General features: G+C 35.4%; 6 protein-coding genes and 3 long non-coding RNA genes across 14 annotated transcripts in view; 2 read left to right on the top strand and 7 right to left on the bottom strand.

The window, feature by feature from the left end:
- Positions 1–25946: 25946 nt before the first annotated feature.
- On the bottom strand, positions 25947–29118 carry LOC112098356. Of its 2 annotated transcripts, none has more exons than XR_002905476.1 (3): positions 28527–29117; positions 27892–27955; positions 25947–26308 (listed from the first exon to the last, which is right to left on the bottom strand). It is a non-coding gene; the product is annotated as an uncharacterized LOC112098356 (long non-coding RNA). The 2 variants fall into 2 exon arrangements; XR_002905475.1 differs by having other exon boundaries at positions 26057–26746; positions 28527–29118.
- A 5468-nt stretch (positions 29119–34586) lies between these two features.
- On the bottom strand, positions 34587–35846 carry LOC112098527. The gene is made up of 3 exons (XR_002905629.1): positions 35791–35846; positions 35337–35501; positions 34587–34996 (listed from the first exon to the last, which is right to left on the bottom strand). It is a non-coding gene; the product is annotated as an uncharacterized LOC112098527 (long non-coding RNA).
- A 133-nt stretch (positions 35847–35979) lies between these two features.
- Positions 35980–36564, bottom strand: LOC112098528. The gene is made up of 3 exons (XR_002905630.1): positions 36379–36564; positions 36159–36271; positions 35980–36089 (listed from the first exon to the last, which is right to left on the bottom strand). It is a non-coding gene; the product is annotated as an uncharacterized LOC112098528 (long non-coding RNA).
- A 713-nt stretch (positions 36565–37277) lies between these two features.
- Positions 37278–40520, bottom strand: LOC112098526 (disease resistance protein RGA2-like). Of its 2 annotated transcripts, XM_024185094.1 has the most exons (6): positions 39169–40520; positions 38528–38588; positions 38076–38326; positions 37888–37995; positions 37509–37742; positions 37278–37406 (listed from the first exon to the last, which is right to left on the bottom strand). In XM_024185094.1, the coding sequence occupies exons 1-2, from the start codon at positions 40241–40243 to the stop codon at positions 38572–38574; spliced, it is 1092 nt and encodes a 363-aa protein (XP_024040862.1). In that variant the 5' UTR covers positions 40244–40520; the 3' UTR covers positions 37278–37406; positions 37509–37742; positions 37888–37995; positions 38076–38326; positions 38528–38571. The 2 variants fall into 2 exon arrangements, with proteins under 2 accessions (XP_024040862.1, XP_024040861.1); XM_024185093.1 differs by lacking the exon at positions 37278–37406 and having other exon boundaries at positions 37466–37742.
- LOC112097882 (putative disease resistance protein RGA3) lies at positions 40345–42271 on the bottom strand. The gene is made up of 2 exons (XM_024183476.1): positions 40490–42271; positions 40345–40350 (listed from the first exon to the last, which is right to left on the bottom strand). The coding sequence occupies exons 1-2, from the start codon at positions 42269–42271 to the stop codon at positions 40345–40347; spliced, it is 1788 nt and encodes a 595-aa protein (XP_024039244.1).
- A 2779-nt stretch (positions 42272–45050) lies between these two features.
- On the bottom strand, positions 45051–46018 carry LOC112098308 (elongation of fatty acids protein 3-like). Its single transcript, XM_024184285.1, has one exon. It carries the CDS (start codon positions 45913–45915, stop codon positions 45097–45099), a length of 819 nt encoding a protein of 272 aa, XP_024040053.1. The 5' UTR covers positions 45916–46018; the 3' UTR covers positions 45051–45096.
- An 875-nt stretch (positions 46019–46893) lies between these two features.
- LOC112098307 (protein RETICULATA-RELATED 1, chloroplastic) lies at positions 46894–53186 on the bottom strand. Its single transcript, XM_024184284.1, has 8 exons — positions 52699–53186; positions 49532–49696; positions 49315–49407; positions 49124–49239; positions 48704–48802; positions 48306–48608; positions 48001–48165; positions 46894–47481 (listed from the first exon to the last, which is right to left on the bottom strand). The coding sequence occupies exons 1-8, from the start codon at positions 53059–53061 to the stop codon at positions 47193–47195; spliced, it is 1593 nt and encodes a 530-aa protein (XP_024040052.1). The 5' UTR covers positions 53062–53186; the 3' UTR covers positions 46894–47192.
- An 11262-nt stretch (positions 53187–64448) lies between these two features.
- Positions 64449–65337, top strand: LOC18042153 (E3 ubiquitin-protein ligase RING1-like). The gene is made up of 2 exons (XM_024183475.1): positions 64449–65232; positions 65288–65337. Exons 1-2 carry the CDS (start codon positions 64500–64502, stop codon positions 65335–65337), a joined length of 783 nt encoding a protein of 260 aa, XP_024039243.1. The 5' UTR covers positions 64449–64499.
- A 1877-nt stretch (positions 65338–67214) lies between these two features.
- Positions 67215–71637, top strand: part of LOC18040332 (RHOMBOID-like protein 10, chloroplastic) — a 4594-nt gene continuing 171 nt past the window's right edge. Inside the window, exons 1-10 of one of the 4 annotated variants that reach the window (XM_024184281.1) lie at positions 67216–67498; positions 68416–68660; positions 68869–68923; positions 69043–69123; positions 69215–69311; positions 69394–69461; positions 70056–70154; positions 70344–70385; positions 71139–71232; positions 71414–71500. In XM_024184281.1, the coding sequence (XP_024040049.1) occupies positions 67316–67498; positions 68416–68660; positions 68869–68923; positions 69043–69123; positions 69215–69311; positions 69394–69461; positions 70056–70154; positions 70344–70385; positions 71139–71186 (918 nt within the window). In that variant the 5' untranslated portion in view covers positions 67216–67315 and the 3' untranslated portion in view covers positions 71187–71232; positions 71414–71500. Of the gene's footprint in view, positions 67499–68415; positions 68661–68868; positions 68924–69042; positions 69124–69214; positions 69312–69393; positions 69462–70055; positions 70155–70314; positions 70386–71138; positions 71233–71413 lie in introns of all 4 variants that reach the window. The other 3 variants (XM_024184282.1, XM_024184283.1, XM_006431829.2) reach the window with 3 other exon arrangements.

The raw sequence follows: 71637 nt of genomic DNA, 5'->3' as shown, positions 1-71637 counted from the left end.
CTCCTTTTATGAAGTTTTTTGTATCATGATGCATAGTTTTTAGTAGACATTTTTTTTTTTTCTAAGGAAACAAGAGTAATCATGCAAACAATTATGCTAGATAATTAAAAGCGAACAACCTATGAGCAGAATAATATTTTTACAAAGAAACAAAAACACCTAAATAACACAATTAATTAATAAGAGAATTGGAAGATAAAACCTGAAAATTTAAGAAATTTAATTAATTGTGTTATTTAGGTGTTTTTGTTTCTTTGTAAAAATAATAAGAGAATTGGAAGATAAAACCTGAAAATTTAAGAAATTTAACTTTGATGGATTGAGGCTTTGAGCAACAATGATCAAAAGAAAGTAAAACAATTAATTTTCTTTTCTTTCTTATGCAAAAAGTAAGGTAGAGAAAGTAGTTTTTTCACCAAAGCAATGAAGGTTTTGTGTTTTTTTTTATTGGAAAAAGATATTAATGGATAATAATTTAAAAAAGGTGTGGCCTTTATAGAGTTTTAAATGAAATAAATGGAGGAAATAAATGGATTATAATTGTTAATTATATTGTTAAAAGGGGATTTTGTAAGAATCTAGTAGTTTGTTTATGGAAAATATAGTTATAAATAATAAATATAAATCAATAATTAATAACTATAATTTAGGAATTAAATTAGAAACCTTCATTTATAATGGGGTCCTAGGTTAAATGTGGGGTCCTGAACAACCACCTAAATTATCCTAAGTTGCCTGAGGTAAGAGCCGCTCCAAACTGTAATGTCAGGTAGAGGAATTCAGTTCCCCCAAGGGATGGAAACGATGGCATCAGCCATTTGATGTTAGATTTAAATGCTAAATTTTACATTTGCTTTTGTTGCGAAAGTGCTCAAGGGAAAGTAGCTTTTGTGTATTCAGTCAGAATGCTCATTCAAGCATTTTTGCATTCTTCTTATGCTACATGAGATATTTAATTTTTACCCTTGAGTCGATGTCAATGTAAATGCTTTTATGCTGCAAATTAAAGAAATCCCAATAGCCGTCACCGTCTCGGGCTAACTTTCCGCTCCACCACAACAATAATTGTACAACATCTGCCCTGTTTCTCTAATTCATAATAATTATGCAGATTACTCAGCACCAACATTTGTAAATTTCTTACATTATAAGTAACAAAATATTTGTAAACTACGACAAAAACTTAAAACAATCTACCGATGAACCTTCTGAAGTTATATATAATAGATTAACTTAACCTAGAATAATCTTAGTGCTGTAACAATTTAAAATAAATGATGTTTTATTATAAAAACATGTCCAAGTAATTGTCCCATATAAAAGGTATCTTTCCACTTAAGAATGTATCATTTCATATTGTCATTTCATTTGAAATGGTGATGGACCAATATAGACAATTGATTAAAATCAAATCTTGATCCAATGACCATAAATGAATGGGTATCATGAAAAATGACAATCCAAATGGAGGGCACATGTTTATTTATAAATAGAGGCCATGTTTAGTGAAATTCTAGTTATGCAACCCAAGAGGGGGGTGAATTGGAATTCTAAAAATTATTCAATTTTTAAAGCATGCAAATATAAAACGAATTTAAAGCAATAACAAATAAATTTATCACAATATAAAAAGATAAAGGTAAGAGAGATTCAAACATGAGGATTTTTATGTGGTTCGGCCAACCTCGCCTATGTCCACGCCTCCAAGCTTTCTGGGCTTGAGGATTCCACTAAGCAAGCCTCCAAGGCTTCAAATGCTCACACTTGACTTCTAAGGTGTCAATAAACCTTTACAACAAGAGATTATCCCCAATCTCTTAACCCAAGTGTATCCTAACACTTATAATCACCCAATTTGATTTTAAAGAATGTTACAAAATAAATTTCTCTCACACTATGTGTTTGATTACAAATGAAGACTCAAAGTGTGAGTAAATGAGATGAATACAGGAATTTAAGGCTCAATGAATGTTGTATGCTCAAGACTTTGCTCAATAATAATTGTTGGAATCGTTTTAGTTTGAATTTGATTGAGTATATTTATTGTTGGAGCTGAAAACTAGCCATTATTGACTTTCTGCACACAGTCGAATCACCGTTTTAAATAGTCAACATGACCGTTGGGCTGAATTCTTAAATTGTTGGATCGCCGTTATCTAGATGTCGGATCGTCGTTAGTGTCCAGAGACTAATCTTCAATTCTGTGCAACGTCGGTTAGCCGTTATCAAGTTGTCGGATCGCCGTTAGTCCAGAGGCTAATCTTTAGTTCTATTCGATGTCGGCGAGCAGTTATCAAGATGTCGGATAGCCATTTTCTACAGTAATTGCTACAGGGAACTATTTTGTAAAATAATAGTTTGACCCCAAAACTTTAGAAAATTATACTATGACCCAACACTTTATAAAACTTGTTAAATAGATCCATTTATAGGATTTGAAACAATATTTTTTATTTTCAAAATTCTCAAATCTTTTTCAATTGAAACCATTAACATGAGAATAACCAAAAATATTTCCATAGAATATAAAGTCTTTATAAAGTGAGAGTGATGATTTAAAAGTACATGAAAATTATTTTGAGCTTTCAAAAGATTAATCAATCTTAATTAAATTTGTTATCAACAAAATCAATAATAAAGAAATATTTATGTTAGCAATCTTCCCCTTTTTGATCATGACAAACTATTCAAGAAAATATTTGTGCAATTTTGCTCCTGCTCCCCCTAAATATGTGCTCCCCCTAAGTAAAATATTTAAGGAATTTAACTTCCCCTAAATATGTGCCCATCAATTTTTAATCTCATAAAAAGAAATTAAATAGAACAGATTGAATTGATAAATTATATCATCAATTTTTAATCTCATAAAAAAAATTTAAACAGAACAGATTGAATTGATCAATTATCTCCCCCCTTAATCATAAAAAAGAAATGAGCACGAAAAGAGTGAAAATGAGAAGTTCAGAGAGTACCCATGTTGGAAACATTTTGGCAGAATCTCCCTATAAAAATGAACATATCCTCAACAATACAAATAGTTAAAACACTCCCATATATACTTTCCAACTTATCAACCAACCTCCATTCCAACAAATTCAATATAATCATGAACAATAACCAAACATGTCATCAAAATCAACGAAATCATAAATTGTAATACCCCACACCCGATTTTGACCCTGTTGACTACCCTTATAAATTGAGAGAGAGAGGAGAAACCGAACCGGATCCAACCCGACCCGTGAGTGCGACTCAGCCGGTTCTCCCATTTCTGGCCACCATTCCGGTCAAGGTTGGTACCGATTTGAAGCTTGAGAGACGAGCAATGTATCCATGCAGTCCTTGCCACCAGAAATCAATCGAAAAGCCACCGATCGAAGCTTTGAAGTTCCGCGGAATCGCCGCCTCGATTCACCATGATTTCGCTGGTTTCTAGTGAAGGCATCACTTGGGTTTTGTTCCTTTGACCATTTCCGACTAACCACTCACGTTGGGGACGTCATTTTGTCATTGATTAGCCGTTGAAGGATTCACGACTTCGGGAGCTCGATCTGGAGCCATCACCGCGCGTGGGAGGTCACCACCGCCACCATTGGACTCAGCGTCGCTTGAACTTTCAGTTCTAAGCTTCCCGTTGCCGTCGGTTGAATTCTGGTGACCGTTGACCAGCAAGGGTATTTCGGTAATTTCACAATCTAAGGGCAATTTTGTAATTTCAAATTTTGTGGGTTTTTTAGTAATATTTGAAATTGAGGATAAACTTGGTAATTTATGATTTTGAGGTTAATTTGGTAATTTTGATATTTGAGTGTATTTTGGTAATATTGAATTCAAGGGCATTTTGGTAATTTTGATATTTGCAGGTAATTTTGAAATTTTAAGAATTATCAGTATTTTGATGATTTATGATTTAAATTAAGATTATTTGAGGTGAAGTATGGAATGTGATTATATTGAGGAATTTGAGAATATTGGAGTATATGATTATGGTTTAATTTTATTCTTATGAGAGTATTTTTATTTATTTTTAGGCCGATGATATCGATGTGCATTTGTTACTCAAGGATACCGGGAGGTAAGTAAACTAGATTTCCAAACGAATCACAATAAACAATATATATGTTTGACATGTTTGGAAAGCCTATTTTTATATAAGTACGGATATTGATTTATATGCTCTGCCCATGTGTTTATACGATATTTTGATATGATGTGTTGTTATGTGTGTTTATGGACATGGGCATACGTATGTGTGAATATTTCATTGGCATGAGCACGAAATGCATTATGTTTTCTATAAAATGAGAAAGTGAATTTTAGCCAAATGGAATTTGTAGAAAGAAAGATTGTTTTACAGTTTTAGCTTGGATGCTTGAATTCGTTATTGGCTTAGTGGAAGACACTCTAGATGTTTATATAGTTATGAGATAAGTGGGCGAAGGACGCATTGGCGAGAAGCACAAAGAGTATGAAAGTTATGAAAATTATGAAAGTTAAGGGAGTGTCCTACTAAGCGGTAATCGAATAAAGGTAGCTCAAGTAAGTGGTTTGAAAGAGAATGTGAAAGTTTGAGAAAGACATAATGAGATTTCAATTATTTTTTTTACGATGTTTTCGAATATCATGGCACGCCATTCATTTGCACTATCTATATGTATGTATGTATTTTGGTATATGCAAAACTAGTTTACTTATTGAGTTTCGTACTCATTATAGTTTATTGTAATTCAGTTTTCGTAAATTAGGATTGATTCGTGATGATCGTCGAGAAGGACTTGAATGGAGGAATTAGATGGTTTGGCATGAATTTTAAATTCTTCCGCTGCAGTTTGCGTTTTATATTTGTATTTTCAAGGATATAATTTTTATGGATTGTAAAAGGATTATTATTATTTATTATTATTATATTTTTAAGCATCTATCAGTAAGATTCGCCCTGTGGAGGTCGGGGCAGGTCGTTGCATAAATAAAATTCACATATCCAATAAAAACATCATAAAAGCATCACAAGAACAATCAAAAAAACGAAAAGTACCACAACAAACTACATGAAATGAGTAATGTTTGTGCAAAAATCATAGGGGCAGAAAATTAAGATGGGGGTGGTGAAGAGGAACTTCCAGGATCATAGCCAAGGTGACCAAGAATGCGACACTGTCCAGCAAGTAACTCCATCTGCTGATTTAATATCTGCTGCCGAAAAGTCACAAAATCAGATTGAAGCTGCTGCTGCTACTAGGAGAGTGTATCCATCTTGTCGAAGAGCTGCTAAAAGCGGTCCTCAGAGGCAGAAGATGCTGCAGGAGGGACAGCTGGCTCAGCTAGCTCGTCATCCGAAGAGGAAGCTGCTGCGGATGCTGCTGCTGTTGCTCGGCGAGGGGCACACGGTCTAGCCCTAAGGCGGAAGTCAGGTAACTCACCCATGAAATAGACATCATTTAGCATGCGATCATCCTCTGGAGCAATAAAAGTGTCTTCATTCTTAGAGGATGTTGTCTTTTCCCACTTCCCATGCTTCTTAAAAAATCCGATCGCAGACATAATCTCTCGACCGAGCTTTCGGGTCTCGAGATAAACAGGCTTAGTGGTTAATGGGCCAAGAGTGAAGCACTATATGGGAGATGAGGTGAACAGCCTAATGAAGGATCGGTTCTTAAAGGATCGAGGTTGAGGAAACAAGAAAGGTCATGCTTAAAGACCTAAAATCAAGCGCTAATTGGGAGGCAACCCAATAAGGAAAGTTATTTTAACTTTTTAAAGCATTAAATTTAGTTTTTAAATTATTGAATTTGTCTTGTTGTTATTTTAAGTGTGCATCTAGTTTTTTATGTCTTTGTGTTAAATTGCAACAGGTAAAAAAAAACAAAAAAATACGAAAAAAAGAGCAGGAAAGAATTGTTGCAGCATCACTTACAGCATGACATATAACAGAAGATTCTCAAACAATAGAGGCATTTCTTGCTTTTGCAGCAGTAAATGGATTGATCAGATTTTATGATAAGGAGCGTTTGAGAAGTATATCAAAGAAAAAGTGACCTTTTACAGCCTATGATGCAGCAGTGCTTCCAGTAACAGGGCAGTACCCCTAACCGCTAGTTTATTTTACTTCTTGCTGCAAAAATTTTCTTTCATTTAGTTTTAATTTTCTAATTCATTATGCATGTCCTTTTATTTAGTGTATACATGTCTGGTTTATGTGGTTTTGTTTTGTGTGCTTGTGAGGACACAACATCACTCAAGTTTGGGGGGGTTATGTTTCTGAGTGCATGTATTTATGCTTGTGTTGTATGAAGCTTTGTTATCTAATATTTGTGTATGAATTTGAAAACCTCATGAAGATAAATTGAGTGCTATTCAGTATTTATGAGAAAGCCAAGTAGAGATAGTTATAGATAGGGGTTGAACTTCTGTCCCGACACTTAGACTTTGGTTGAGTTTTATGAAAATGCAGTAGCAGAGCCAGGAAAACCAAAAAAGAGTAGAAAATATCTCAAGTTTGGGGGAAAATTTTTGTTGAACTGTGCTTGTTATGAAATAAATTTTGCTCCAATGGCTTAAGTTGCTGAGTAACCAAGGTTGAGTGTGTACCCCATATACAAACTTGAGTCCAAAGGCAGCAAGAGTTATGAGCAATGCTGCAGCAATTATATATTGAAAAAAAAGAAAAAAATGGTGATGAAGGAATGAAAAATAAAGAGGTCCACTCCCTAGGATACTGAGTAATTTGGTCTGTTCATGAGCCCAATGTTCAGCCTTGAGTCAAAGGCGTCCAAAGGCAAGACCTAGATATAACATCCTAAATGTGTTGCTGCAGCAACTCTAACAAATATTTTGAGTGAGTAATTGGGTGTCGTCATTACAAGTGATGGGCACTCACATGAAAGCTCAATGTTGCATTGAAGGGTTTAACTGAAAAAAAAAAGTATTATTATTGTAGCACAGTTTGAGTTTATTGGTGAATTCTACTCCCTCATATGTGAATATATTTGTGTTCTATCTCTGAATTATATGCCTGTGTAATGTTGTAGCACCTCTGAAACTTGATCAAAGTGGCACACACACACTCTGGACAGAATGAAGCCTAGTTCTAGAACTAAACTATTATGGTTATTTTGTGTGATTAAGAATGTGATATGAGGGTTGAAGAATCCTTACAAATTTGATGACAGAGCTAAGTTATTTGTTGAATGATTGTGTGATTGAAGTGTTAGTGTTATTGTCATTACTTGAGGACAAGTGATGGTTTAAGTTTGGGAGTGTGATAACTCTATAAAATGAGAGTTATTATGGCACTTTCAGACTTAAATCAATATTGTTTAAAGAGTAAATGATGTGTTTCTATTGTATTTTGTTACATTTTGCATAAATATTCATTTTAGTTTAGTCTTAATAAGTTTTGCTCGATTTAAAGTAATTTGTGCTCAAATTGTGTGCAAAATTGTAGGTTTCCAGAAGTTTATAATTCATGGAAGGAATGCTATGCAATAGGGTTGCAAAAATAAGGAAAGAACATGGCTAAAAAAGAGTTGAAACAAATCTGGAACAATGCAGTTGTTGTAGATATTGCTGTAGCAACCATTGCTGTAGCAATCCTGGAACAATGACAGAGAAAATTTCACGCGGGATACTTGCAGAATTGCGATCTACAGTTTCCTAATTTGACTTATGCGCGCCCTAGGCTTCCGTTTACCCTAATTTTCAACTATAAAAGAAGCACACATCATAAGGAAAAGAGGGAGCCGTCACCCAAGGAGAAAAACACAAAGAAACAAAAGAAAAACAAGATTCAAGAGAGAGATTAAGGGCTGCACAAGAGGAGAATTTGCAGAAATCAATTGGGAGCTCAATCATTCTTATTCTTCTCTTGTTTTCGTGTTTTCTGTTTATACATGGGGATGCATTTCATGGCTAAAACTTTGTTCTTTATTTTTTTTTTTTGCAAACCATGAACTAAATTTATTTGTGGTTGAGTGATAAACAATCTTGATGGTTTATTGACTAAATACATGTGTTGTTGCATGTTTACTGTAGCAGTTTGTTTTGATAGTATTTATTTTTATTCATTATTTTGGTTGATCACCCATTTAATAATACAAGTTAGGAGAGAGCCGCAAAAGGGCCTATCTTAGCGGAACATATCAGAGCAATACTTGGTTTAGATTGAGTTTCCTGGATTGAGTTTAACTTATTCGAAAAGGGCCATGCTTCATTTAAAATTAGTGATGAACTAGACATATGGATTCACCTTGTAGGGTGAATGGAATCTAAGCATGTAATGCTATATCTTATGTTGGCATAACAACTGATCACTGTTAGGTTGCATATAGATATAAGATATCCAACATGCGACAGTTGAGGATACATAAGGATTCTGGCCAGTGCTGTAGCAAATACTGCAGCAACCGAGCCAACCATTAGAAAATAGTCAAGACCATTAGAAGAGTTTAGTCACTCAACTACTATATATTTCCATTAGTTTTATCCTTGAGCTTGACGTGATAGTTTACTTTGTTGCATTTATTTATTGCGTTTTTATTTTAATTAGTACATTAGTTTCATTAATTGTTTATTTTATTTTAGCACAAAATCTGCACTGTTAAGATTGCTGTAGCAAATCTGATAACATCAATCCTTGTGGAGACGATCTTGAATACTCATCACTTTATTACTTGTTGTGTGCACTTGCACATTGACACCAATAGCATTAGTATTTATACACCAACAGTACCTATGAAAGATTGATGTTCCGGTTTAGGAACTAATTCCCACACATTGTTTCTTTTAAATTGATTTAACTCCTCTTGTATTGTCATAATCCAAGATTCATCATTTTCCGCATCCTCAAAGGATTTGGGTTCAATTTGAGAAATAAATGCATTATGCTCACAAGTATTCCTAAGTGATGATCTAGTTGTAATACCTCGTGAGGGATCTCCTAAAATTACATCCTTAAGGTGAGAAGAAACATACCTCCACTCTTTGGGGAGTGATTGAGAAGTACCTTCATTTTGAGTTATCTCCAAAAGAAATATCTCCACCATTTTCGATTGTGGTGAAACTTGAAAACCATGCATAGTTTCTGGTCATGTGCCTTGAGCAACCACTATCCAAGAACCACTTATTTTTCTTTTTCTTTAATCCCTGCAGAAAAAGTTTCTAAGTTTTAGGTACCCAAAACTTCTTGGGTCCTTGTATGTTAGCAATGGTTCCTTTTGGAACCCAAATACATTTCACACCATAATATGCATTTCTTTTTACTGGACATCTATTTTTCATGTGTCCATCTTGATTACAATGATGACATACAATTTGATTGTTAATAGAAGTACTTTTCACAAAGTAGTTTTATAATATTTTTGTTTTAAGTTTGGCTTATATCCAGTACCTCCTTTATCAAACACACATTTTTTGTGAATTGACATGTTTTCCAACATCTTTTGTCCATTTGTAAACTTTAGCACAATTTCATTTAGTTCATTATTTTTCTTCTTAAGCACTTCATTCTCTTTCATTAACTCATCCACATGTGATTTTTCATGTTCATAAGTGCTTTGTTTACCTTTAAGAGCTAAAGTTTTATCATGTAACATTTTATTCTCTAATTCTAATTCTTTTATCTTCTCATTATTGCATTTTTCCAGGGCATCCTTTTCATTTGTAAGTTCTAGCATTTTCTTTTTAAGGCATGCATTCTTTTTACTAATTTTCATCAACTCATCATGTAATTATTTAAAAGCATCATACAACTCATCATAGGTAGGATCACTTACCTCATTGAGATCATCATCATCTCCTATTGCCATAAGTGTTAGGTTTGATGCTTCATGCAATTCATCTTCATCACTTGAATCTTCATCGCTATCATCCTAAGTAGCAACCATGGCTTTCTTCTTGAATTTGTTGAGAAGTGGGCATTCCGATCTTATATGGCCGGGCTTTTAGCATTCATAGCATATGATTGCCTCTTTCTTCTCCTTTTGATTCTTGAAGTTTCTAAATCTTCTTCGCTCACCGGTTTTCTTGAAGAATTTTCTAAACCTCATTTCTATCATGGCCAACTCCTCATCATCCGGTTCACTTTGCTCATCGCTCTTAAATTTTGAAGCTTTGAGAACAATACTTTTCCCTTTTTTCGGCTGCTAAGTCTTCTTCATATTAAATAAAAGAGCCAATTAAATCATCAAGAGGTAAAGTATTTAAATTTTTGGCCTCTTAAATAGCAGTCCTCTTAGGTCTCCATTCCTTAAGAAGTGAGCTAATGATTTTCTTTACTTTCTCACTATTTGAGAAAGTTTTTCCCAAAGCTCCTAGGGTGTTCACTATTTTCGTAAATCTAGTATACATAGAATACATATTTTTATTTTGTTCCATTTGGAATAATTCATATTGACGAGTGTATCTACTAATTTTAATCTCTTTAACTTGATTTGTCCCTTCATAAACAACTTCAAGTTTATTCCATATTTCTTGTGCACTTTCACAACTAGATACTCTATGGAATTCTTTCTTATCAAGAGCACAAAACAAGGCATTCATTGCCTTGGAGTTTAAGGACATCTTTCTCTTTTCTAACTCACTCATTGACTTGATGGTTTAGGAATATCATCTCCTTCATTTTTAAACATAGGCATGAATGGACCATCATAAACAACTTCCCAAATTTCTTAATCTAAAACTTGTAAATAGATTCTCATCCTAGTTTTCCAATATGCATAGTCATTACCATCAAAGAACGGTGGTCCAGTTGTGGATTGTCCTTCTCTAAAGGTTGAGTCATTTAGGGTTGCCATTGATCTTTTACTCTAGATGATTATGTCTTAACAAGAGAACAAGGCTCTAATACCAAATGAAATTCTAGTAATGCAACCCAAGGGGGGTGAATTAGGATTCTAAAAATTATACAATTTTTAAAGCAAAACTCAATGCAAATATAAAACAAATTTAAAGCAATAACAAATAAATTTATCACAATATAAAAAGATAAGGTAAGAGAGATTCAAACATGAGGATTTTTACGTGGTTTGGCCAACCTCGCCCACGTCCACACCTCTAAACTTTCCGGGCTTGATGATTCCGCTAAGTAAGCCACCAAGGCTTCAAATGCTTACACTTGACTCCTAAGGTGTCAATAAACCTTTACAAAAAGAGATTATCCCAAATCTCTTAACCCAAGTGCATCCCAACACTTACAATCACTCAATTTGATTTTAAAGAATGTTACAAAATAAATTTCTCTCACACTGTGTTTGATTACAAATGAAGATTCAAAGTGTGAGTAAATGAGATGAATACAAGAATTTAAGGCTCAATGAATGTTGTATGCTCAAGACTTTAGTCAATAATAATTGTTGCAATCGTTTTAGTTTGAATTTGATTGAGCTTATTTATTACTGGAGCTGAAAACTAGCCGTTATTGACTTTCTACACATTGTCGAATTGCCGTTATCTAGATGTCGAATCGCTGTTTTAAATTGTCAATATGACCATTGGGCAGAATTTTTAAATTTTCGGATTGCCGTTATCTAGATGTTGATCGCCGTTAGTGTCCAGAGACTAATCTTCAATTCAGTGCAATGTCGGTTAGCCGTTATCAAGTTGTCGGATTGTCGTTAGTGTCCGGAGGCTAATCTTCAGTTCTGTTTGATGTCGGCGAGCCATTATCAAGATGTCGGATCATCGTTTTCTACAGTAACTGCTACAATGAACTATTTTACAAAATAATAGTTTGACCCCAAAACTTCATAAAATTATACTATGACCCAACACTTTATAAAACTTGTCAAATAGATCCATTTACAGGATTTGAAACAATATTTGTTATTATCAAAATTCTCAAAGCTTTTTCAATTGAAACCATTAACATGAGAATAACCAAAAATATTTCCATAGAATATAAAGTCTTTATAAAGTGAGAGTGATGATTTAAAAGTATATGAAAATTATTTTGAGCTTTTAAAGGATTAATCAATCTTAATCAAGTTTGTTATCATCAAAATCAATAGTAAAGAAATATTTATGGTCACAACTTCTATACGTTGGCAAAAAATATTACATTTCTTATTGACAAGCCTCAATGTTGTTAATGTTCTTACAATATCAAAGCCTGAAGAACATGAGAATGAGAAACTCGAGTGTGGCAAAAGTGGAAGCAAGATGTCTACGTGTGCATAAGACACATTTACAATGCTGTGTCTAGTACTTTGTTTTCATAAGTACCACAACAAAATCCACTGCAAAAGAAATATAAGACTTATTGGAGTCTAAGTACATGATAGAAGACACCACAAGTAAGAAATTCTTGACTTCTAATTTTTTTTAGTTTTAAAAAGATTGACAATAGACTTGTGATTGAACAATATAATGAGATTTTTTGCATTCTTGATCAATTCAACCAACACAACATGAAAAGTAATAAGTTTATTATTATTTCTTCAATTATTGATAAACTTCCCCCCTCTTGAAAAGACTATGAAAAAAGTCTTAAATATAACAAAGAGGAAGTTAGCCTGGAAGGCTTGGCAAAGTCTTCATATTGAATAGAAACTTAAACTTAATAGTCTTGAGGAACAGACTGCTATGTCCTCTGAAATTAATGTTGTGGAGGAGGAGAAGGAGCTTAAGCAGTCTAATACCCGCATTAATAACCAAAAGCAAAAATTTGATTCCAAATAGAATCAAACCAACAAAATAAAAAAGAAAGGTGTACATGTGACCAATGTGAAAAGCCTAGCCACTTTAAAAATGACTGTCAGCTTCTTAAGAAAGAAAAGAAGTGCTCGAACACAAATTTTGTGGACAAAATTTATGGCCGTAATATCTTAGATTAATATTCTCGAACATGATAATGCATGGTGAATAGATTCCGGTGCAATCAAGTATGTGTACAAGAATCGTAGGCTTTTCACATCTTACAAAGCAATGGATGATTGAAGTGTTCTTTAGATGGGAAATTCCTCCATTGCAACAATTAGAGGGAATGTGCAACTAGAGTTCACTTGTGGAAAAACTTTAACTCATATTGATGTTTATCATGTATCTAAAGGTAGGAAAAATCTTGTATCTATATTAGGGTGGTACCTTATTTGAGTCAAAGCAAATTTGCATTGTTTAAGGGTGGTACTGTAACACCTGTGGTTGTAAAATGGCATGAGGCGGTTAAGGAGTTTATAAGCAAAGGAATAAGTTGGAAACAAAGGAAAACACATGCACGTGTAACACAGAGAAAGAGAGTTGACCCGATTTTTTACCCGGAAACCCGACCCGACCCGCGACTTTGACCCGGACGGATTTCACGATTCCGGCCACCTCACCAGCCGAGCTTGGTACCAATCTGAAGCTTGGAAGCCGGCCATCATAACCCTGCCATCCTCGTCGCCGGAAACCGACTGGAACGCCGGCGTTTGAGCTTGAAAAGTCGCAGCCAAGACCCGTTTTCACCGCCGTCGATTTTGCCATAGTTTGGGCACACCTCTAGCTGGTTTCTACTCCTCACGTCACCAGCATCATTTTCCGACCAACCTCGTCATCTGAAACGGCCGGATTGCCGACGAATAACCACTTGGAAGCTCACGGCTTGGGAAGCTCGATCCGCCGCCGGTACCGCGCGTGGGGACTCACAGCCACCACCATTGGACTCACCGAGGTCTGAACTAGCAGACCTAAGCTTCCCATCGTCGTTGACCAATTTCCGGCGACCGTTCACCGGCAAGGGCATTTTAGTAATTTTATCGACACGGGAGTTGTAAATTATGGATAAATGTTCGTTTCGAGTTTATGGCATATATTGAGTCGGAATTCCGATTTATGGAAAATAATTATGTTGTTTCCTTGATTTAGGAGGATCCGCGAGCGAGAACCGGACTGCGGACATGGACGATAACCGACCCTGAACACCGTCACTGTGAGTGGAATATATAAAACTTATTTTTATAGTTAGCGATGATAGTAAGCATGTTTGCGGAATAAGCATTTTAAATGTTCTGATTTAATGATTTCTCGAAATGGGTTTAATGCGATTTTTCTCGAATTGGATTTAATGTGATTCCCTCGAAATGGATTTTATTCACGTGTTGAGATTATATTAAAATGTGTGGTATGATTTAAAATATGGTTACGAGGTATGAGAATATGAGTATTATGATTGTTTTTAAAATCATTAAACAGTACCCTTCCCTCCAGATATAGTGATATAAATGATATGAGATGAGAGGCCTTTGGGGCCCGTCTAAACACACATAGAGGCTTTGGGCCGTGTGTTTGGGCGCTTTTGCCTTTTGGGGGCATATGCATGCGGTATGATTACAGTGATACAGATATGAGATATAGACAGACATTGAAATACAGATGATACAGACATGAGATACAGACCGATATTGTGATACAGATGATATAGATGAGATACAGGCCTTTGGGGCCCGTCTGAGTACACACAGAGGCTTTGGGCCGTGTGCTTGGGCGCTTTTGTCCTTTGGGGACTAGATTATGCATGCAGAGATATGATGAGATATGAGATGGTATTTCCCTGTCTATCTGTGTAGCTCCGGGGCGTGACGTTACCCAGATAGTACGTCATTGCCCGTCCGTTGAGGTCCGGATATGACGAGATTATTTCCCTGGGTACTTGTTTTATGATGATTTTCAGATTTGTGAATCCTATATGATTTGGTGATATGATTTCTATGGTTGGTAATCTGATTTAAATGTTTAATGATTTATTTCTGATTTCTCGCTTATGGTTTAATGAAACCGTATTTGGAAATGATATGATTATTTCTTTTAAAGTAAGATTTAATTTTCAAACCTACTATCCACTCACTGATCTCACTGAGTTTTAAACTCACCCTGCTTTTATTATATTTTTCCCCCCTCACCAGGAGGTTGCAGGTACACCAGACTGACCCAGCGACTGTATATATATTTTGAGTCTTGGCCACGTGATGGTGCTAGATTGTGTAAATGTTTTTGTTGGGACATTTTGGTCATCTTGTTCTTTTGGGATTGTATAATATAAGACTCAGCATTTTGGTTGAGTATGTTGAGTACTGGAGTTTGTTGTATATGAGATTTGTATTGGGAGTGTTATTTTCATATTTGTAGATTGGGAGTGTTATATATATAAAGGAGACTCTGCCGAATTTTCGGCAGACTCTTTATGAATAGATTTTCTAGTCCGTTTTGATGAGACTAGATAGACTCGCCTAGGGGTTCTCGGGGCGGGTCGTTTCAGTTGGTATCAGAGCATGGTTTTAGATTCTGTAGACTTCACTGTCTTAATCAGAATAAGTTTTATCTTTATTAAAGTTAGAGTTTATCTCTTGTAGGCACCATCATGCTTCGTCGTAGTAGTAGACGTGGCCGTGGCCGTACTAGGCCAATAGCTGGGTTGACTTCTGGTAGTGTACCTGCGGGGGAACGTGAACCCGCGAATGAGGGGATAGTTGAATCCTCTACGCATGGAATTGCACAACAGACACCGGGGGATGCCCCGAATATTGAGCAGTCATTTGATAGGCTGGCTCAAATCATGACTACAGTTGTGCAAAATCAGACGCAAGCGCATGTCGGTAATGCAAATACTATTGAGCGAGTGAGGAGTTTAGGGGCGAAGAGTTTTAATGGTTCCGGAGAACCACCTGAGGCTGAGTCATGGTTTGTTAAGTTAGAGCGTATTTATGATGTGATGAAGTGTTCAGAGGATGATAGATTATCCTTCGCCACTTTCCTGCTCGAGGATAGAGCTTATCATTGGTGGCAGACAGTGGAGAGACGATATCAGGGACATGCTGCGATTACTTGGGCCATTTTTCGCAAGGAATTCTACGATCATTATTTTCCTGCTGTATATCAGGATATTAAACGAAGTGAATTCTTTCGGTTGGTTCAGGGATCTCTGACAGTTGAGGAGTATGAGAAGAAATTTTTAGACCTCTCTAGATTTGCTACATCTGTAGTCGGTGATGAGAGAGAGAGATGCAGACGGTTCGAGGATGGCCTCCGATTTGAGATTCGTACCACTGTGACTGCATCACGATATACTAAGTTTGGAGAGGTAGTTGAGGCAGCCAGGAGAGTAGAGCACAGTATTGCAGAAGGACGTAGATTTCATGCACTGAAGCAAAAGCGTAGCCAGAGCTGGGCAGAGGGTGGCTCTAGTAGTAGGCCGCCCAAGAGAGGGGGTATTCCTACGAGTTATTCTGATAGTACGCAAAGGAATCAGGGTACAGGCTTCAGGGGGGACTCGAGACAAGCTGTTAGTCATAGCTCTGTGCAACCATCGGTGGGGAGTAATACCAAGAATCAGGGACAGTACGACCGCAGTGGTGGGGGATATCGTGATGATCGTTCTAGGCGTTTTCAGCAGATTTCTTGCCCTTCATGTGGCAGGAATCATCAGGGCCCATGTCGTGTTGGAGACAAAGTTTGTTATTTATGTGGTCAGCCTGGACACATCAGGAGATTTTGCCCTACTTTATCTCAGGGTGATAGCTCTACAGGAGGGACAGCCTCACGGTATCAGCCTTACTCTGGCCAGACTCAGGGTCAGAGAGGAGTGCAGACAGGAGGTTCTACATCTACCTTTAGGGGTCAGACGACTGCTCCAGGTCAGAGAGGTCAGCTTGGTCGACCTCATACTCAGGCTTGAGTTTTTGCTTTGACGCAGCAGGAGGCACGTGCTGCACCAGAGTTATTATGGGTATATTATCTATCCTTGGCCGCGAGGCTCATATTCTTATTGATCCTGGATCTACACACTCTTTTGTTTCTCGTGCTTTTGCTATGCATATAGGGCGAGAGCCCGAACTATTAGATTGCGAATTAGTTGTTCGTACACCTACCGGAGAGTCATTACTTGCTCAGAGTGTGTATCGAGATTGTATGATTGGAATGGGTGATTATGAATTTGAGGCGAATTTGATTTCCTTAAAGATTTATGACTTTGATGCTATTTTGGGTATGGATTGGCTTGAATCTCATTATGCTACGGTGGATTGTTTCAAAAAGGACGTTGTGTTTAAAAAGCCAGGGAAAGCTGAGGTGAAATTTTGTGGGGAGCGCAGAGTTCTACCCTCATGTGTTATATCTGCTATTAGTGCAAGAAGGTTGCTAAGAAAAGGATGCTCAGCTTATTTAGCTCATGTGATAGATACAGAAGTCCGAAAATTGAGATTGGAGGATATTACAGTAGTTAAAGAATTTCCAGATGTATTTCCAAATGAACTTCCTGGGATGCCACCTAACAGAGAAGTTGAGTTTTCTATTGACTTAGTCCCTAGAACATCTCCGATATCTATGGCACCGTACAGAATGGCTCCAGCAGAATTGAAGGAACTGAAGATTCAATTGCAAGAGTTGGTGGAGAAAGGGTTTATTAGACCCAGTGTGTCCCCGTGGGGAGCTCCAATCTTGTTTGTTAAGAAAAACGATGGGACTTTTAGACTCTGCATCGACTACAGACAGTTGAATAAAGTTACGGTGCGCAATAAGTATCCACTTCCGCGTATTGATGACTTATTTGATCAACTCCAAGGGGCAAAAGTATTTTCTAAGATCGATTTGCACTCGGGTTACCATCAGCTTAGAATTAAAGATGTTGACGTTCCTACAACAGCATTCAGAACCCGTTATGGGCACTATGAGTTCTTAGTGATGCCATTTGGGTTGACAAATGCCCCAGCTGCTTTTATGGACCTGATGAATAGGGTATTTCGCCTGTACCTGGATCGGTTTGTGGTTGTATTCATTGATGATATTTTAGTGTATTCCCGAAGCGAGGAGGAGCATGCACAGCATTTGTGGACTGTTTTGAAGATTTTGAGACAAAAACAGTTGTATGCCAAGTTCAGCAAATGCGAGTTCTGGTTAGATAGAGTAGTATTTTTTGGGCCATGTGATATCAGCTAAAGGCATTTATGTTGATCCTCAAAAGATTGAAGCAGTTGTGAAATGGGAACGACCTACAAATGTCACAGAGGTTCGGAGTTTTCTTGGGTTAGCTGGTTATTATCGTAGATTTGTGGAAGGCTTCTCCAAGATTGCTACTCCTCTGACACGGTTAACCAGAAAGAATGCTAAGTTCCAGTGGGATGATGACTGTGAGAAAAGTTTTCAAGAACTTAAGACATGTTTGACCTCAGCACCAGTTCTTACACTTCCATATAGTAATGAAGGATTTGTGGTTTACAGCGATGCCTCTAGGCATGGATTGGGTTGTGTATTGATGCAGCATGGGAAAGTGGTGGCTTATGCCTCTAGACAACTTAAGAAGCATGAACAAAACTATCCAACACATGATTTAGAGCTAGCAGCAGTGGTGTTTGCACTTAAGATGGCATGAGGCGGTTAAGGAGTTTATAAGCAAAGGAATAAGTTGGAAACAAAGGAAAACACATGCACGTGTAACACAGAGAAAGAGAGTTGACCCGATTTTTTACCCGGAAACCCGACCCGACCCGCGACTTTGACCCGGACGGATTTCACGATTCCGGCCACCTCACCAGCCGAGCTTGGTACCAATCTGAAGCTTGGAAGCCGGCCATCATAACCCTGCCATCCTCGTCGCCGGAAACCGACTGGAACGCCGGCGTTTGAGCTTGAAAAGTCGCGGCCAAGACCCGTTTTCGCCGCCGTCGATTTTGCCAGAGTTTGGGCACACCTCTAGCTGGTTTCTACTCCTCACGTCACCAGAATCATTTTCCGACCAACCTCGTCATCTGAAACGGCCGGATTGCCGACGAATAGCCACTTGGAAGCTCACGGCTTGGGAAGCTCGATCCGCCGTCGGTACCGCGCGTGGGGACTCACAGCCACCACCATTGGACTCACCGAGGTCTGAACTAGCAGACCTAAGCTTCCCATCGTCGTTGACCAATTTCCGGCGACCGTTCACCGGCAAGGGCATTTTAGTAATTTTATCGACACGGGAGTTGTAAATTATGGATAAATGTTCGTTTCGAGTTTATGGCATATATTGAGTCGGAATTCCGATTTATGGAAAATAATTATGTCGTTTCCTTGATTTAGGAGGATCCGCGAGCGAGAACCGGACTGCGGACATGGACGATAACCGACCCTGAACACCATCACTGTGAGTGGAATATATAAAACTTATTTTTATAGTTAGCGATGATAGTAAGCATGTTTGCGGAATAAGCATTTTAAATGTTTTGATTTAATGATTTCTCGAAATGGGTTTAATGCGATTTTTCTCGAATTGGATTTAATGTGATTCCCTCGAAATGGATTTTATTCACGTGTTGAGATTATATTAAAATGTGTGGTATGATTTAAAATATGGTTAAGAGGTATGAGAATATGAGTATTATGATTGTTTTTAAAATCATTAAACAGTACCCTTCCCTCCAGATATAGTGATATAAATGATATGAGATGAGAGGCCTTTGGGGCCCGTCTAAACACACATAGAGGCTTTGGGCCGTGTGTTTGGGCGCTTTTGCCTTTTGGGGGCATATGCATGCGGTATGATTACAGTGATACAGATATGAGATATAGACAGACATTGAAATACAGATGATACAGACATGAGATACAGACCGATATTGTGATACAGATGATATAGATGAGATACAGGCCTTTGGGGCCCGTCTGAGTACACACAGAGGCTTTGGGCCGTGTGCTTGGGCGCTTTTGTCCTTTGGGGACTAGATTATGCATGCAGAGATATGATGAGATATGAGATGGTATTTCCCTGTCTATCTGTGTAGCTCCGGGGCGTGACGTTACCCAGATAGTACGTCATTGCCCGTCCGTTGAGGTCCGGATATGACGAGATTATTTCCCTGGGTACTTGTTTTATGATGATTTTCAGATTTGTGAATCCTATATGATTTGGTGATATGATTTCTATGGTTGGTAATCTGATTTAAATGTTTAATGATTTATTTCTGATTTCTCGCTTATGGTTTAATGAAACCGTATTTGGAAATGATATGATTATTTCTTTTAAAGTAAGATTTAATTTTCAAACCTACTATCCACTCACTGATCTCACTGAGTTTTAAACTCACCCTGCTTTTATTATATTTTTCCCCCCTCACCAGGAGGTTGCAGGTACACCAGACTGACCCAGCGACTGTATATATATTTTGAGTCTTGGCCACGTGATGGTGCTAGATTGTGTAAATGTTTTTGTTGGGACATTTTGGTCATCTTGTTCTTTTGGGATTGTATAATATAAGACTCAGCATTTTGGTTGAGTATGTTGAGTACTGGAGTTTGTTGTATATGAGATTTGTATTGGGAGTGTTATTTTCATATTTGTAGATTGGGAGTGTTATATATATAAAGGAGACTCTGCCGAATTTTCGGCAGACTCTTTATGAATAGATTTTCTAGTCCGTTTTGATGAGACTAGATAGACTCGCCTAGGGGTTTTCGGGGCGGGTCGTTTCAGGTACCTTTATTGGGAAAGGATACATGTATTTGGGAATGTTCAAGCTCAATATTAATAAAATTAATGTTTCTTCTTCTTACATGATTGACTCATTATTTTTGTAGCATATTCATTTAGGACATGTGAATATTAAAAGATTGCATGTTATAGCTAATTTAGAATTAATTTTTAAACATGGAAATAATGATACTACATCACTCTCTTCTCAACCCTCTTTCCTGAAACAAATTTTATTGTATAACATCTATACTATATGCATCAAATATCTAATATATTGTTTACTATAGGAATAATATATTGATTCTCGAAAAGCTTGCAACATTCAAAAGTATTCAAGTTTGCTTTCATCGATGAAAAACACATGCAAACAAATAAGTGATTCATTGTATCCTGGAGGTATATTTGTTTAGCCTATATGCATCACTTAATTGGTGGGACAAATGATATCTTTAGGAAAGCGACATTTGTAATGTGCCCTTAAGTACACATTAATTTTCTACAATTTACCTATTAATATGATTTTATTATACTTACAGAATTGTGAACACATTAATTAATTATTATAAAGTTTCACTTCCACCTTTATTACTGCAATTCTCTACATTTGTCTTTCCCCACAAATATATATCCCAGCACTTAGTAGATATATTATTTTATTATAAATATCAATAGATTTTTAATTGTATAATACATACTTATGAAATTGTATGGAGTAATTTCGTTCAATTATATTAATCCGTTATGAATTTCATCACAAATTTATAGGTGGCCAATACCGTGCAAGTGAAATTTCAGATAAAATCATCTCCTAGCAATTTATTTTTTTATATTTTTCAATTTTGCTTTAACGTATGGATCCATTTCTTGTCTATATGGCAGACAACTTTTATTATCAGGTAGGCAAAATCAAAAGCCTTTATGTCGTTAATTTTATTATGCCATGACAGACTCCAAGATCTAATTTAGAGAGCGACTCAAATAATGGTAATTAGTAATTCATTATATCTGCAGCTAGCTAGATAATTTGTTTGTGAAAAAAAAAAAGAATAAAATCAGTTTCATAATGATTTTATTTACAATAAATACCATACTATGGTCCATGACTTACCTCATATTACAAAGAAAATATGTGAAAGATAATTAAGGATTAAAGCTTTCCACAAAGATTTATAAAATTGCTTTGGATAAAACTGTTCTGATGAAATGAAATTATATGCAATTACTAAGAATTTAGTTAGCCTCTCAATTATCAGAACCCAGTAGTGCATTTGAAAGGTGAGCATCAGCAAATGACTTGTCAATTAAAATGCTGAAATTCACCCTATATGCATTTGTACTACTAGATACGTCATACGTTACCATAAATAGTGATCAGCATTTGTAATATCAAATTTTTTGTTTTCATGGTCTTACAAACAACAGGAATAAAGAGCCATGACAGAAAAACTGGAAAAGATATAATTATTCTGCTTATTGGCAGCTTGCGGTTCATAATTAAGACGTTCAGCAAGTTCATGGGAGCCATGTTTATGAGCATCCTCACGTGGATGTTCTGTGACTGGAACATGATGCTTGCAAATCTTTCCAAATATTCAGACAAACTAGAAAAGCCTAATGCGCGAACCTCTTCGAAAGCTATATGTGGAATTTGATTCTTGCATATCTTTACATATTTCAGCTGGCATGGAGCACCATGCTTGCAAATCCTTCTATTTGAACAATTACATAGTTTGCTTTTGCTTCTTAGCTCAAACAACGCCGGATCTTTGATACCTGAGCATCCTGGATGGGCTGTGTTTGCATGAAGCAACGACTAAAATCTGTAAACCAGGCTGTGTTTGCATGAACAATATAATGAGATTTTTTGCATTCTTAATCAATTCAACCAACACAACATGAAAAGTAACAAGTTTATTATTATTTCTTCAATTATTGATAAACTTCCCCCCACTTGAAAAAACTATGAAAATAGTCTTAAATATAGCAAAGAGGAAATTAGCCTGGAAGGCATAGCAAAGTCTTCATATTGAATAGAAACTTAGACTTAATAGTCTTGAGGAACAAACTGCTATGTCCTCTGAAATTAATGTTGTGGAGGAGGAGAAGGAGCTTAAGCAGTCTAATGACCGCATTAATAACCAAAAGCAAAAGTTTGATTTCAAATAGAATCAAACCAACAGAATAAAAAAAGAAGTGTACATGTGACCAATGTGAAAAGCCTAGCCACTTTAGAAAAGACTGTCAACTTCTTAAGAAATAAAAGAAGTGTTCGAACACAAATTTTGTGGACAAAATTTATGGCCGTGATATCTAAGATTAATATTCTCGAACATGATAATGCATGGTGAATAGATTCCGGTGCAATCAAGTATGTGTACAAGAATCGTAGCTTTTTCATATCTTACAAAGCAATGGATGATTGAAGTGTTCTTTAGATGGGAAATTCCTCCAGTGCATCAATTAGAGGGAATGTGCAACTAGAGTTCACTTGTGGAAAACCTTTAACTCATATTGATGTTTATCATGTATCTAAAGGTAGGAAAAATCTTGTATCTAAATTAGGGTGGTACCTTATTTGAGTCAAAGCAAATTTGCATTGTCTAAGGGTGGTACCTTTATTGGGAAAGAATACATGTATTAGGGAATGCTCAAGCTCAATATTAATAAAATTAATGTTTCTTCTGCTTACATGATTGACTCATTATCTTTGTAGCATATTCATTTAGAACATGTGAATATTAAAAGATTGCATGTCATGGCTAATTTAGAATTAATTTTTAAACAAGGAAACAATGATATTGCATCACTCTCTTTTCAGCCCTCTTTCCTGAAACAAATTTTATTGTATAACATCAATACTATATGCATCAAATATCTAATATATTGTTTACTACATGAATAATATATTGATTCTTGGCAAGCTTGCAACATTCAAGAGTATTCAAGTTTGCTTCCATCGATGAACAACGCAAGCAAACAAATAAGTGATTCATTGTATCCTGGAGGTGTATTTGTTTAGCCTATATGCATCACTTAATTGGTGGGACAAATAATATCTTTAGGAAGGCGACATTTGTAATGTGCCTTGAAGTACACATTAATTTTCTACAATTTACCTATTACTATTATTTTATTATACTTATAGAATTGTAAACACATTAATTAATTATAATAAAGTTCCACTTCCACCTTTATTACTGTAATTCTCTACATTTATCATTCCCCACAAATATATATCCCAGCACTTAGTAGATATATTATTTTATTATAAATATCAATAGATTTTTAATTGTATAATACATACTTATGAAATTGTATAGAGTAATTCCGTTCAATTATATTAATCCGTTATGAATTTCATCACAAATTTATTTGTAGCCAATACCGTGCAAGTGAAATTTCAGATAAAATCATCTCCTAGCAATTTATTTTTTTTATATTTTTCAATTTTGCTTTAACGTATGGATCCATTTCTTGTCTATATGGCAGACAACTTTTATTATCAGGTAGGCAAAATCAAAAGCCATTATGTCGTTAATTTTATTATGCCATGACAGACTCCAAGATCTAATTTAGAGAGCGACTCAAATAATGGTAATTAGTAATTCATTATATCTGCAGTTAGCTAGATACTTTGTTTGTGAAAAAAAAAAAGAATAAAATCAGTTTCATAATGATTTTATTTACAATAAATACCATACTATGGTCCATGACTTACCTCATATTACAAAGAAAATATGTGAAAGATAATTAAGGATTAAAGCTTTCCACAAAGATTTATAAAATTGCTTTTGATAAAACTGTTCTGATGAAATGCAATTATATGAAATTACTAAGAATTTAGTTAGCCTCTCAAAAAGGTTTATTTATTGCTTTACTTCTCGAGCTTAAAATTCGAATGTCAAAATAGATAAAAAGTTAAATAATTATTTTAAATTTTATCCACCCGTTTACCATTTTAATATATAAAAAAAGAATTACTTATTTTTTTAGTAATTATGACTATTTTTAGCAATAGCAACCGGGGGCATAATATATCTGATAGATTTTTTTGGGGGAACAAAGCTTATTATCTCTCTCTCCTATTGCTTCAAAGTGTCATCTCTTATGTTAAGCAAGTCTCAGCCAAAGATTAAATTTTCATATGTTCGTAAGATATTCACCACAAAAGTCTAGGGAAATTTCTTCATCCTTGAGTGGAAATACAAAGAAAAACATAGTTAGCAATTTTACTAGCAAAACTAATATTTTGTTACGTATGGAGTAAATCTTCAGGGAGCTCAAGCTCAAACGAAAAACATAGTTATTTTAGACGCTTTTTCTATTTATAGCTATTATGTAGTCATAAGGAATTTCGAAATTTGAGAAGTTTGCTTGTAGCTGCAGGCTGCAGAGATTTTGATTTGGCGACTTTGATTGATAATTGAAGTTACTGTTGCAAGAGAAATGAAAAAAATAATTAGCAAAATAAAAGTCAAAGGGCTAGGCACAAGGCTATTTGTCATTTTGTCATAGTAGAAAAATAATTAACAAAATAAAAAAAAATTCAGTTACTTTGACTTTATTTCACAAAATATAAAATTAAATTTCTATTGTATGTATAAAGTTTCTATATCAAGTGTTTAGGGGTCAAATCAGTCTTTTTATACATAATTTTTAATATTCACTTAGAAATCTCAAAAAACTTTCAAAGCTTGTAGGGTCATGATCCCCTTTGGGAGTGGACAAATGTGGGTTCAGATCAACCTAATTGCGTTTCTGGTTGATAGGGTTAGAATATACAAATTGGATTAGATCGGATCAAATATTCAAGTTGAATTTGGATCGCATTGGGTTATAATTATAAGCGAGTTAGGTTGGGTTTGGGTTAAAATCATATTCGGGCTAGTTAGGATTGATTCAAATAATGTTCGGATTAGGGTTATTTTAAAGCCTTTTTTGTTTATTTTGAGTTTTTTTTTAATTATTTTAGTTCTTGAAGATTGTTTTAAAGTAATTATCTCATTTCAGTTTTTTGTTTTACCAAATTTCAACAAAAAATGAAAACTACTCCTATGAAATCAAATTAATAAAAATTAAAATAAACTACTACTATCAGATTGGATCGGATCTCCATCTCTTCCTTCTTCTACATTTAAGGTAATTTTGAGCCATCCATAGTGTAATTAGTTCCTCTTTACACATATTGTAACCTTTGGAAAAGATAGCACAATGTGAGAAATATTGTTTTACTATGGACGACAAATCATTATAACTTAACGACAAAGGAGCCAAAAGAGCTTTCCCAAACTCTTCTACCTTCCACATTCCACTATCTAAAATTATTTTCTATTCTTCTATTGGTCATTTATAGTGTAAGAATTTCCCTATTATCTTTGCAACAAAAGGCAAGCCTTTGCACTTACATGCAATTTTTTGATCGATTGATCACGATCCTTGAAGAATTGACCCAAAAATGCTACCTCCTTAAACAATGACCAACATTCTTCTTCAATTAATTCCTTAAGAAAGGCAAGATTTGTTGATCTCATCATGCTTGCTACTAACTGATTACGTGTAGTAATCAAAATTTGACTATCGTAGAGACCATTCTTTAAACAACAGAAGAATGGTTCCCATTAATTGTAACGTCCATCCCACACATCATTTAAGACAAGAAAAAAGTATCTTTCCCTCAATACATTTATGAATATGGCTTACAAGAGATAACCTAATATTTGTCTGCTACCATTCTCAGGTTATATGCGTCCTTCATGACTTGCAAGACTGCTCCTTTGACCATCTATCTGATAACCTCCACAGTCGTTGCCTACATCCCTTGAACATCGTCTCCGGGATGGTTGCTCCTTTGATTGTGTGTTCGCACCATGATGACAAGTGAACTTGCTCTGATACCAGCTGATGATGCAGAAACATTGAAAAGCTATTAGATAATATGAAACGACCCGCCCCGCACCCCCAGGGCGAGTCCATCTGAACTCGTAAAATCAAAACGATATTAATTACGATATCTAAGAATTCTATAAAAATTTCGGCAGAATCTCCCTTATAAATAAAACATTCCCAACCTGCAATTTACAAAACAATACTCCCAAAATAATTCAATATCCATCCATCCTCCATAACCAACTTCTCAAGTCGACATACCAAATACTCCCAAATCATTCTGATATTAAAATACAATAGTTTTCCTTAATTACGAAATAGAATAAATAAATACAACTCGCAATATCCCAAAAATCACAGTATTAAATCCACGACTCCTAGCACCAGCACGTGGCCACAATTTCAAATCTAACTATCGTTACTGAGTCGACTGATGTACCTGCAAATCTCCTGTGAGGGGGGGGAAATATAATAAAAGCGGAATGAGTATAAAACTCAGTGAACTCAGTGAGTGGATAGTAACTTTGAAAAACCAATTCTTTTCAAATGATTTAATCTTTCTCAAATCAATTTTCTCAAATCATCAATTTCTCAAATCAATTTCATCAGAATATCATAAGTAGTTAATTCAAATCAGTCACTGAAATACTATATTACATAAATCTGCATAAAATCGATGGAAACATAATACTTATCATATCAAATACTGAATACCAAAACTATCATCAAACAAGTACCCAGGGAAATAATCTCGTCATATTCGGACCTCAACGGACGGGCTACTATCTGGGTAACGTCACGCCCCGGAGCTACACGGATAGACAGGGAAATACTATCTCATATCTCATCATATCTGTGCATACATAATCTAGTCCCCAAAGGACAAAAGCGCCCAAGCACACGGCCCAAAGCCTCTGTGTGTACTCAGACGGGCCCCAAAGGCCTGTATCTCATCTGTATCTCAACTGTCTGTATCTCATATCTATATCACTGTATCTCTGTATCTCAATAACTGATCTGTATCCCATCTCTGTATCACTGTATCTCAATAACTGATCTGTATCCCATCTCTGTATCACTGTATCTCAATAACTGTCTGTAGCCCATATCTGTATCACTGTATCTCAATATCTGTATCACTGTAATAATCATACCGCATGCATATGCCCCAAAGGCAAAAGCGCCCAAACACACGGCCCAAAGCCTCTATGTGTGTTCAGACGGGCCCCAAAGACCTCTCATCTCATATCATTTATATCACTGTATCTGGAGGGGAAGGGTACTGTCTAATGATTTCAAAAACAATCACTGTACTCATATTCACATACCTCTTTACCATATTTTAAATCATACCACATTTGAATCCACTTTTCTTAGCTTTCAAATCATATCACTCTTTATTCAAAATCGATACGCAAAATCATTAACCAAACATTTTAATATAATATCAACACGTGAATAAAATCCATTTCGAGAAAATCCCATTAAATCCATTTCAAGAAATCATTAAATCAGAACATTTAAAATACTTATTCCGCAAACATGCTTTACTATCATAATTAACTCTAAAAATAGGTTTCGTATATTCCACTCACAGTGACAATGTCCAGACTCGGTGTCAACAACGTCCGCGGGTTGATTCTCGTTTCGCAGATCCTCCTAATCAAGCAAACGACATAATCATTCTCCGTTAACTTGAAATACAACGAATCTTACATAATAATTCTCGAAACGAAAATCTATCAACAATAAACTATTCCCGCATGTACAAAATTACCGAAAAACCCCTACATGCCAAAATTACCAAAATGCCCCCATCATCATTATTTTACCAAATTATCCTCAAAATCTTCAATTACTAAATTGTCCTCAATTCAGATCACATAAATAACCACAATGTCAGAAATTACAAAATTACCCTCGGAGCGTAAATTACCAAAATGTTCTTAACAACTTAAATTACCGAATTACTCTCGAAATATCAAATTACCTCATTACCCCAACTTAAAATTACCAATTTATCCACTGATTCCACAAATTACATATTTACCCTCAAATTTATGAATTTACCGAATTACCCTTGAATTCAATATTACCAAAATACTCTCATATCAAAATTACCAAATTAACCTCAAAATCATAAATTACCAACTTTATCCTCAATTACAACAATTACTAAAATACCCATAAAATCTAAAATTACAAAATTGCCCTTAGACTGTGAAATTACCGAAATACCCTTGCCGGTCAACGGTCACCGGAATCCAATCGACGGCGACGGGAAGCTCAGAACTGAAAGTTCAAGCCACGCTGAGTCCAATGGTGGCGGTGGTGACCTCCCACGCGCGGCGATGGCTCCGGATCGAGGTCCCAAAGCCGTGAGTCCTCCAACGGCCGATCAACGGCAAAACGACGTCCCCGGCGTCAGTGGTTAGTCGGAAATGGCAGAGGGAAAGGTAAGGAACAAAACCCAAGTGATGGCTACACCGGAACTCGGCGAAATCACGGCGAATCGAGCCGGCGATTCCGCGGTACTTCAACGCTTCGTTCGGTGGCTTTCCGATCGTTTTTCGGCGGCAAGGACGACATGGATACGTAGCTCATCTCTCAAGCTTCAAATCGGTACCAACCTTGCCCTGAACGGTGGCCGGAAATGGGAGAACCGGCCGGGTCAAGTGGCGGGTCCGGGTCGGGTTGCGGGTCAAACCGGGTCAACTCCTTTCTCTCTCTCTCTGTCTCTTCTCTCTTTCGTTCTCTCTCTCTCTCTCAATATATATGGGTGGTCAACAGGGTCAAAAACCAGGGGTGGGGTATTACATAATATAAACTAGTATTTGAATAATAAGTTTTATTGAGAATAATTTGAATGAACAAAATTAGGGTTTTGAAACCCATTTATAGGAGCCTAAATATAGCAAATTTAACAAACTAAGCAAATTCAAAATATTATATGTTAATAAAATTTTTCGAATCTAAATAAGAGAAAGAAAACAGATGGCACTTAAATCCAACATCTAGAAAAAATGATAAAAAATCTTAGAAGAATCAAGAAAAATAGAAAAATATCTTAAAACTGAAAAACGACTATAAAAGAAGTGAAATTTTTAGCTCAATCGCAGGACATAACAGCCTAGGTTGTTCTGCATTTGGTTCGACTCATCGTAAGCTTGGAAACTATATTATATGTCCAAAACGAATACTCGTAGCCCAATTTCTAGCCTCGGAAGATACCCTGCTTATTCCATACAACAATCTTATATCAACTTGCCTTCTCTGCATCTTCAAGCACAGCTTGAATGGCTTGAAGATTTATGGTAAGTCACAAGCAGCAAAGGAGTTCAGCTGCTCCGGGAGAGGGGAAGCGATCACATCCATTCTGGCAAAGAAAAGGAGAAATAATTTCATAAGTTGTTCAACGTACTTTTGTTGCAAAAATACTGAAAGAAACGAGTTGTTGCATTCTTCTTACACTACACGAAAAATGTTTATGGTTATTGTCGCCTAACCCACTCGTCAATAATTTTAGCATTTTTAATTTCCCTGATTCTACTCCACAGCTGTGATACATAATTGTAAATATTCTCTAATTAATTTGTAGTGGTCGGGCCAATGCCATTTAAAACCAAAAAAAAAACCAAAAGAAAAAAAGAAGTTGGAAAAAAGCATGCATCACCGATAATTCATTTATTTGTTTGAGGACGGGGATATTTTCTACCCACTTATTTTACAAATCTACCTTGCTGTCAGAAAATAATTGTAATACGTTCATACTATTTTTAAAATATATAAATCAATAAAACGTATAGACAATCAATAAATTAAATCATTCATATAATTTTTTTTTTTTAACTTAGGTGTCTTTGACCATTTAGGTTGCTTTAAGATAAGTTTTATTTGACTAACTTACCATGATAATATAAAATGACTAAAATACCCCAAGAATCAAGAGTTCGTGTATATAATAGTTTAGGTATTTTATTTTATTTGATTCAATCTCCAAACTTATTGTAATTACATCTTCTTTATTTCAATTTTTTAAAAATAATTTGAACTTATTGTAATTATTTCTTGAAAGTGGGGTGGGTTTACAAAAATTATGGGCCTTTTCGTTTATTAATTCTTGGAGAAGTAATGGCTCTGTAATCAATTTCTTTTGTTCTTTTATTTAAATAGAAAAGAAAAATTAAGAGGAGCTTTTGTCTATTGAATTGAGGTTCTGTCAAGAAAAATACGTGTCAAATGATCGATATATAACCATTCACATTCAATAATAAATTTGTTAGACTTATTGCTATTTTTGTGACCTAAAAGTATGAGATGAAGTAAGTTGCCATTCTCATTTTCGTTTTATAAATCTAAGTAAAATAAGCGTTCAGTAGTCCTCATAAAATTTAATTGTAAAACACAGAATCTGACTTGCCTCTAACAGTTATAAATTACAAAACAACTTAAACATGTTTTACTTGTTTCATTAAAAAAATTGTAAAATAAATTATAATAATAAACATCATTATAATAAGTAACTAATAATAGATAGTCTTCATCTTTAAGACTCTAGGACCTCGTCTGTCTCACTAACCCTATCTCTTAAGTCTCATCTCCCTCCATGATTTATGAACCGAATCTCCTTCTTCCATTCTTCTTCTTCTCTTCTTTCTAGGTTTGTTCAATTTTTACTTCACAGTACTTTTCTTTATTTGCTGGGTCATTTTTTTTTTTGGACGGATTTAAGTGTTCTTATACATTTTATTGAATTTTATTTTGATAAAATCACCAACGATCAGTAGAGATTTACACTACCTATCTGAGTATTTGGTTCTCTAATGTAAGGAAGCATGTAATCTTTCGCCAATAATTTTTTATTTCATCAAAATGTTGAAATGTTGAAAGGAGAATTAGATTTTTTTTTATATATAAAAAAGAGAGTTAGAGTTCATATTGAAGAAAATTATTTTTCCTACTATAAGTCCAGTTCGAATCTTTGAAGCAAATGATCTAATCTCAAGCATAGAAAGTAGAAAGATCGATTGAACAGCGGACACATTAACAAAAAATAATTACTTTAAAAAGTTAATATTGGATATCACAAAAATTTTATTATTATTATTGTAAGTTGGTATGTTGAAAAATAAACAAGCTTTATATGAACTTTAAACACAGAAAATAATTTGCATGTAGTAAAATTGCTTAATATATCCATTATTTTATCATTTTTAACTTTATCTATCGGTTATTTTCATTTTGAAAATATAGGATAAATGAAATAATAACAAACACATATTTCAATTGAAAATTTATCAACTTGAAAACACCATTTTCATTCTCATAATATAAATTTAAAAATAAAACACAGAACATGCCCTAACATTTTCTGAATTTATTTTTATACTGTAAAAGAATCAAATTACTCACACAGTTATTTTAGTTTTTATGATATAAACAAATAATCATCATTTAAATTCAATAGAAAGAGGTATTCTTGGTAGAATTTACTTCTTTAGCAAAATATAATCTATTTGGGCCTTCTTACTCCATTAGGTTAATTGTCACATCATTAATTTTAGATTATAAACTTTATATTCGAACTTTGTAAGACCATCATTCATGCATTGTGCTTTTGTATACTTTATCGATATGTTTTGCTTAAGGGATAAAACTCATTATGTGGCAAAATTTTATAAGAGCTGGGATTATTTATATATGTTCTAGTACTTTGAGCATCTTACTATACATTCGTCTATAAAATTTTAACATTAGTTTTTACTACTCATCGAAATATCAAAATAGTCCTTACTACTAAACATCTCTCATTAATGTTCTGTAACGTATGTGAAAAAAAAAATAATAATAAGAGGAAGCTGGGTAATGTTTTATGGGGGAGAGGGATAGAGGAAGCTGTCAAACTGACCCGGAAAACCCGACCCAAAACTGCGAACCCGACGCAGACATATATCCGATTTTCGGCCACCTCACCGGCCATGGATGGTAGCAACGAAAGCTCCTGAGCCAGCCATCACTTTCCCACCGTCACTGTCGCCAAAAACCAACCGAAACGCCGCCGTTTGAAGCGCGAATAGTCGCAGCCAAAACCCATCACGACCGTCGTTGATTCCGTCGGAATTAGGCCGTGCCAGACGGAGAAATGGTAAGGAGGAAACAGAGGGTGTAACGGAGGTGCGGTAAATGGAGGATGATGGAGAGAGGGCAAACAACGGCCATGATGAGGGAGAGGAGGAGGAGGGTGAGGTTATGGACGGCTGTGATGGGCTTGAGGATGTGGGGTCCAATGAGAGGTGATGTTGATGTTGATGTTGATGTGTGGTTGAGGATGAATGTGAGGGAGAGATAAGTGCGGATGGAGAGATAAGTAACTTATATATATATATATATATATATATATTAATATTATTTATTAAAAATTAATTCTTTAAATACTTTAAAATATAAAATTATTAAATACAAATTTATTCTATTGTTGTTAATTCATAAAATTTTAATTCAATTATAACATTTCTACTTATTTTTTTAAGTTTAACGATATCTTTTTTATTTTTTTAAATTAAACTAATTTTTTTATGAGTAATGGTACAACCACAAACTCTTGTACAAACTTATTTTGTACAAACTTATTTTATACAAACTGATGTGGCATTAATTCATTGATTGAATGAAAATATAAATTAATAAAAACAAATCATGTGGGCCAAGTGATATTTAATTCAACCAATCTTATCATGCCACATCAGTTTGTACAAAATAAGTTTGTACAAGAGTTTGTGGCTGTATCATTACTCTTTTTTTATTCTTCTATTGTCTAAAGTTTTTTGATATAGTTTTATTTCAAAATAGATAAAATAAGCACAAAAAAAGTAGATGAATAAAAGAATATATTAAAAAGAAATAAGAACAAATAACAACACAACTAATTAAGAGAATAATAAAAAGATAAAATCAGAAATTTGAGATGAAATCATAAATTAACTTATGTTTATATTAAGGCTATTGTTTGAAAATTTGAATAACGATCAATAGTCATAGAAAATAGAGAAAACTATTAGATTTTTTCCTTTTCTTCTAGAGTAGAAAGTAGAGGAAGCAAGATTTTTTTCCCTCTCTCTCTTTCTTTCTCTCAAAACTATTTGAATTTATCTCGTGAAATAAGTAGTTTAGGAGATGACTCAAATAATTAATTTTTTATTAGTTTAATAATAAGAATTTACAATTATATTTTAAATCATTAAAAAATACTTAATAAAAATAATTGTTATTTAAGATATTACATTTTTACAATAATAAAATAATTCAAAATTTTTTTATTACAATAAAATTTATAATATAATTGAATCATCCACTACGTCACATAAAATACAAAATAGTACTAAATGTAATCCGTTTCGTTTTAAACTAAGTGAATTTATCTCGTGAGCTAAGTAGTTTAGGAGATAACTCAAATAATTAATTTTTTATTAGTTTAGTAATAAGAATTTTCAATTATATTTTAAAAAGTATAATTCATTGCAACAAAAATACTTAATAAAAATAACTGTTATTTAAGATATTAAATTTTTACAATAATAAAATAATTCCAATTTTTAATTAGTATAACACTAAAATTTGTAATATAATGTGTTCATATACTACATCACATAAAATATAAACTAGTACTAATTATAATCTTGTTACAACCATTCCTATTATATTCTATCGCATCATATGCTATCATATTTCATCCAGCAGGTCAAACGTGCAAAGTTTAAGTAAGATTTGTTAAAGTTGAGTAACATTTCATATGGTCAAGCGCGTGGAGTATGGACTTACATAATTGAGTGGGTACAATTAAAGTCGGGTAAAGTTTGGTAAATCTTTATATATATTGTTGCGGTTAGACAACTATATCTTTTAAGTCATATAATTAAATAGTTTTGATAAACATTTGCTATTGTGACTTAAAAATTAATTTGATTTGATCTCATATTTTATTATAAAAAAAAACTTATAATATCTTTATTATTTTTATTAAAATTATTATTTAAAAGTCATACATTTATTACACATTGTCATTTTTTTTTTCTTCACAACAACTAGTAGTATCGAATAAGACCTAAGTTGAGTATGATCAAATAATTTAAGTTTTGATTTTTATTGTACAAAATAATCATTAGATAATTAGTCTGTAAAGAATATCAGCTACTTCAAATGGAAATTTGCGATCAAAAGTGTACCACAGAAGTGACAACGACACTATATGAGAAATCTGAAATAGAATTTAATATCTTAGAATATACGACGTTGCATCACATATGGCATTTAGACATCAAGAAAAGAATCCCTCTATCTGTGAATCACACTTGCCAGGAAATTAACACCAGGGAAATACCACCACCTCATACTATTTCTTAGGTGTCTCAGAGTTTGATGAGGACTTCCATGCCGTGTCTCTTCGACAGGCAGCAAAATTGGGCAATTGACTACATCAACTCCAACAAATTTATGCAGACACCTTCCTCCGGACCATCCTCTTTCTTCGCGCTTTAGTTGCCCCTATTTCCCATTATCTTGTTTGACGCCAAGGAGCCCAAGCCCAGAAACAATGGCATTCTTTGGTATCAACCACCTGGAGACTTTGGTATCAAGCCTGTTGTGCAAGGCTTCTTCAAAAGGTCATCCGTTGATCTTTCTCCTAATTAGACATTCAAAACCCTGCATGGAATCCATTTGAGAAGTTGACAATAGACAAACTCCAACACATATAGACAGTAAAGAAGAATTCAGACTGCAATCACTGTGGCTGAACAAATGGGTAAGTATCTGGACTTGGAAAGGATGCTAGTTGATTAAGTAAAGGAAAATTGACATCAGACATTGATGTGATAGATATATACACTTCAATAGGAACCACATTAACAACTATGAGACAAACAAACAAATTCCCCAGTCAAAGTTCAACAAACAAAACATTAAAACAAGAGTAATTTGGTCTATCAATGTATATATAGAGATGTCAATCAATAGACAAATTCATAAAAGAAGAGGGAATGACCTCAAAGCCGTGCCTACGATCAGTGCTACTCCAATAACTTCAAAATGGTTGGTGACCGCTCTATCAAATCCACACAATAGCTGAAATCTCATGTTTGCATATAGTCCAATGAAAGCACCATAACCAAGCGCATTAGTACTTACAGATGGGATTGTCACAGACAACCTGTCAGGCAGATGGCCCAAATTTAACAAATGTTACACTGGCTTAGACAGCAAACAGAACAATCTTCTAAGTTTACTCTATTTATAACGAATAAGTGAACAAAGGAATGAAAAGGATGTTTGGCGAAGAATCTTGCATCTTATCAAGTGGGGAAAGCCTTCGCAACAAAGATGCTGCTTGCTTTCAAGCAATAATAATTTTCCAATTCCATAAGGTAGCTTAATGCCTTTTTAAGAATATCTGCACCAGCCTAACAATTAATCATGGAAATTCAATTTGCATTTATCACCTTTAATTTGCTCGTCTTTGTCTAGAGTATTGTTTTTGCGTTAACTTAACTAGCTTGCAAACCACCTGCAAATGGTTTTAAATAATGTGTGAGATTGTGAGTTCAAACGAATTAATCAAATATGATGACAGGAGAAACAAAATTGAAATAACCACAAGTAGAAGTATACTTTTGTTATATTTATAGCATCTTCTACTGTCTTCTTTTCCTTTTGCTCTGTTTCTGTGTGTGCTCAATCGCGATGCCTCAATCTTTTGCAGCCATATGCAGACTTGAAACACCGTGGTGTCCCTAAGGAACTTGAAAATTAGAAAAGTTTCAGTATGAGTGACTAAATATGATAATCGAAACTAATTTAATATACACACCTTGTAAATCTGAAACTAAATTACTCTGAATGTATATGCCTCTTGGCAGCAATTGCTCGTGGTGCAAAGTTTACTGCAAAGACTTCCTCAAACCTGTGAAGCTCACACTCTTCCTGGCAACAAAGAAACAGAGTCAATATACGAAGATGATTTTACTAACAAGTGAGAGCTTGCAAATATTGGAAGGATAACGATTACTCATAACCCAAATCCCCAATACCTTCTAATTTCTCACTCACGTGAGTTCAAGCTCCCAAAATTCATTACAGTGAAACTCTCACAACAAAATTCTCTTCAAAGATTCTCTACTCAAATTTGATGATGATATCTAGCACTGATCAAATTGGCTTGTGAACAATTAAGCTGCTTAGTATCCTTAACCTGATAAACTTACATAAACAAAAACAACTTGCCTAAAGTTTAATATTTAGAGGCAGAACAATAAAGAAGAAGATATATATTGATACTAAAATTTGACCTGTATTACCCTGATGTCAAGCATCACGGCATCTCATGTGGGTAAAATCTTCACAATACGAGATGCTTGCAAAATTGAAGCAGCATCTTATCACCTGTAATTTAATTAAGACAGTAACTTTCCCCAACTATTTTAATGCATTATTGGCAACTAAATTCAGCGGGCGCTAATTAAATACCCTTTTAACAACATCTTCTTATTCTTCTCCAATCTAACAGTTATTTGGAAAATCTAAATGACAGTCATGCATCAATGGCGTCAAAGTTTGGCTACAAAGCAGCCTGGAAAAGGCTTTACTCTCTGAGTGAGAGCATGAATTTGAAAAATATGATGAATGAAGAAACAAAGGCATAATACCACAAGAAGTCAAACTTTTCCCCAGAGCTCTGTTTCTGTTTGTGCTAAAGCCAATGGAAACCGAAGGAAATGAATTTCTACGAATTAGACATATCAGCCAAAACAAGTACTCTATACAAGCATAGTAAAAGAGAGTTAAAAAAATTTTAAGATTGATATGATAATTAAAATTTCAGTCACCATATAGTTAATAGAAAACTTTGTACACAATGATTTATGGCGTAATAAGACTGCATATCTAAATTTTAATTGCGATACAAAATATGATATTAGCATTAGGAGACCGCACCAAAACGTACCGTATTGAATGTGCCTTTTCACAACCATTGTACAAGCTTTGAAGCTTTGGCACAAATGCTTTTTCAAACCCATGAACATGATGCACCCGAGAGATGCAAGATATGAAATTGTTACTACAGCAGGCATTGAAACATTTGTTAAGAAAGGAAGTTTATGAAAATACGCTTAACATTCATTAGATAAATGCCTTCAGGAATCAATTCATCTGTAGTAACAATTTTCAAAGAGCATTAACTGCTTTAAGTCCCTCAACATCACAGACATCTTCAATTAAAATAGCGCAGATCCGGCCATCACTATTCCTTCTACTGCTCTTTTGCTTTAGAGAACGCTTCAATTACAAAATGCGTGTAAGGCTTTCTTGTTCAAGGTCCAGCGATCAAACCTTGCACAATAACAACAGAGGCAGTGGTTCCATCGCCAGCCTAATCCTTGGTCTCACCAATGTTCTGCACGAGTAGGAAATCAACCTTAAAAATAAGAATGAGTTGCAAAAACAGTTTATGGCCCTAAAGAACTTGAAAATCAGAAATGATTAAGAATGAGTGACTAAACATTTTAATTGAATAAACATACAAAACTTGAAAACCTAACATTGAAGTACTCTGAATGAATGTGCAATTGCACGAGCTGGTGACAACTGACTTTACTGCAAAGGCTCTTTCAAACCCTTGGAGATGATACTCTACATACCATGATAACCTGATAATACAAAGAAACACAATGAATATTAAAGGATATTCTGACAACGCAAATTTGTGCAAACTATCAAGTGTGGTTACCTGCATAATAGTGTCAACACCAAACTCCTGCCTCCATTGATTCCGAGAATGAAACAAGATAGAAATGATGATCTTAGCACCTTAACATCATGCAACAATAATCATCATGTCTTTCGGGCAGCTGTCAATTGAAACAGAGCAGACCCAGCCATCACTTCCTTCTTTAAAGTCCAGCAACCAAACGTTGCACAATAACCGCAGTGATAATCCTTGGTTACCCCAATTTTCTCCATAGAGTCTTCAAAGTCAACCTAAAAATGAAATGCAGGTGGAAATGAAAATTCTATAAACTAAATAAAATAAAATGCAATGCTTGAGCTTGAGCTTGCTTTAACATCATCATAATAGCGAATTTTGATACATCTTTACTTTTCTGTTCTTGTTTATTCACAACAAGATATCAATAGAAGAAGATGGAAATGAAATTCTATAAAATAAAGCAAGTGAATTACCAGCAGAACATTTTAGCAATCCTTTGGCTAAACTTTTCATTTTCTTAGCATGCTCTCCTGCCTGCATCATTAAAACCAAATTAGGTTGGACCTGTGAATTGCTAGTGTGGTTCTGACATTTCCTCGAATCCCTGGTGAACATAATTAAACTCGTATGAAATAAAACAAAGTGGGCTAATGTACTACTAAAAACAATTACACAATTACTTTAAACAATTAATGTCACGTAAATTATATATAAAAAATACGATTATCATTATACAAGATAAAATTGATGATTTAGTTTTCAACATTTCTGCAAATGTATCACAGAGATTTTGTCTCTCAGGAAGTTGCACATAACAAATTTTCGTGCATTAAAAAATAAAATACATTAGGATTTTCTATGATGTTGTATGAAATTTTACAAAAGAGCACAAATTTTTTAAAAGTAAATAAATATAGAAATTTCAACAGACTAAACTTGTATTTTTTTATTATTTAATCTTTAGAAAACAAGTTTAACAGATTTGATAACTAGGAAGTTTTACATATTTATACCAAGATTGATTCTATATAGAATTTTAATTCAAAATATAATTATTTTTATTAATTTCATTGCAAGCAACAACGAAGTAAATCAGAGGAGGAGGAGAAATTACCAGCGATAATCGTATGTGGTGATATCTTGATGTGGGGAATGTGAGATATCTTATGCCAGTCTTCTCCTTTCCCCTCTCTATAACGGTTTTCCAGAATGGGACATTTGTCAATAGTCAATTCCTGCAGCGTCGACGTTCGAAGGAGGTAATCCGGCAGCGCCTTCAATTTGGGGCAATTCTGAATAAACAAGGAAGAAAGACGCGGTATGTCTGTTGTCCTGCGATCTTCTAGAATGGGCAGTTCTTCCAAATTTTCACAAGAATAAATACTCAGTTCCTGCAGTGCCGTCGTTTGAAGAAGGTAATCTGGCATTACCTTTAATTTGTTGCAAGACCAAATCATCAAGGAAGAAAGACGTGGCATGATGGAGATGTTTTCCTTCCTCGTAATCCTGTAATTCCACTCTTCCAATTCTTGCATGTCCCAAATTTTGAGAGATTTCAATTTGGTGAAGGCAGTAACTGATGATGATGATGAAGATGAAGATGGGTCGTCCCAATAACTGCTTTCTTCTATTCCCAAAAACTCATTACCCACTCTTTTTACACTTGTCAAGTACTTTAGTTCGAGTTTTTCCAGAGGTAATTTTCCCAAAGGAGGCAAATGCTCACAGTTAAAACACAACGAAAGTTTTAGTTCCCTTAGATTGGTTAGCGAAGTCAACCATTTGGGAAAAATGTTGCCTCCGTAGCATTTAATCCTTAACTCCTCTACATTCACAGGCGGTTGTAAGGCTTCAAGAAGTTGTTTATCTTTCTCATTCTTCCTCCTCCATTCTTCACCTTCCATATCTACGACTCCAAACAGAAGATGCAAACGAAGGAGGTTTTTCTTATTGTAAAGTTGTAACCTCTTAGCCTCATCTACATGCGATACATTACTCAGTTCTTCTACTCTACATTCACGAAGGAGTTGAAGATTTTTCAGAGATTCAAGCCTACACGTGCTGCCGCCATCAACACCTCCACCCACAACAAACCTTTCTAATGTTCGAAGGCTGGTCAATCTGGAAATCCCTATTGGCAGGTACTCCAACAAATAAGTTTTAGCATTCAGTAAACTCCTCATGTTCATTAACTTCCCAATCCCCGCTGGCAATTCTCTAAGATTTCGGCACCGCCTAATATCTAGCTTTTGTAAATTATATAATTCACACAAAGTCTCAGGTAGTATCTCTATGCCTAATTCAGATAAATTAAGATATTTTAAATGTATCAATTTTCTGATATTTTCTGGAATTTCTCTAATCGAATTTGGGTCAAGATGAAAAGGATGAAAATATAGGGACGATTGCCTTATAACTAATGTCCTTAAACACACCAATTTACTAAATAACTCCGAAAGGATGCTACTACTAAGAGACAGATAGAAATCACTTCTCTCATAAATTAAAAGGGTACGCAATCTATCAAGTCCACGAATGGACATAGGAAATGAAGCGCCTCCTTCAAAATTTAACCCTAAGTGACGGACTTTGTCACCAAAAGAGTTTATGACTGATTCTTTGGTACCATTAATTTCTAGCCACAAACATTCTTTGCTACTTACAAATTGAGCAAAATCATGTACTATGTCATGCATCTTGCAACTCATAATATCATCATCGTCATTTTTCTCAAACTCTTGAAAGAAAGAGCGTGCTGCTAAAATGTTGAAACACTCTTCCCCAATCATCTCCATCTCTTCGTCTTCTTCTGCATTAAGGTAACCTTGAGCCATCCACAGATTAATCAACTCCTCTTTATCCATATTGTAGTCTTTTGGAAAGACAGCACAATATGAGAAACACCGTTTTACCATAGAATTGGAGGGCAAATCGTTATAACTCAACAACAAAGGGGCCAAAAGATCTTGCCCAATCTCTTGTACTTTCCACATTTCACTATCTAAAATTCTTTGCCACTCTTTTACTGTAATTTTAGAGCGCAAGAGATTCCCTATTACCTTTGCAGCAAGAGGCAGGCCTTTGCACTTACAAGCAATTTTTCGCCCAATTGGTTCTAATTTTTCACAATCTTCGAAAGAGCGACTGGAAAATGCCAACCGCTTGAACAACGACCAACATTCCTCTTCAGCCAATTGCTTAATGAAGATAATATTTGTTGATCCCATCATACGTGCAACTGACTCATTACGTGTGGTAACTAAAATTTTACTTCCTTGGAGACCATTCTTTAGACAAAGGAAGAATGGTTCCCATTTATTGTAACTCCCATCCCATACATCATCTAAGACAAGAAAAAACTTTTTTCCTTCAATTGATCTATGGATATGGCTCGTAAGAGATTGGAATTCGCTTAAACTAGGAGCTGACTCACCTAGACCTTCAATGATTGCTTTGGCAACCCTAATCTCCTCAAAAGTGTCTGATACACACACCCATATAACTTTTTCAAAATTTCTTTTCACCTCATCATTATTATAGGCTAGTTGTGCAAGAGTGGTTTTACCTATACCCCCTAACCCAACTAGTGAGATGACATGAAGGCCTTTTTGTTGTTCACTACTTTCACACAACAACTTGCTTAAGAGCTCATTTTTCTCATCAACTCTACCGCAAACCTCTCCCTCATCAATCAAGGAGGTGGTTCGCACTCGCTCTGGTTTCTTAACATTGTTGCTCACATTCTCAACAAATTTAAACGTATCTTTTTGGGAGGCAATATCATCTAGCTTTCCATTGATTTCCCTAATCTTGACGGCAATGTCATGACGAAGACTAAGTTGTTTGAAACTACCAAAGCAGTTTGATACAGCACAAAAGAAGGAGCGTACCTTCTTCTTATGAGGAGCAAGAGCAAGAGCATTGTCATCATCAACGCCCTCAATCTGCAATTTGAGCCTTGCAGTGGTCCACTCATCCAACACATCTTCCATGTCGTAGGATGCGTCTCTGAGCTGATCCAGCCAAAAAGTAACAGCATTGTCGCGCTGCATTTGCCTTTTCTCTGCATCTTCCAGCACAGCTCGAATGGCTCGAAGATTGCTGGTAAGCTTTTTCACTTCTCCGACACCAGTCACAAGCCTCACGTGTTGTTTCACTTCATCAGCCGCAACGGAGATCAGCTGCTCCAGGAGAGAGGAAACGATCGCATCAACCATTCTGACAAAGAAAACGAGAATTTTGATGAGTTATTAGATGTGCTTTTGTTGCGAAGATATGAAAGAAAGGAGTTATTGCATTCTTTTATACTGCATAGAAAAAGCTTATGCTTATCCCCACCCCACACGTCAATGATTGTAGAATGTTTAATTTCCCTGATTCTACTCCACTAGTTCTGATGCGTAATTATAAATATTCTCAAGTTATGTATGAAAATAGCACAAATTTGGATCTAGTAATGATTTTGATGTATTTTTTCATAATCTTCTAAAATACTATATCTGCATGTTATTTCGTGCAGAAATATGGCATTGGGTGAAAAAAGTTATGCTTATCCCCACCCACACGTTAGTAATTGTAGTAGCATCTGTAATTTCCATGATTCTACTCCACGGACGAACACATTTTTTGTACTAACATCTTTAAATTCCCACACGTTAGGAATTTGGCACATAATCTCAAACTCGTCGCATCTTTAACGTATGAGGTTGATGAATATATTATTTTCTCATGTCAATTTAAAACTCCGAGATTATGTGCCAAATTCCTAACGTGTGGGAATTTTACCTCCTAAGTAATCCGGCCCACTGCCAAGTGCCCACTTTTTCTCTGTCGAGTTAATGATGTTGTTTTGTTTTCCTTGTTTTAATTAATGTTACGGAGAGAAACAGATCGATGCAAATGGCTAGCCAGGTTTTGCAGAAACCATGAATGGTCTTGCATGTGACATAAAGCTTTATAGCTTATTCCTCCATCAACATTTCAATGGTTCCATCTCACGTGCACTTGGCTATGAATAAGGTCCATGCATGGATCGATCGATTTAGGAGTTTGGACCATCTCATGCTGCAGAGTTATGTGTCATGTATGTGTGTTGACACTTGCCAGTTCATTTTTGTTATAAAGATTATTGATACTCATAAATGTACTACTTACAAATCATAAATTTTGAGTTTGACACTTTAGTTTCATTTTGTAATCCCTACGCTCTTTAAATATTTGTAACAATATATTTCAAACTTTAACTCAGACGTAATGAATGAAGGGGGATCCTCTTCTTATATAAATTTTTATTTTTTAATGTTCAAGTTACATTTGATTACGTGTACTTATTATCTAGTTTTGACTATCTAATTACATTTGATTACGTGTACTTATTATATAAATTTTTTTTGAAATGATGGGTCTGGTGAGATTTTTACATCTTGGATCAGTAGGTCAAGAACAGGCAGGGCAGGGCCTTCTCTGAAGTCAATCTTGTGAGCAACACCAGCTTTTTGGATAATTGGCAGCCCCAATTCATAATTTTCTCTGTTGATGTCCATGGCCAAAATCTGCAACCGAAGCTTATTCTACTCTTATTAATCAAGAGATAATTTTATCTCTAACTAATTTAATTGGGAGAAAAATTGAGAGAGATGTCCACTCTGTCCTTATTAATTGAGAGATAATTGTACCCTTACCCAATTTAATTGGAAAAGAAATCGAATTCCAACAATAACTAGGACTCAAATCCATGCACTTAAGCTAACTTTAAGTTTTTGGACACATGGTTATAATGTTCTTTATTTAAATCCTAACAAATGGTGGGACTTGAACTTGTGCTTACAAACATTGAGTGCTTAGGGGCTGTGCCCTATCACATAAATGTAGATAACAATAATTAATACATTAACAAAATGAAAAATATTAGTTTACAAAATGCAAATCCAAATTTTTTGTGTGAGAGGGGATTTAAAAGGGAGAGACTAAACAAATGTGGTGAAAAACGACATGTATTACTAAAACTAAAAATACGAAGTCTAGGCAATTGAAAACATCAGGTTTTTTATTTAAATATCCTCAATTTTTCTTTAAATATCAAATTTATAGCCTATTATATACATATACCTCACGAAGATAGGGAAAGTAAAAAATAACCTTAAAAAAATCAAGATTCCACACATTTCTTCCTCTCAGTACAGGAAGATGTCGAGTACGAAGTCGGGTAAGTTGAGAATTTAGTCGAGCAAGAATTGGAGATAAATAAGTCGAGTATATGGTCCAGTAAGAAGTTGAGTAAGCATATTAAATCAGTCGAGTATTAAGTAAAAGTCAAGTAAATTTTTTGAACAAGTCGAGTAAAATTTATGTAATTTTTAAAGAGATCGAGTATTAAGTCGGGTAAGTACATTGGGTCGAGTATTAATATTTTTAAAGAAGTGAAGTCTGGTAAGTTGAACATTCAGTCGAGTAAGAAATTAAGACAATTGAATAAGTCAAGTATCTAGTCGAGTACGAAGTCGGGTATGAAGTCTGGTAAGTTGAGTATTCAGTCAAGTAAGAAGTGAAGTCAATTGAATAAGTCGAGTGTCTAGTCGAGTACGAAGTCGGGTATGAAGTCTGGTAAGTTGAGCATTCAGTCGAGTAAGAAATGAAGGTAATTGAATAAGTCGAATATTTAGTCGAGTACGAAGTCGGGTCTGAAGTCTGATAAGTTAAGCATTCAGTCAAGTAAGAAGTGAAAATAATTGAATAAGTCGAGTATCTAGTCGAGTAAGTAGATTTAATGAGTCGAGTATTAATTTTTTGTTGGCATTTTATTGAGGTTATTTTTGTACTTTTATTGATTTTTTTAAGTATGTATATGTAAAGTTACAAATTTTAATAGATAGAGGTATATTTTGGGTATTACGAGAGAAACCGTGTATATCCCACGCAATTCCTTCGAAAACATCTCTGTCAATTGCAATGAACAGATCACAACCCTTCTTAATTAAACAAAATCAAACTTAAAAAAACAAATCACACACACAAAAACAATCACAAAAACTATTTGTTCTGATCATCCCTGCTTTTTTTTAGCGTAGCTCTTGGAATGAAAATTAACAAAAAGTGTCAAAAGAGAAGCATTAAACACAGCATTGAAGCACCAACCCAAAATCCCAGAGCAACCAAATCCCGCAAAATGATAATACAGCATCAAAACCGAAACAACAAAACTAAACACAAACTGAACAATCTGACAATCAGTGACCAATCTCTTCCACTTTGGCCGCAACCCCATCACACACAATAGATAGTACCCGTACATGATCACGTGCACACTTGCATTGGTGACAAGTGCGATAGGAAACAAAGACTGCTTCGTCTGTAACCAAAGGTAGCACATTACGACGACGGTTGCATGGTGGTAGACGTGGAGGAACGTGAGCCGTTGGATGGAGTTTGACAAAATGATCAAAAGGGTGTCTAGAAATTCGAGTATTTTGGAGAGGTAGAAGATGTAAGCGTAGAAGAAGAGGGGACCGGAGGGAGAAATGGTGGGGGGGAAACAGAGGGTGTGACGGAGGTCGGGTGAATGGAGGACGATGGAGAGAGTGCAACCAACGGCCATGACGAGGGAGACGAGGAGGAGGGTGAGGTTATGGACGGCTGTGATGGGCTTGAGGATGTGGGGTTCAATGAGAGGTGATGATGGTGGTGATGTTGATGTTGATGTGTGGTAGAGGATGAATGTGAGGGAGAGGTAAGTGAGGATGGAGAGAATAAGGAAGTGTGGGGAGGAAGCTGGGGTTTGGTTTTGAGTCCATGTGAAGTTGAGGATTTGGGGCTGGTTTACAAGCCAATATTGGAGTGTTGAGGTGATTGAATTTGAAGCCATGGCTGGTTTTTAGGGGGAGGAAAGATTAGAAAGAGATGATGTTGAGAGGAGTGGGGGAGTTTAGACAGTTTGGGATAACCTGAGGGGTATTTTGGGCATAGAATGTTGTCCGAGCTTAAATTTTTGTTAAAAAGAAATAATAATAATAATAATAATAATAATAATAAATTCTTTTCTCATGTCAATTTAAAACTCCGATTGTGTTTCCAACAATTGCTTTTCTTTTTCTATTTTGGGATTTTGAATCATAATTTTTCAATTCAATAATAGCCTCTTCAATTAAAAAATATGGTAAGAGGGGATGGGGGTAGTGTCTAGGCCTCCGCGACAAAAGGCATCTTTGGACGTGGGTTTCATCAGCTTTTTTGGCTATTTCTGGTCAATCAAACTTGTGGATTTCGTGCACTCAACGTGGAACCCTTTTGAATGGACGTAATGGTTTTGGTGGGATCACCCAAGCCGAAGAAGCATAGAACTGGGACCAATTTGTTGACAAAAATTTAGGCATAAAATTAACGAGTAAGATTTAAGTAAAATTGAGTTAACATCTTGTATGGTGAAGTACATCGAGTAAGGATTTCTACAATCGGACTAGAAAGTATAACTAAAATTTGGTAAGAGTTTCGTAGGGCATAATTTTTAAGATACAACGTTAAAGAGTATTTAGTAAACACTTACAATATTACTTGAATTGATCTAATCTCATATTCTAATATAAAAAATCTAAAATATTTTTAATAATTTTATCGAAATTATTGTTTTGACAATCATGTTTATTATATAATATCAACGTTTATACTATAATTACCGCTAATACTAAAAGCTGATCTCGTAATTAAAAGCTCTGGTTTTTTGGCGTTACAAGATGATTCAAACTTGAACTTGCCATCAAAAGTGTATCAAAACAATCACAAAGACACTCTGTTTGATAAATCTGCAGTAGAATTTGCACAATTTAACTGAGTTACAAAGAGTAAATAAGATTCCAAAGCAACAGGCCATTATTTTTATTAAGAAAACAATTCATCGCTAGAACAAAATTAACTTTTCTAACTTACTAGAATTTAACTAGAGAAAAATTGGAATATACGTCGTTGTATCACATATAGTATTTAGACATCAAGAAAAGAATCCCTCCAGCAGTGAACTATACTTGTCAGGAAACACCTCCCTACTAGTTCTTAGATGTCTCAAAGAGTTTGATGAGGACTTCCGAGTTGTATCTCTTCGACAGGCAGCAAAATTGGGCTATTGACTAGGATTAACTCCCAAGAAATTTATGCGGTCACCTTCTTCCGGACTATCCTCTTTCTTCGCACTTTAGGAGCCCTTGCTTCCTCTTCAACAGAGTCGACATTCCCTTGTTTGATGCCAAGGAGCCCAAGCCCAGAGACAATGGCATTCTTTGATATCAACCACCTTGGGGACTTTTGAGTTGAGCCATTGACATCCTGAGACGGCCTGTTGTAAGCCTTCTTCAAAAGGTCATCTGACTGAAGTAGCGGATCCGCTTCCACTCCTAGCCAAGCAAGCCTTGATCTTTCTCCTAATTGGACATTAAGAACCCTGCATAGAATCCATTTGAGAAGTTGAACAATAGACAAAGTCCCAACACATATAGGCAGTAAAGAATAATTTGGACAACAATTACTGATTGTTTACGCACAGGGCTGAACAAATGGGTAAATTAAGGCACTTAAAAGTTGGAACCGTATTCACCACTTGTATTTCCTTAGAGAACTACCTCAGAGTTCAGTTAATTTAAAACCATTCTTACGTATTTAACTGTAAAACTAGAGAAATTGTACTTCCGTAGCGAAGTCTCACTATTGTTAAGGATCTGGACTTGGGAAGGATGCAAGTTGATTAAGTAAAGAAAAATTGAAATAATACTCGGTGATAGATCTACACACTCCAATAGAAACCACACTAACATCATATCAGACCAATAAACAGATTCCCCAGTCAAAGTTTAACAAACAAAACATTAAAACAAGGGTAATTTGGTACGACCAGAATAGTCTATCAATGTATATAGAGATGAAGATCAATAAACAAATACGTAAAAGAGAGAGAGGGAGATACCTCAAAGCAGTGCTTAAGAACAGTGCTACTCCAATAACATCAAAATGGTTGATGACCGCTCTATCAAATCCACACAATAGCTGATATCTCATGTTTGCATATAGTCCAAGGAAAGCACCATAACCAAGCGCACTAGTACTCACAGATGGGATTGTCACAGATAACCTGTCAGACATTAAAGGTGGCCCAAATTTAACAAATGTTAAACTGGTTTAGACAGTAAACAGAACAATCTTCTAAGTTTTCTTTATTTATAACGAATAAGTGAACGAGGAATGAACAGGAAGTTTTGCAACCATGTTTACCTGTCCTTTTTACCAGCAAGATAGTTTGACAAAGAACCTTGCACTGCTCCAGCACTTAATCCCACCATACACAACTCTGCAGCCTTGTAAAAAAGGGAGTGAATTCTCTTTTGCAAGTCAAATTCTCGAAATGGGTAACTCCGTTCAAATATATTGTTTGGGAGCTTTTGTAATGTATTTTGCAAGTCAAACCGGAAGGTGTTTCCATAAGAACGACAAGGAGCAAGCGACCAAACAACAAAAGCATTACATGCTGTTACTGTGAGCACATTTATTAGGGCAAGATCCCATTCTTGCTTTATCCTGTCATGACAGAAACAAATATTTATTAGCTTAATATATAAAATGAAAATAAAAAGGAAGGGGAAAGTTCCTTTGTTATGAAAGAAAAAACACACCTCTCCTTACGATTCTCCAACTCCCACAAAACAGTGCAACCAATTGTGGCAGCCTGCTCTAGTACAAGTTTATACAAAAAAGCAGGATCTGCGAGCATCCTGTGGCAACAGCAGTCGATACATCATGAGAGATCCAACATCTTAAAACCAATCAAACATCACTGAACCATTGGAAAGTGTATACTTATAATTTTTTTTTTCCAAAAACTTTGTCCAAGATAAATGAATGTATAAATTTCTTCTACTAGTCTAAGCTTTAACAGTTTTCAGCTCCAAACTTCTAAATCCAACACAGATACAAAACAGCCAAGATTAATTAGCTACAAAGCGATAAATACACAAATCACAAAGCAATCAAAAAGCAAAACCCCATAAATGATAAATTAAAAGTAATTCCAGGAGCACAACAAGAAAGACTACCTGCCAATGAATGCCCTCGAGATTCCCTGAGGAAGTGAACGAGAAATGAACCTGGTAGTTGTTGGTCTGGCATTAATAGCAAGGAATTTTACCATCTGAGCAGAGCTGACTAATCCCTAGAAACAATATTTCAGTGAGTATTTAGCCATACGAGTTCACAGACAAAAGCAATAACACGAGCAACTATGTACCATTTCATAAGCTTGTCGGAACCCAGCAGGTAAATCCATCATTGTCTTCATCCATTCATTCAACACAGCGTCTACAAATTTTCGATCAAAGAGCTGGCAGAAAGTATGGAAATAGTTACTACATCGAAATTCAAAATCAAAAGAATATGAGCAGAAGCAAATATTAATTTAATCAACAAATATCCATAAGTATGTTTCAGAGCTTATAAGCTTCAACCTCTTCAAGGATTTTCCGCCTCCTGAAAAGTCCGCCCTCATCTCCCTCATCGCCGTCATCAAAATCATCGAAGTAGTCATCATCATCCCCATCATCATCACCTCCATCACCGCCACCATGGTTGATTTTCTTTCCAATATCTCCACCACCGCCACCAGTTGCAAGCTGTAATTTTAAAATGAATTAGCCTCCTTGCCAAAATTTCTAGCTATTATGCAAGCCAAAAAAAAAAAAAAGGAAAATGAAATGTTGCGTTTGGATGTTATGCAAAAGCAAAACCTTGAACCTCACTTTCAGGCCTTTATCAGCACCCCAGTCACAAATGAACGATTTATCAGCACACCACTCACAAATGAATGATAAAAGTCCAACAATGCGTAAGGTTCACGATTCCATAAACATAGAATTTTAACAATTAAGTCAACAAACCAATTAAACAAACTTCTCCATAAAATGAATTTTAAACAAAAATAAAAGCATTGTATACCACATACAGCCACCGGAATCATTAAGGGGGAGATGATTGTACTAACTAATTAATAGCAATGACTGAAAAACAGCAGTAACAAATCCATAGATTTAAACCAATTATTGCATGTACTGAATATTCACCATCCTAGAAAGACAAATGAAAAAGCAAATCTCTTCTACTGACATAAGGTCACAGGCAAAGAAAACCAATGCCTCTACTAATAATATTTTGGCAAATAAAACCTCAAATCATAATATCTATGAGACAGCTAAGAACGACACAATCGGTGTGGTATCAAATCATAATGAAGTGTATTAACTGCTTATAAACACCTTTTAGGGATGATATTGAGGACACTTTTGTAAAAGGAATCACCATTTGGAATGACTTGCAAGTTTAATAGGCAGAACAGATTGTTCTTGTACTAAAGAAGTAACAAGTTGATATGGAGTAAATTTACAGAAAGAATTAGAGTAGTTTTTAATAGTATCTGCAGTAACAATATTTTGTGTAGGGAACACAATTGAGATTGTTTTTCAGGAATGTAAAATGTTGAGGTTTATTATTAAGGTTCATGTTTCCTGATCTGCATTGTATTGTAGAGGACAAGTAAGAAAGCGGCTCAGCACAAGGACTGGTCATCATTTGTCCAAAAATCCTAAAGTTACAAAACTAAATGTAAGTTCTTTTAAAACTTTAACACTGCAATTTATAATCTTGGCAGTTTTAACCAGGGGCATAAACTAGTGATAGGGACTGAACAATCGGTTTCAGATCATTTGTAATGAAAATTTGCAGTTAAAACACAAAATAGCTTGTACAAGAGCAAGGAACTTGATATTTCACTGATGGAAACCTAGTGCACCGAACACATTTCAAGGTAGCTTTCTGTGCTTGAACTGCAACCCGTTCAAAACATTCTACCAATGACAATGTGATTATGGGGGGATAAGATTTACAACTCGTGATAAATGCATAACACGGGGTGTCTCCAGACCAGTACTTGCAAATTTGGTTGCTTCGAGTCATACTGTGGGGTAAGTTACACTGCAAGAGTTTTAAGATTTTGAAAGTATGGCAGGGAACATTTAAGAGAGAAGAAAAAGAAAGGGTATGTATATTTGAGATGAGAAATATGTGAGCTTCAGATGGTCATGATGACCTCTTCATGAGGTAAATTCAAAACCATTTAAGCCCATTTTCTCTTCTGTAGAGTGATTCTACGTTTTTGTCTTTTTTATTTTCCCATGCTTTTACAAATAGTACTTATCTCATGCTTTCACAAACACTTTTGAGGTGAAAACTACTTAAATGCTATATAAGTGCTCATTCATATATTAATACATTATTTTACTCTTAATCTACATAAATGATGACCAGCAGAGGGATGTCATTCATATATCACTACTTTATTTTACTCTTAATCTACATAATGATGACCAGCACAGGGATGTCATTAAAATCAAATCTAGTGCGTTTTCCGCAGGCAGCTAACCAACTGAACAACTATGTTAGATTCTAACGAGTATTGAATAAAGCATCAAACTAGTTATATTCTAAAGAGTGTTGAATACAGCATCAAACTAACTTTTCGTAACATTCCATGATTTCACTTTCTCCATAGGTGGAGCTCATTACATTATTGAGTTTAATGAGTGGCTCAAAGTAGCTTAGATAGAGATTTATTTGATGAAATCCCAACTTTTTTGGATCAAGAAGAACATTTTCAATTCTTAGTTGTTTCATTTTAATCCAAATATGCTTTTTATAATCATGGTTAACTCATTTCCATATATCTAAAACCAGATTTTTTAGCTCCTCTAAAAACTAATTTATCAACCTCAAATTAAAAATTAAATGCCCAAAGTAGCCTTTAATAACTCTTATACAATTAACAGACAAACAACCACTTCTTTTTCCAATAGCTAACTTTTAGGGAAAATAAATAAATAAATAACCAAAACTCAACTTCAAAAAAATCCTAAAGTCGTGTTAAAAAAATGACAACTACTAAATATCAAAATAACTTCTCAAATTCATGGAAGAATACATCTTAAACCTTTTCTGCAAGTACACAACTTAAGAGCTTGTGTCAAAGCAATGCAAACAAAAGGGGAAGGACGAATGAAAATCACAAGTCAAGCAAACAATTTCTACCTATTTTTCCTTTTCCCAGCTTTTGAGCAACCACTTACAAGAATACAATCACATTAAAACAATCACATTAAAACACCTTCAAACACTCAAATCCATACTTCAAAAATCTACCCTCACCCCCATCTCGCATTAGCCCAAATAACCTAGAACCTTTAAACAAAACCGTCATTGCTCTCAGATTCGTATCATACCACACAATTGCCCCAGGATTAGTAATCCTTTTAGGCATAGCTTAAACCCTAAAGCAACTGAATCCATAGGAAATGACCTCAATTTGCAGCTTCCAACGTCATTCAACATCAACAGTGTTTATCACCACGCCTTTTTCTCAAAGCAGGAAACTTTTAATAAGGAAATTTTTTTTCGCCGGGGGGGGGGGGGGGGGGGGCGCGGAACATTTGTACTTGGCAATCAATCACCCAAAAACCTAACTCTAAGAAATTGCAAAAATTAAATTAAAAAAAGAGAAAAAATTTAACGAATTTTGAAACTGAAAACAACAACAACAACAACAGCAGCAAAAATAACAGTTACAGACCTCAGGTGTAGTCTCAGATTGCTGCTGCGTCGTGTCAAGTTTCCCTTTTTCCAACGTAACAGCACCAAATGCACCGTATTGACCCCCTTTCATAAGCGGACCGTACTCGGCAGTCGAACCGGACGGTAGAGCACTGGGCGCTTTGTAGCACCTCTCCAACAAAACCACAGAATGGTCTCCGCCGTCAATTAACGGCGACGGCACCGAACACGTTATCGGCATATTCTTTCTCCGCACCCTAACCCCCACCGGATAACTCGTACTGTATCGAGGAGCCGCCAGAGTCGATGATGATGATGCTGATGACACGGCTTTGGCAGCGGTTGTGGGGACGGGAGTCGTTTGGAACATGATGTGAGACATGATTGGAATGTTTGGATACCGAGAAAATTTTGGTAATTTTCCCGGAAATTTTATATATATATTTTTTAATTTTTGTTTTGGTTTTCTTTCTCTCTCTGAGATTTTAGAGAGAGAGAAAATGAGAGAGAGAGATTGAAAGGGTTTTGAAGGATCAGTTTAAGCTCGACTAAACGACAAAAACGTAATCAGATAGTGTGCGTAGTTTTTTGAGACGTTGAGTTAACTCGTCCGGTTTCACGTGTTCACTCGGCCGGCTCGCTGAGTTGGCGTTTCTCTGACACGAAGAGCTTAAACTACTGTCCGCTAGCAGTAGCCGATCGATGCTCACTGCTTAACGATTGCTCGGTGATACAGTGGTAAATTTTTATATAAATTAATATAATATTAATATTAATTTATTAATTAAATAAAAATATAAAATAATAAAAATAAATTATATGAATTAAGAGATATTTAATTCAATCAATTTTATTATGTCACATTAATTTATATAATATAAATTTATACAAGTAGTTATATTATTACTTATTTTTTAATATGCTGCAAAATTACAATACAGCCCCTGTGGTTTCTAAAATTACAGATGGTCACTTGTTGCAGATTAATAATTATTTAATTTCTTAAACAATTTAAGAAATACAAGATGTTAAAGATACCCTTGAATTATTGTTAAGCATCTTCCCATCTTATTCTTGATGTGGAAAGTTCTATATTCTTTATGGGTGTATGGTAGTTTATTTATTTATTATTTTTAATATTAGAATTTTTTAGCTGAACTTCAATTTTGTACCAACAAATCTCAATAGACATTGGATTAGAACTTAGGTTCCAATGAATATATTATTTTGGATTCTCTAATGTAATATTGAAGAAAAAAAATTAGCTAATAGATATTTTAATAAATAAAATAATAAAAATTAAAAATATAATATGATCGATAACAAAAGCATTTGTCTACTACATTTGTCTATTGTCATTTTCAAGTAGTTTGTTTAGCTTACTATTGAAATTCAAATCCTTAGAAATAAACGAGTTTTAACAAACTTTTCTTGCTTAATAAAATATAAATTTTTTGACAAAACTTTTCTTTTTAAATAAACTGTAAATGGTGATGAAATTATATTAGATATAGAGTTGAATTTAATAGATAATAATTCAGAAATAAGATTATTTCATTTTTATATTTGATGTTATAAAAAAATAAATTCATTATATTTATACAAAAAGTAATGATCTAGTGGGCGATGATACGCATTTTATGGTGAGTGACATTATCACGTGATACTGTCTGATTAACTCAAAATTTTAATAATATACATAAAGAGACATAGAATTTTATCACTTATTCAAGTGTTTACCATCTAATGAGTATCACTAGTTCACTACGTATTAAGTCATCCTGATACAAGTGTGAGGGACCTTTATAAATAATATTTATATTCTAATAAAATATAGATAAAATGCATAATGTAATGTACTCGACCCTAAAGCTAGATGGGTCTTTAAGATAGGAATAAAAAAAACATCCGTAAAATTGCTCAAATAAAAGTTAAAACTAAAATAATCATACAGAAGTTAACAGCTCATTTGTTGAGTTGGTTGAGTTTGATTGTGTTATTCTATACTTTCTTATGATTCATGTGCAGACTTTAATGGTCCTCCATGTTGGACTTTAATCATGAATTTGTAAATTGGGCTTGCGCGTCTATTCCTTATAAGAAAGTATAACGCTTTCCACACCCATTTAAAATTTTTATTAAACTCCATTTATTTTTATTATAATTCTATTATTAGTGGAAATTACATTAAACGATAATTATTAAATTAATTAAATTAAAAGTTTTACACCCGCAAATTATGAACTATCCCATCTTTAAATCCTAATCATAATATAATTGTTGATGCGAGATTCCGGTTCTCCTCGTTCTACGATCAGGATCTCTGCTCGATCAACTTCGTCACTACCAGGAGGTCTCCTCGCCAGGCTTCTTCTCCGGAGGTCCCTGCGTACACAGATAAGTCAGAGTACGCCGGTTGTTTTCCCGGCGCAAACCCTCCGACGCTCAAGTCAGATATGAAGGTTCGGGAAAAGCTTGCCACAGGTCTTATGGCGTTTCTTGTGGTTTTCTCCCCTTTTCTCAAGAATGCCAACCCTTTTACCTTCGTTGGCTACCTTTTTATAGGCTTCCTCTGAATCTCAGTCTTCCGCTCTTTTCGAGACGGTATGGGACTCCAACTGCTGCGTTATGGGCAAAACATGGGATCTAGCGTGTTACGCCACGGTTCAGGGGAAGCGTGGCTGCCACGGCTCTGTGAGACCTTGCGTGTTACGCCACGGTTCTGGGGAAAGTGTGGCTGTCCTGGCTCCGTGAGATCTTGCGTGTTACGTCGCGGTTCTGGGGAAAGCGTGGCTGTTGTGCCTAGATTCTCGTGCTGGAGAGCACGTCTTGCCAACTGCCGTCGACCGGGTCTCCTCGCCTCTCGATCTCTAGCCGGAATGGCCTCGTGCCTTTTATAGGAATCGGCCTCGCGGACGACAACATCGTGGACGAGCAGGATGTTTCTGCTCCTGTTCTTCCACGCGCCAGGCTTTAACGGAAAACACCGGTTCGCAGAACTCCGCCATCAGATGTCTGCCCGTCATTCCTGGTCCCTTCCTGGTCCCTTCGACGCATTTGTCCCAAACAGTATCCCTCCCAAACAGTATTCATCAGACTCCTGATTTGTTGCTGAAGATTTTGAAAATGATGTCCTGGATACTCTTATAATGAATAAGCAAACTACTGGAGCCAAGGTAATCTAGTCCGTGCGAGAAGGATCAGGAATACTTCAAAGTTTTCAGCTGTCAAGAAACTACAAATTCTGTGTTTTATGCAACATTAAGATATTGTTCTATTTTTAATCAACTTTTTTATCCGCCACTGATTCTTGGAGTTTTTCTAACTTTGTTTGAAGATTTGTGCCATCAAAGCTCCTGGACATGATATTATGAAAGATCTACTTAATATCAGATGGAAAAAACTAATCTCCTGAACATGCATTATGATGTGATGTGCAATCTGTCCTTTCCTTTCCTTAGGTCATCACTGAAAAGGATTGCTCAAAATACGTTGACCTTTTAGGATTTGCGGGGAAAGTGCCTCAGCTGATGATACTAATGGCTTGCTGTTGCCAGACAGTGGGATAGACCTATGTTTTGTGGTCTAAAAGCATGTCTAGAATTCTAACATAAATATTAAATGTCCTCTTTCACATAGGTTATAGCATCAGAGAATGAAACCATTTTCCTTGATAAATGCTCTCTTACCGTGGAAAAGATTGAAGAAGTCTAAAGAGATTTGTATTGTGGCTTCTCACATGATTTTTCAGCAGGTTCGTAGGCCTTTGATTGTGTTTATTAGTTATTACATTTGCCTGGGATGTTCGTTTTTCCAGCTGTACAGTCTTTTGAGTCGAGACCACTCTTTTGTAAATCTCATTTCATTATTGACTTTTTTTTTCTTCTTTTTACTGCTGATACAGTTGAGATCGACGTCTAAAAGCATTACAGCTGAAGATCGGTGATATGCTGTTTTAAAAGTTCGGTTCTTTGGAACTGCTCATTGAGTTGTGTTAAGTTTATTTTCGTGGCATCTTAACTACCTATAAATGGAGGTTTGCTCTTTCCTAAGGTTGGAGGCTCTAACAGTCAAAATGTGAGTTAAAAAAGTGCGTATTCTTACTCATGCTCTCAATGCTGCCAAGGCTGCCATGGAAGAAGGAATTGCATCTGGTAAGCCTTCTACTTGAGAATTTTGTTTGAACGATGGATGGATGGATGTACGTATGTATGTATGTATGTGGACAAATTACAAACTACAACTTATGTTGATGCGAGATTCCGGTTCTCCTCGTTCTACGATCAGGATCTCTGCTCGATCAACTTCGTCACTACCAGGAGGTCTCCTCGCCAGGCTTCTTCTCCGGAGGTCCCTGCGTACACAGATAAGTCAGAGTACGCCGGTTGTTTTCCCGGCGCAAACCCTCCGACGCTCAAGTCAGATATGAAGGTTCGGGAAAAGCTTGCCACAGGTCTTATGGCGTTTCTTGTGGTTTTCTCCCCTTTTCTCAAGAATGCCAACCCTTTTACCTTCGTTGGCTACCTTTTTATAGGCTTCCTCTGAATCTCAGTCTTCCGCTCTTTTCGAGACGGTATGGGACTCCAACTGCTGCGTTATGGGCAAAACATGGGATCTAGCGTGTTACGCCACGGTTCAGGGGAAGCGTGGCTGCCACGGCTCTGTGAGACCTTGCGTGTTACGCCACGGTTCTGGGGAAAGTGTGGCTGTCCTGGCTCCGTGAGATCTTGCGTGTTACGTCGCGGTTCTGGGGAAAGCGTGGCTGTTGTGCCTAGATTCTCGTGCTGGAGAGCACGTCTTGCCAACTGCCGTCGACCGGGTCTCCTCGCCTCTCGATCTCTAGCCGGAATGGCCTCGTGCCTTTTATAGGAATCGGCCTCGCGGACGACAACATCGTGGACGAGCAGGATGTTTCTGCTCCTGTTCTTCCACGCGCCAGGCTTTAACGGAAAACACCGGTTCGCAGAACTCCGCCATCAGATGTCTGCTCGTCGTTCCTGGTCCCTTCGACGCATTTGTCCCAAACAGTATCCCTCCCAAACAATAATTATTTTTTTTATAAATTCAAAAGAATTTTGAGATATTGAAGAAATAAAATACCTAATCCTAAAATTTTTATTAAAAAAATAATTATTTTTTTATAAATTTAAAAGAATTTTGAGATATTGAAGAAATCAATTACCTAATGCTAGAATTTTTATTACAAAAATATATATTTAAGTATAACAATGGGTTTAATAAGAGTTTTAAAGGGATGTTAGGAACTCAAACAGAAGAAACTTATTTATTCTAAATGTTTTGGGTTGATCGCAAAATTTATAACTAAAATTAGGAGGAAAAGCAAATATCAAATTTATATATAGCTCATCATCACATGCATAAATTTCTATATCAATTAGTTTCCTCCAATATTTAAAGTTATTATTTAATATCTCAATTGGGAGGTGTTATAGCAGCAGAAGAAGGAAAAGCAAAAGAGCAGTACAAATAAAAATCAAGATTACAAATCTACATACCAACAACTAAAAATGTTCTTATAGTATTTCATATTAACTGAGTTAGAACTCGAATACAGAGTGCAACAAACTTTGGTAGTTGTAAAAGCTTGTTTATTGAATATTGAACTGCGGCTTTTATACAGCCATTACAAACAGGAATGATCCAAAGTGCTAAGATTAAGGAAGAACAATTCAAAAACAAATCTTCACCCTACAAACCATGATTTTTTCAAAACAAACGCAGAAACTAAAGGGATAATCTGTTAAGACTTAGTCAGTAAATACCTAACAAATACTCCTTTAAATTGAACTGCAAAATTTGCAGTCAGTTTACCTCTTGAACGATGCATACTCCAAGATGTCCTCTCATCTTCAAGAACAAATCCAACTTCAATGGTTTTGTCATAATATTCAGCTAATTGGTCTTTAGAGCCACAATGCACCAAATCAACTACATCATCTCTAGTTAATTCTCGAAGAAAATGGAATCGAATATCAATATGCTTACTCCTACCATGCATTACAGGATTCTTCGAAAGCTTAATAGCAGAACTATTATCACAGAAAATAGTGCATTTACTTTGATTGAGACCAAGTTTCCCTAGAATCCTCTGCATCCAAATACTTTGACAGGCACATGAAGCAGCAGCTATAAACTCTGCCTCTGTTGTAGAGAGTGTCATAACTGGCTGTTTCTTGGAACTCCACGCCCCAACTCCAGAACTCAATTTAAAGACATAACTTGAAGTGGATTTTCGATCCTCAAGATCCCCGGCATAATCACTGTCAGAGAAAGCAACCAAATTTTCCAAACCTCCTTTCTTGTATAATATTCCTATCTCTATTGTTCCTTTCAAGTACCGAAAAATTCTCTTCACAGCCTGTTGATGCAACTCAGTTGGTGCCTCTATGAAACGACTTATTAAGCTTATTACATACATAAGATCAGGTCTGGTGACAGTCAAATACATGAGATTGCCCACCATTTGCTTGTAAGTGGTGCAATCAACCTTCGTACCTCCTTCATCTTTCACACGTCTACATGCAGGCATAATAGGTTTTTTCACAGGATTACAATGCTTCATTCTGAACCTTTCAAGTACCTCATTAACATACTTTCTTTGGCTTATGAAAATTCCAGCTAAACCCTGCACCGCCTCTATTTCGAGGAAATATTTCATTCTTCCATGATCAGACATTTCAAACTCTTGCTTCATTGACCTCTTGAACTCCTCAAACATCTTCCCATCATTCCAAGTAAAAATCATATCATCAACATACACTGACTATAAGGATTTTTCCATCCCCACCATTCTTTTTTAACAAAGTGTGCTCACTTGAACACCTTTCGAACCATTCTTTGATAAAATAGGACTCAATTTTACTTAACCATGCTCGTGGGGCTTGTTTGAGCCCATACAATGCCTTCTTCATCCGATAGACTTTGTTCTCAACACCCTTCACTTCATAACCTCGTGGCTACTTAATGAAAACTTCTTTAGTGATTTAACCGTGCAGGAAAGCACTCTTAACATCAAGCTGAAACACCTCCCAATCTCTGCTAACAGCTAGTGCAAGAATTAATCTAATAATATCCCAACGAGCAACATGAGCAAATACCTTAGTATAATCAATGTCAGCTTGTTGTGTCTATCCTTTTGCTACAAGCCGAGCTTTGCATTTGTCCACTTCTCCCTTCTCATTCAGTTTAGTTTTGAAAACCTACTTTACACCTATTTTCTTGGCTCCTCTTGGCAATTATGTCAACTCCCAGGTACCATTTCTTTCGATAGCTTGAATTTCCAGATCCATGGCATCTCTCCAAGTAGAACTTTTAACAGCTTCTTCGAAACTTACTGGATCACTTAATGAGGTGAGCATAGCTAGCTGCTGCATTTCTTCTTCTTCGAACAGACCCTCACCGCTTACATAATCCTCCATCTATACTGGTTTTCTTCTAATCCTCCCTTGAACCGAATTATTTACATCTGTTGGAGTAAAAGAACCCGAGCCACCAGCTTCACCTTGCTTAAGTTGTCCTTCTTCTCCAATGACACTTTCTTTCTCACATTCTTTTTCATCTCCCCATTCAAGATTATCACAGCGAGTTATTTCAGTTATTTTCTCCCAACTCCACTTTTCTTCTTCTTCAAAAGGCTTTCGATTCTTCACTCACCCCTAAAAACACACACTTAAAGCTCTTATTGTCAAGTTTCTTCCTCTTGATGTCTGGTATGTGAACATGTCTGATACAACCAAACACTTTAAAATACTCCACATAAGACTTGAGTCCACTCCATGCTTCTTCAGGTGTTTGGTCTTTCACCGCTGAGGTAGGACATCGGTTGAGAATATGCACTGCCCAATTCACAGCTTCTAGCCAGAATTGCTTAGGAACTCCTCTGTTAGTCAACATGCACCGCACCATATTCAATAAGGTTCGGTTCTTTCTCTCTGCAACCCCGTTTTGTTGTGGGGAGAAAGCTGCGGTGAGTTGTCTGGCGATCCCATTTGAACTGCAATATTTATTAAACTCCAATGAGGTGAACTCCCCACCTCGGTCAATACGTAAGCAAGAAATATAATTCCCTTTCTCTTTTTCTACCATGCTTTTAAAATTCTTAAACATAGCAAATGCCTTTAACTTAGCATGCAAGAAATAAGTCCACATCTTACGATTATAATCATCTATAAAAGTGAGTATATACCTCTTGTAACTATTTGATTCAGGAGTGATAGGACCATAAATGTCAGAGTGCACAGGCTGCAATGGTTGATAAGCTCTCCATAAACTTTTCTTGGGAAAAGGGTCACGGTGTTGCTTGCCAACAACACAATCAGTGCATAATTTGGCAGAAAATTTAAGAATCGGCAAACCATTCACCAGTTTTTTATATGCCAAAGTTCTCAAGCCTTTCATGTTCAAGTGTCCAAACCTTCGATGCCACAGATGAGTTGTTGTGTCTCGGATGCCATTTGAAAACAAGCTTGTCCTGGAGCATGAGTAGGTGCAGTAGCACACAACATATACATCCTATTTGCTGACATGTTTGTTTGCATAATTAACCATCTCATTGGGTGATAAATCTTGCATACACCATATTGAATCACAATGGCCAAATCTTTTTCTTGAAGTTGTCCAATACTAATCAAATTACTCTTTAGCTTGCGAATGCAATATACCTCAATGATCACCTGAGTTTTTCCAAGAACTTGTATCTTGATGTTTCCCTTTCCCATGATAGCTATTTTTTAATTGTTACCGAGTTTTACTATTTGCCTGAATGACTCATCGAGCTCAATAAACTACCTCTTATCTCCACTCATGTCTCATGTGATTACTACAGCTGGAGTCTAGAAACCACACCTCCTTTCTTTTGGAATTATGCATCTCGACATGGGACATGAGTAGCATTTCTTCATCTTCATCCAACTCAGCATAGTTGATATTTTTGTCCCAGCTGGGACATTCATATCTAAAATGTCCTAACTTATGACAGTGAAAACATTCAACGGTGGCTCTGTCAACAGGTTGTCTTCCTCGACCTCTTCTTCTCCCTCTTCCTCTGAGATTTCCACGACCTCTGCCTCTTCCTCCAAACTTGTCTTCCTCACTTGCACCAAGCCACTCACCACTTGTGACCTTCAAAGCTTGCTCATCGCCACCATTTTTCTGAAACTTCTGCTCATGAACAAGTAGTGAGCTCTGCAGCTCATCCACAGAGAGCTGATCAATATCTTTTGATTCCTTAACGGAACATACAATGTAGTTGAATCTTTAAGTGAGAGTACGCAAGATCTTCTCAATGATTTTCACGTCCGGCATATCTTCTCCATTATTCCTCATGTCATTGGTTACCAGCATCACCCTTGAAAAATAATCAGTGACAGACTCACCTATCTTCATCTCCAGAATCTCAAATTCTCTGCGAAGGGTTTGAAGTTGAGCACGCTGCACTCTGATGTTGCCTTGATATCTCTTCATTGAATCCCACAACTGCTTGGATGTGCTCTTCTGAATGATGCTCTTCAGAATTGGCTTGTCAATTGCCGAGAAGAGATAATTTTTTGCCTTCAGGTCTTTTAACTTTAAATCCTCCAAGGTTTTTCTTTGTGTAGCTGTCAATGTCTCTCCTTCAGCAGGCTCAGTGTAACATGTTTCGATGATGCTCCAATATTCTTTCGATCTCAAAAGGTTCTCCATCAGCATGTTCCAGTGATCGTAATCTCCATCAAACTTGGGAATGCTTGGTTGTGCAAAGTTGCTAGCTTCGGCAGCCATCTCTCTTTCACTCTTCCCACAATGTTTTACTCACACTTTCTTACAATATGGCCCCTTTGTGAAGCTCTACCACTGTTAACTGAGTTAGAACTCGAATGCAGAAAGCAACAAACTTTGGTAGCTGTAAAAGCTTGTTTATTAAATACTGAACTGAGGCTTTTATATAGCCATTACAAACAAGAATGATCTAAAGTGCTAAGATTAAGGAAGAACAATTCAAAAACAAATCTTCACCCTACAAACCAGGATTTATTCAAAACAAACTCAGAAACTAAAGGGATAATCTGTTAAGACATAGTCAGCAAATACCTAACATTTCAGGTATGCTAACAAGAAATGAATTTTACATGGGTGGTAAAACTTTAACAAATTTTATACCTAACAATATTTCAATCCGAAATACATGACCACGAATCAATGAGCAAAAATGAATATTTATTTATTTGTTATTATTGTTATTATTTTTTGTTAAAACTGAAAATAGAAGGTAATATAAGTTTATGCAGAAATTTAATTTATTTTCTAGTAAAAGAGAATAAACTTTATGTAAGTTGTAATTGATTTATTTGATTTGAGAATAGAGTGGCATTACTTGAATTTTAAGGCAGGTTTTAAACCTTTTAAAATAACATTTATAAACTCATTAAACCATGAAATTTTAGTTTTTACATCTTGTTGTTACATAATTTAGCCTTTAGTAAATCATTTTTCCGGATCTACCACTATGTTTCATCATATTTAGTACAAACACTAAGGGTCAATTTAGTAATATTGTAGCTTTTAAAATAATTATTGTTAGTTGTGCTATATAATTAATCAACTATGAAGAAAATCAGTAAAATATTTGATAAATTTTATTTTTAAAAGTGTTGTAAATTTTAAAAGTAATTGTATGTGTTTGGTAAATCTTATTATTAACTGTTGTAAAACTATAAATAAATGAATTGGACATAATATTAATAAAATTTATTTAAACATATATATATATATAATTTTTCAAGTGTGTACATATAATGGATAGTTAAAAAATTATTTTTTATTTTTCCTATCTTCATATAATTGTAATCATAATAATTTTTTTAAAGTTAACGATTTTATTTACTAATTATTAAGGATAATTTTAAATTTTTATAATATATATGGGGATATGAGTAATGATACAGCCACAAACTCTTGTACAAATTTATTTTTGTACAAACTGACGTGGCATTAATTCATTGGTTGAATGAAAATATAAATTAATAAAAACAAATCATGTGGGCCAAGTAATATTTAATTCAACCAATCTTATCATGCCACATCAGTTTGTACAAAATAAGTTTGTACAAGAGTTTGTGACTGTATCATTACTCATGGGGATATATATATGGAATTGTATTGAGTATAAAAGTGATTCTTAAAATCAAATTTTAAAAAACTACTTCTTCTTTATTTTTCAAAATCTAGGTAGGATAAAGTGATGTTGTCAAAAATGATTTCCAAAAATATTTACCAAATGCTAGAATTAACTTTTAACTTTTCAAAATTACTTTTAAACCTCCCAAAACAAGAGGTTTGAGGTTACCAAACCTAACTATGATTTACCAAACCTAGCTATGATTTTTCCCAACATGTAACTCAAATGTATGAGTGCGTACCACCTAATTGAGGTGATAAAATCTCTTTTGTTGAAAGCAAGAGGTTTGAGGTTAATTCGAAATTAGATTGTGGTTAGACTAAACCATCAAAATAGTATATAAAAATAGTAATAAGTAAACGTGTGCAGCATTTTGCAATCATCCTTTGCTTTAACAAAGCAAAGAAAACAAAGCCTGCAGCTAGCTGCAAATTAACCCAAAACAAAACTTGCAAACAAAACAAGGAATCACTTCCTGTAGCTCTAAAAGCTATCCTTTTCTCCCTCTCCATCCACAAACCGCACACAACAACGCGCACACATATATATATATAATACCCGTATCCATTTCCTCATCATGTCAAACAAAAACACAAATCCCATTTCAATCACTTGAAGCTAAAGAATCAACCAACCAACCATCCATGTCTTTGGCTCAAAATCGTCCGCGAGTTATCGTCAATGGAACTCAAAGAACGAGAACTTTTCATTACTTCTGGTGCCAAAGCTGCCAGCGTACCACGAGGTTCCGATCCACAGACCCGTCTGAACTCTTCTGCCCTCATTGCTCCGCACAACTTTATCTCGAGCTTGACGTCTCAAGGCCTAGGCTTGTTTCCTCCTCTCCCACAGCTGTCGAGTCTTTCCCGACGCCCTCTGGTCGCTTTCTCGACTCATTGGCTCAAGCTCTCGACACACCAAATAACGACGGACACAACCTTCATTCTTGGATTTCCCTCCATTTTGATCCGCCACCACCGCCGCCACCACAAGCCATGATTGAATATCCAATGCACGATCTTCAGCCGGATGCGGGGCCCACACCGGCACCGGTTTCAGCCGTTGAAGCATTGAAAAGAGTGAGAATATCCGAGAGTACCCAGTTGATGAGGAACAACGAGGTGCAATGCTGTCCAATCTGCAAAGAAGAGTTTAGGGTTCGGGATGATGTTGATGATGATAGTGATGAAGTGATGATCATGGAGTTGCCATGCAAGCATTTGTATCATTCTGATTGCATTGTCCCATGGCTGAGACATTACAGCACTACGTGCCCCGTTTGTCGTTACGAGTTGAAAGATTCTATTATTGGTTCTGGTGGTGGAAACATTATGAATGATCATCATCATCATCATGAGCTGCGAGATGATGGAGACGGTGAGAATAATAATTATGTTAATAATCGCTATTATATTAATAATAATACTTACAGGTTTGAAGAAGAACTGGCGAATAATATTGAGTTGTGGTGGAATCATTTGATGGGATTAAGGCCATTTCGTGCAATATCAGAATGGGCACGGAGGCATTTTGATTCTATCGATAGCAGGATTAATAATGGTAATAATAATGCTTCTCATAGCGGTAGCTTCTGGTCATCACATGAATATATATATATATATATATATATATATATATATATATATATATATATATAATTTTTTATTTCAATTTTCATTTAAATGATTTATTTAATTTATGATAAATATAAATAAAATATATTTAAAAATAAGGGTAATAATGTAAAATAATATCATATGGTTATTGGCTATTATGAAAATAATAGGAGAATAAATGGTATATATTAATTTCAGAAGAAAGAAAATTAACAATCTCCTTATTTTTTTTAATATAGTATGTGATCGCAATATGATTATAAAATTATATCATTACCTTAATTTAATCCAAATCCTTTTTTTCATAATTATAAATAAAACTTATTATATTATATTAAGCATTATTTATGAATGTCGTATCATGTGACACTAATAATAAAATTAAACTATGGTAGTAATAGTTACTATATTCATTATATCAAATAGATGATAGCCCTTCTATTTGTAATGACAAATATTTTGATTATTTTGTTGTAGCATTACAAGCTGACTTTGTATGTAATTTATTTATTTATTTTGCAGCTTCTAGACCTTGGTGGCACTCTTGGCTCATTCTTTAGCTATTTAATTACTATGTCAATGATCATGGTCAAGTTAATTGGAAGTGGTGCGAGCATTGCTAGCTTTATGTTGTTTCTTATTAGCTAGGCAGGTATGTACATAATTCATACATTGATTTAAAGATAGCAATAGCACCCCTAAGAATATTATGAATACCTTACAAATTAATTTCTATTTCATTTTTAATAAAATTATCATAGTTACATATTTATGTTATTAATCAAATTAATTATACTTTTTGCACCTTTCAGTCGTTGGGTTGAATATAGAAGAGATGGCATAACTGCAATTAATGATTTTTTTTTTCATAAATCTGGTTTTTTTTTTCATATTTATTTTGTTATATCCATGATATACGTACGAGTATGACATTGTTTCATGTTGCAGATTCCAGAATCCCAATTCCAACCAGAGGCTTTGTTTTGTTAATTTGTTTACTTATTTGTTTGGTTTGATACTTGCTAATGTTGTTTCTTTCATTCCCGCCTCAATACATATGGTTATATGATTTGTTCCTCTTTTTTCTCTTTTTTATTTATTTATTTAACTTGTCTCCATTTTACCCACACGACTATGAGATATTTGAATTTTCTTAACAATAAAGGAAAAATATCAATCAACTCAACTAATGAGTTATTAGCGGATATATTTTTCTTATCTAAATTTTTATTTCTAAGTTATTCAATATTTAGATTTGAGAATTAGACAATTTGCCGAAAGATTATATATGCACATGTGGTAGAAGATTATAAAAAGTTGAGTACTAAATTAGCTCATGCATGTATAACAATGTACGGTTAAGATTTAATTAATTTTATATTCTTATTTAATAACTGTCAATTTTATACTTTTAAAAACTTAGAAAAAAAGTCAGCTTAAGACTGAATTTAAATCCTTAATGAAACGATCATAGAGAGCAATTTAGCGAAAATGGTCACATAAACTTTTTATTTTTAAAATTAATGGCGTAGACTATTTTTTAGGATAATTATATCCTTTATCTACGGTGACGAGGCTCTGTTTCACAGAAAAAATTTAAAAAAATTATTTAATCTTTTTTTTAAAATAAGAGAGTTTTATTTAATTTAATGAAATTTGGATATGTTCGTACACAAATGTCGAAAATCTCAAAAAAAAAATTAGTATTATTATTATTAAAAAGGTTAAAAAGGCCGAATGTGGAAAGGCGTTCTTAAAAAAAAAATAAATAAAAACCATTGCCTTCTTGTTAGTTTTGTTACTTTGAAACGAAGGTTTGTTGAGACTTGAAAGAGAGAAACAAAATGGAATCATCAGCATCAGGCAGAGCTTTGCCTCATCATCGTGAGCCGTTCGATTGGCTGATCAGACCGCCGTTGAATCTGATAACAACAACAGCCAAACATTCTCTCTCTCTCAGCCTCTCTCGTCGTCTTCTCCACCACCAGCCCCTCCACGCCCGCCGCCTTCTCCATTCCTCCGTCAAGGTACAATTTCTCAATTACCCCTTTCTTTTAACCAATTTTTCTGTTTTTTCACTGCCAATGCAAATTTGTTATGTAGGTATGTTAACACTCTCTGAATTTTTAAGTAATTATGTTACTCTGTCCAATTCAATTGATAAAAAGGGGAAAAAATTATAAATTTGACTTGATTGGGAAATTTCAATAAAGCCACTGACTTATGAGCCATGGATTGAATGTGAAATCACTGGTTGTATAAGTAGTTGGGTGGTTAATAATTCATTAGTGAAAAATGCTAAAGAGATACGGAGCTCACAGAGTGCTGACAAAAACATCTATAAGCTTGTGCCAATTTATTGTGTTTGCAATTAAGTAAACCGGAACCGGTTTATTCTTGTTTTTGTCAGCATTCTGCCAAGTAGAAGTGCGATGTTTGCCAAACAGTTTAGCTGTTGTGCTTCGAGTTTAATCAGAAGCACAGCAGTTACAGATATACCATGCCGTTTTTCATATGTGATATTATCAGGACAGTGCAGAGTTTGTAATTAATGGAATTGTAATGCCATTTTGTTGTTCCACCAATTTTTAATTTTTTAAGAAATGAGAATCTGAACCCTTTAATCTTTGGTTGAAATGTAATAAAAAGTATCAAATGCATAGACTTTGTAGCTCCATTTAGTTTTGAATGTATAAATCCTGATTGAAAACGTGGGTTCATTTTGTTAGACTTTTTTATCTTTAGTTGTATGTCTACGGAATTCATAGAATATTTATGTTTGGCAACCCATGGCTCTGTAAGGTCAAATTTGTCTGTATAATGCTGAAATTCCTTAGTCATTTCTTGATTGATGTGGAATGGTTAAGTTGTTTCTACTGCAACATCTGTTACGTGTTTGAGTGTCAAAATTTCTCTCTGCCATCTGATGTCTCTTGTTGAGCAGAAACTCTCTCGTCTCTGTCATATACCCAGATTGAAGGATCAATGGTGTGAAAACGCCTTCCGGTTTAATGGAGTCAATTTTTTCCAGTTCACAAATGATGCATTTGCATCCTCATTATCTTTTTTCAATGGTGGAGGTACTAGGAAAAACTCTGGACATGAGGGTACATCACATTTGGAGACCGCCAGGAGAAATTTATTTATTGGAAGGCAATGGACGAATATCCTCCTTGCAGTTAATGTCTTGTGAGTATCACTTATATTTGTATGAAATAAATTGTAGTTATCATTTATCTATATAATAAGTACGATACATAAACAAATTCCCCAATTCTTTACAATTTTTCTACATTACCTGATTTCAGTTATTTAGCTTAGGCCGCAGTCTTCATTTCCGAATTTCTGAGAGAGTGCTAAGCAGAGTAATAGCTTTCTATTTCTTTTTCTTCTCTAGAGTTTATATTGCACAATTTGCAACACAAGACAAGCTTCTTTTGTGGGGAGCCAAGGTGAGATGCTTAGACTACAGAAGAAAGTTTAAACATTAATTCTGGTAGACTTTTGAATATTCCCCTTTTGAATTACCCCTTTTTGCTTGATTTCCTATTTTAACTTTTTAAGTATGCAGATTAATAGTCTAATTGACAAAGGGCAGTTCTGGAGGCTGGCCACGAGCGCCTTCTTGCATGCAAATATTGTACACCTAATGGTCTGGTCTGAAGTTTTTGGCTTGAATTATTTCTCATCATTGTTGATCCTTTTCATGTTGGTCTGATAAGAAAAAAAATTACGTTGTATAGGTCAATTGTTATTCTTTGAACTCTATCGGTCCTACTATGGAGAAAATCTGTGGTCCAAGGAGATATCTTGGAGTGTACTTCTCCTCGGCAATTGCAAGTAACAACTCATAACCTCACTTGCACAAGTGATGAAATTGTTTACCCATTATTATTCTGACTTAGTTCTTTGAAGAAATTAGGTTCAGCTATGAGTTATCGATTCTGTAATTCCCCTGCTGTTGGTGCATCAGGAGCAATCTTTGGATTGGTATGTCATTTTGAACTCCTTTTCAGCAAAAATTGAATCTCCTTTCTGTTGCAGTATGTACCCAAGTTACAACCGTAAGGCAAATAATCAATAACTCGATCAGGTTCAGTGCTGTATGTTTTCAAGCTTATAATTATTTCTGAGTTTTCTTCTTTAAGAACCTGGAAAGTGGAAACATTTACAGCCCTTGATGCAATCTTGCTCTCCCTTTCTCAATAATGCTAGATCATGTGCCCCTGTATTGTTATTTATTACAATTTCACATGCAGTTTTGACGTTTGATTTCCCTCTCCCCCCCCCCCCTCCCTTCCCCCTTCACTCTCACCCTTGGCGATAATATATAAATGAACTTGTCACCATTTTAAATTGTGGCTCTTTTAAGTTTCAGTGCCATACAATTTCAATCTTAATGCTCTTTTGACCAGTGAATCAACACTCTAATGCCTCAAATTTATTGTGGAGTTCACTGATTGAACTTTTTACGTAGGTTGTTTCCTTTCTGATTGAATTTATGTTGGTTGAATTTTTTACCGTGAATTTTTTTCAAGGTAATTGTTTCCTTTCTGATGTACTTAGTTTATATTTTTTATATAGGTTGGATCTTTTGCTGTATTTATCATGAGACATAGAAACATCCTTGGAGGTAGCAAAGAAGAGCTACAGCATTTAGCAAAAGTGATTATCTTTAATATGGTATGTTCTGCAGCTTTGCAAACATTGTCAAAATAGAAAGCAGGCCTACATTGACTGGGGAAACATGTTATTTTATTGATCCTTCCAAACAAATGAACTGATATGTTAGAATTTTTTTTTTTTTTTTGTGTGTGTGTGCGCGCGCGCGCGCATGTCTAAGCTACATGGTAATGTGCAAATGTGATGCAGGCTATTGGACTTCTGATTAAAGGCATTGATAACTGGGGACATGTAAGTATACAAGTCCCACCCTCTCTTGTTTTCTCTCTGAGTATGTGATATTTTTTCCCCGAAAAACCAAAAAAATATGGAATTTTTTTTTTTTTATAAAAATGCATATATTTTAAAATCAGTTTCAGTATCTATGTTAAAAATAAGGATAACAAGCATTTGGATTGGCTTTTCCTTTCCTCAAAGGCCAAAACTTTCTGCCTTGGTTCAGTTGTTGTGATACTGCAGCTCTGACCGTATTGTGCCAATGTGGCACAAGTGTTTGCTATTCTGCATAAAGTTAGAACTGGTTACTGAATCTTTGTAGATCTAGGCCTTTAATATTCTGGCGGATTCCGATTTTGACTGCTTCATCCATTGGCAATTGCGCATTTGCTATTGTTTTATAAAGTTTCTTTTCTGCGTATATCTCGGTGTTAGAAATTATGATTTCAGTGGGATTGAGGCAATCATAGGGAGGTTCCGCGAGAGTCTTGTCTTGCTTACAATGTCATAGAATATATTGGAGATATGAATCATGGGTTATTTATAGTATTCTGAAAAATCTCCTTATCAAATAGCACTGCAAAATGTTGCCAACAAACAGCTGTTGTGTGTCTATCATCGCTGATGAGTTATATAACCAACATTTGGATGATGTGTCAATGACTTGACTAGGTTATAACCACAAAATGAATGACACCTAATTACTTATGTTTTACATATAAATGGCTTATACATGTAATGACATTTCTACTTCACCTGTTTCTCTAGGATATGCCAGGGAGAAGAGTGCCTCTACAACTGTTAGGAATTACCTAAACTTCCCTAGAATTATACTTATTCTCCCAAATCAAAACCCTCACAGGTATCCATGGGAGAGCCATCGACTTTGACGCACAAAAAGCCCCATTATATGCTGGCCTAGTTTTTTCTCATGTGCTTATCATACAGATTTTCTTTATGCAAGTCGCTATTATATGTCGCTGATATCAATTGATTTGTTTATGCACATATCCATGTGTGGTATGCACATTGCTTAATGTCAGGTAGGAGGCTTGCTTGGTGGAGCTGCAATTTCATGGCTTCTTGGACCTGCCTTGAAGTATGAATTCACCTCCGATGATGGTTTCAGAATTTTCTCTGACAGAGCACCGATTTTCCACCTCATCAACTGGAAAAGAAAAGCCTAGGCAGCTCAATTGAAGAGTTGACTTTATGTCCGAGCACTCTTTCTAAGACCCGTGCTAACTCACAGGGAATGAGAAAGGCT

Source organism: Citrus clementina, unplaced genomic scaffold (assembly GCF_000493195.1).
Source record: "Citrus clementina cultivar Clemenules unplaced genomic scaffold, Citrus_clementina_v1.0 scaffold_5, whole genome shotgun sequence".
Taxonomy (NCBI): domain Eukaryota; kingdom Viridiplantae; phylum Streptophyta; class Magnoliopsida; order Sapindales; family Rutaceae; genus Citrus; species Citrus x clementina.
This window is presented reverse-complemented; position numbering and strand designations above follow the sequence as displayed.

Excerpts from the sequence above, each read along its gene's own strand:
- LOC112098526 (XM_024185094.1), bottom strand. The coding sequence starts at position 40,243 with ATGAACATGAGGAGTTTACTGAATGCTAAAACTTATTTGTTGGAGTAC.
- LOC112097882 (XM_024183476.1), bottom strand. The coding sequence starts at position 42,271 with ATGGTTGATGCGATCGTTTCCTCTCTCCTGGAGCAGCTGATCTCCGTT.
- LOC112098308 (XM_024184285.1), bottom strand. The coding sequence starts at position 45,915 with ATGGCTTCAAATTCAATCACCTCAACACTCCAATATTGGCTTGTAAAC.
- LOC112098307 (XM_024184284.1), bottom strand. The coding sequence starts at position 53,061 with ATGTCTCACATCATGTTCCAAACGACTCCCGTCCCCACAACCGCTGCC. Across the intron at positions 49,408-49,531 it reads GGCGGAAAATCCTTGAAGAG|CTCTTTGATCGAAAATTTGT; the intron begins GTTGAAGCTTAT and ends ACTTTCTGCCAG. Across the intron at positions 48,803-49,123 it reads TCGAGGGCATTCATTGGCAG|GATGCTCGCAGATCCTGCTT; the intron begins GTAGTCTTTCTT and ends CTGTTGCCACAG.
- LOC18042153 (XM_024183475.1), top strand. The coding sequence starts at position 64,500 with ATGTCTTTGGCTCAAAATCGTCCGCGAGTTATCGTCAATGGAACTCAA. Across the intron at positions 65,233-65,287 it reads GCTGCGAGATGATGGAGACG|GTTTGAAGAAGAACTGGCGA; the intron begins GTGAGAATAATA and ends TAATACTTACAG.